This window comes from Lutjanus erythropterus, chromosome 5 (assembly GCF_056507025.1).
Source record: "Lutjanus erythropterus isolate fLutEry1 chromosome 5, fLutEry1.hap2, whole genome shotgun sequence".
In the NCBI taxonomy this organism is placed as follows: Eukaryota; Metazoa; Chordata; class Actinopteri; order Lutjaniformes; family Lutjanidae; genus Lutjanus; species Lutjanus erythropterus.
Window position 1 is genome coordinate 37,465,908 of NC_139321.1, and position 72,089 is coordinate 37,537,996.

A 72,089-nucleotide genomic window follows, 5' to 3' on the forward strand; every position below is an offset into this window, starting at 1 on the left:
GCTCTGAGTGTCTACCTTTAAAGTAATGTGCAATGCAAAGCGTACCTCTGTAAGAACTCCAGAGCAGCTGCAAGTTCCACTGGGTAGTCAATGTTGTGCAGGTAATATGAGCAGATCATCATCTGGAACGCTTGGGTGAAGCACGGAAGCTGCTCATTGACTATGACCTGGTCCACTGCCACCATGAGTATCTTGGCAGTGAGCGGGCTGTTACCTGTGAAAAGTGGAAGTAGAGTATGATTACCATAAGTGGTAAATTGTTGGCTTCATGTATATGGATCCAATGTGATTAAGTAAGCCAAGAGCTGTATTCTGCACACTGCTTAGTTGACTTTATTCTTTAACAGCCCCTATTGTGTCTACACTGCAAAACAAAAACTGTGCCAAGTAAAAATAAATGAAAATTGGACAGCAAAAAAGTAACTAACATGATTTCTTCTGCTCAAACATGTTTCTGCAGTGTACACTACACTCAGCCTGACCCATTACCATTACCTGTTTAAACATAAAAATGTAATTCAACAGACAGATAAATTATTTTTTAGCACACATAGACCACAATGCAGGGCGTCCCATGGTAGCTTGGTGGTGTCCAGATCAGTCGCAATGGTGGTGTCATTAACATATAAAAAAACATCTTGTCTTCTTGCTCATTGAAATGGGCAGGAAGCATCAGTACAGCTGCACAAGTTGCACCACCTGCCATGGCTTGGCTCAAAATAGTGGCTGCTCTACTGGATGGCTCAGTTTTAACAAACTGAAAATACTGCAAGATTCTTCTGAACTTGGTGGCTGTGGACTCCTCTGTTAGTTCTCTGAAATGAAGTCTCATTCCAGTTTCCTGGCAGAGGAAAGGCCATTCCTTAAGGATTTCATCAGTCCCCTTCAGTCCTGACAGTATGTCTCTCCTCTGTGAGGGAAACATCTCAATCATCAGTCTTTCTTTGTATCTTTGTCTTCATTTTTGAACATCGTCTGTAGTTCTTCTTGTTTTTGCTTTTGCAATTGTTTTGTTTCACCAGCAGGAAGCTTTGGCTCAGGGTTAATACAGCCATATGCGTCTCCACACACTTTCTTTGCATTGTCAGGGCTGTCACTTTCAGAAAGCCTTTTCTTGGCAGCAGGAACTTGGAGTTGTTGGTAGTTATCTATCTGAGATATGAACTGTTTCACAAGCGAGTCATACCCAGTGCCCACAACCTGGCCCTCAATCTCATCTCGGAAGTATTTTGGGTAGCGAATTACCATCTTCCTTGCTATTTCAGTGATGTGCCTCTTTCCTGGTTTCTTGCACACAGTCAGTATTTCTGCAACCACAATCCTAATAAGCTGGGCTTCTTGTGGCAGTGGACTTTGGCGTGGAGTGAATGCTGGTGATGTTATCGTCAGTGTCGCTCATGAATGATTCTTCGCCAGTGCTTGCCTCTTCAATTTGGCTACTAAGTAGTGAGGAGGAATCATCATCTCTCATCTCTGAGGGTGAAATAACAAAAGGACACATTCATGTCAGTCAATATCATATATAATTTTCACTTTTTTCTGTCTAGTGAGTCAATCACAATCTTGTTGTAATTATACCTAAAAAGGTCTCCACTGACTTTGAAAATATTTGTTTTTACAAAGACAGTAATGCTCTCCAACTAGATGACCACATAGAAGCAGAAACAGACATGGACACATGTATTTTGTAAGCATGCTTTTCTCTGCCTGGCATGTAAGGGCATGTTCCATGACATTCTAAAGGTGTGTGCTGCACACAAACTGTAAACGCTGCGCCATGCGCATTCTCCAGCCTTTGCCACCTTTGTCTCCAGGGAAAACATTGGTAAGTATAAGAAAAATGTCATACATGCTGCTTAGAACTGTATACTGTGTATGAAGCAGAATATTAATCAGCTGCTCGTGGCTATTACTTCACTTACGTTTGATGCAGGCCATAACTTTTTTGACTTCTGTTGGCTTCAGGACTGCTGAAAGGTCATTTTCCTCCATATACTTCAGGTCCTCAGCTGACCAGACTCCAAGGTTTTTGATCACCTCTGCTACTTGCTGTATAGAATCCTCTTGGTGGAAGACAGAACTGAAGGATAAGGTTAGGTCGCTCACCCAATCATCCATGACTGCAACATCTAGAAGTTTGTGGAAAATAGCTCAGTCAAAAGTTATAAAACATTACAAAATGGAACTACAGGGCAAACAACAGCACTGTTGCATTTGTGTCTGTCAAATAAAAGATTATTTTTCCAGTAATATATTTTCATTATTCAACTTTTGTACAAAATATTGTAATGATATTGTATTGTTAACATGAACCCAATATTGTGTATTGTGAGCTGAGGATATCGTTAAACCCCTACTGATCAACAACACTGTGCTTAAGCGATATGACTTTATGCCCATTCAGACTGTACAGAGGCAATGAATAGAAATCCAGGCAGTGTTCTGCATTTATACAGTGCATGTCCTCAGCTGCTTGTTTGACTTCATAGAGTCCATACTCTGACAAATACAATGACATATGTGGTGTCACCAGAAAGTAAACCTCTTTGTCATCTTTGATCAAAACAAGTTCATTCTGACCAAACTTCGCCTGTTAAACAGAGTATGTGAGCCAATGCTTGACCTTTATGAAGTAGCGCAGGTAAATGTCTAAGTCATAAGCTACAACTCCCTCAAACAAGTCATGCCTTATGCATGGAGGAAGGCCTGGCTGACATACATGGAAAAATTTCAGGGTGTTAAAAGACAGTCACAATAAATGCCTTTGACATAATTCACATCAGTCTCCTGCAATAACTGCATTGCTTCTTTGTAGTTATCAACTGTTCGTAAAGGGAAGCTCACACTCTCAAGTTGGTCTCTTTGTACCTCACAATACCTGAAGAAGTATTTGGAAGTGCTGAAATTCTGTGTGTAGCCACCAATGCAGTGTGACCCCAAATTGTCATCTATAATAGATATTACTGTTGCACGAACCACATGACTAGAAGTGGTTACAAGTCCATGTTCTTCAAGCTGCCTCAGGTCTGACAACATTCTTGAAAAGACCATGTCCTGACCAAAGGAGACTCTTTGCACAACAGTACTAACTGCAAATTGTCAATACTGGAACGATGGAACGACTCAAAGTCACCCAAGTGGGTTGACAACTTCAAATGCATCCTGATACAAACTCAGTTTTAAGATGATGTCACCTGCTTGTAGAGACAGCTTTTTGGATTTGAATACTGAGCCATCACAAATATCACTTAAGATGGCATCAGAAATAGGACGGATTTGAGACTTAACACACTCTTCCCACACAACAGGATCTTTCAAAATAGCTCTTAAAGTGTCATGTAAGGGTATGTATTGTGCATAACTGTCTTTTCTATGTTCATTGGTGCCCAAGTAAACACTTTCTGGGCACACATAAGCAAAGTTCTTCTCAAAATACTGTCTCCTGGTATGTTCCATGGACAGATGAGAACTACATGCAGCTTGCAAATCAGTTTCCTGAAGACTCTGAAAAACTGAATCAATCTCAGCATCCGACATGTTAGTATTACCTCTAAGTGTCTCTTTAATCGTGTCTTTTGTGTACTGATGACAAATGTCATTAAGGCCATTGATCTCTTCAACAATCATTTGAATAGTTGACGATGGAACCAGATACTTTGCCTGGAGTTGTATGTAAAACGGGCACAGATTCCTCATGTACAAAGACCTAATATCAATATCTTCTGCTGCCTGCGACTGATTTTCACTTTGGTCCATTCCAGTTTCAGTTTCATTGGGCTCAATCTGAGAGGACACAGATTGAAATCTAGTATTTACATCAGTTTCATGTTTGTGTTCTTGAAACATGGAATGTAAATGATGACTTCACTTTAAACGCCTTGTTACACTTGCTGAATGGGCAATGTACTAACTCAAACTTACTCAAATGTGCCTTGAGGCGTGCAATAAGATCTGAGAGATCTGTGCATTGCTTCTTGCAATTAACATCACATACAAATGACCTTTGTGTGTCATCCAACTGTGAAACAAGACTGTTGTGAGAACGATAGACATGAGCTTTTAAGGCAGTGTACATTGTGAATTTTTGTTTGCAGTCTGAAAAGCAACATGGATAGTAGCTATTTGTCTCATGTCTATGTAGAATCTGATGATCAACATAGGTTTTCATAATTTTCAGGGAGATACCGCATGAGTGGCAAGTAAAGTTTGGTTTAACATGTGCCATTGTAACCCCCTGTTGGAAAATCTCTGCACTACTCTACCCAGCACAAAAGGAACTTGAAAACTAGAACATGCCTAAGACCTCTGTAAATGATGAGGAACAAGGTAAAAACTGCATTAAAGTTCTGAACTCTGCAAGGAATAACTACATTCTCTCTCTAAATAATAATTGTACAATGAATCCTGAACTGAAGTAAAACCTCTTCAGACTCATGGTGCACACACTCTCAAACAACCTTTAATGTTCCATGTGTGAGATGTGAAATACCAAAGGCTTGTGGTTGACCAACTCTCTTGGGCCTCGAAGGCAAGGCGTGCTCTGAAGGGTGGCCCGCTGTAATGACCACAGTGGAATTTTTTGGGGAAAAACAAAATGCATGCCACTTTAAAAGTTAGTGAAATGCAGCAAGCAACATGGCACAACAAGACATGCCTAATTATTACATGGGGGAAATTCGTTTATAAACCATTAACTAAGAATAAGTTTGCTTTATACTGCTGCTAACACAATGCACCAAAATGCACTTAAACTAAGCTAGTTCACTTAATGTTATAGCTAGCAAGCTATTTTTATGAAGCCACCATCAATTAACATTGTTATTCTTCTATGCACTGTAGTTAGACTTATTTCTTACCTTCTTTGCCACTTTTGGAAGAACCAGCAAATGTGGAAAAGGTGGGCTTGGAAATTTAACCAACTTCCCTTTTAGGCCTTCATTCAACCTGTCTATTTCATTGGACTTTGGATTTTTACCTCCCTGCATCACTGTAAGCCTTTGTTTCTGTTACAGTTCAACAAGAGGTAGGACCCAAATGCAGACGACACAAGGGAACCAGCTCAAAAAGGTTTAATGAAATTAAACAAAAGAAACAACTGCTTACACTGATGCAGGGAGGTAAAAATCCAAAGTCCAAGGAAACAGAATCCACAAAGGTAAACTCAAAAAACGGTCCAGGGGAAAAAAAACAACACGGTTGACACACGGAAGGGAAACACAGGGAATGCAAGCTGACTGGCACAGGAACCGCCACAAACTGACACTGACACAGAGAAACAGAGGGGCTAAATAGACAAAACTAACGAGAGACAGGTGGACAAACAGGTGACACTAATGACAATCAAAAGAGCGGGAAAACAGACAAAGACAGGAAGTAAAAACAAGATACATGAGGGAGGACCAGAACTACCAAAATAAAACAGGAAATAACCAACAAAAAAACAAAACCATGACAGTTACAAGGACTAAAACCAATGTAGGCTCTAGAAAGACTTAAACTGACTTCAACAAGGCAACACAATCAGACAGACAGAACAAACAAAACCTGTTACATAAATTTGTCCTGAAAATTGGGAGTCAGAGCTAGAATAAGTGGAGTTATTCAGCACCAAATTCTAATCCTAGGACAAAAGGGATACCACACCCTACTAAGCTTCTTCAGCAGTACGCCAACTCGCTGGACTAAAGATACAACACTTAAGAATTTAGGCCTCCTCAGCAGTTCACTGACTTGCTGGACTAGAGATACAGCACTCTAGAATTATGGTAAGGCATTATGCTATAATAACTTTAGTATAGAGGAAATCTCTAAAATAAAAATCCCTATTAATGAAAAACAATCCAGACAGACTGGTTACTTCTCCAATGTTATTATACTACCTCTGTACTAATTCAGTGCTCAAGGATTTACGATAAAATAATTTCATACAGACTCTCAGGAGATAATTCCACTGTACAATACCACAACTAGCAAAAGTCACAGACTGGTTACTGGCCCTTTAACTACTTTACAACCGAGCCACAGGCTTTACCAAAGTAAACTAAAATTTTCATTGACAGGAAAAATTCTGCACAGATCACAATACTACCTGCTAATACAGCCATCAACAAATGGGTTACCTTACATTTAACATAAAAACAACATTTCAGGCCTTGTATAATAAAAATCACCAGAACCACCTGCAGCACATTTTTTTTTCTATAAAAAAATCACACCAGAATGATGTGAATATCAGCAAGGAATTTTACAAGAGGCTTCCTTACCCTTTTTAAATGTTGGTGCCATTTACTGATATTCAGGATCACTCCATCCAGTCATCAGATCTCCTTTAGCCCAGGGTTGGTGAGTTGCCGACAACGCCATATTGTTGAAGAAAAAGATTCTTTCAGGTCCAAGATCTTGGCTGGTTCAGGATAAGCTTTATTCACTGCACAGTGGAGACAGCACCATGTCACCGTGTTGTGAGGCTGTCTCCGCCTGAGGAACCCGTGGCTAAAAACAGTGATATCTGTGTTTTATCACAACACATTGGCATTAAAACTTCACACTTTCTTGTCTGTTACGAGCCTCTTCCGGAGATCAAAACCTCAGTGAAGGCATTGATTGTATTTAAAGCACCATTAACAATGGCAGCTTTTTGGTTTCCGTTAAAAGTGTATTTAAGTTACTAAATATTGAAAACTACTGACATGATTTGTGCATATTACCAGTGACGCTACTCTGAAGCTAATTGAACATGCTCTTAACAGTAGATTTACTGACTGGTGGTGGTCTGCAAGCCTGTCTGTAGTTGGACAAGCAGGGTAACTCCATGTTGTGTTCCTGACACTATGAATTCTAAGCTGAATTTGTTAAAATGTTCTCTGACTTTCTGTTTTGTAGTCTGACGTTAACTCCCTGATGTGACAGAATCTGATGCGTGTAGACGGGTTTCTCTGTTTCACTGTTTTAAGAGAGATGTTAAGCTTTGTTTCTCACAGATTTGGGAGGATATTGTATTTATTTATTTCATCGGACGCTTTTGTGTCAATGTCCAACGCCATTTTCTATCTACAGCTTTTGTGTTCAAGAGGCAGAGGTCAGCATGGTGGTTTTCTTTTTTTTAATAAACGCCATTTTTGAACATCCTCTCCTTTGAATGACTACAAATGCATTTGCTTTGCTGGACAGAAGATCAGATAGGCACAGGCTCACTTCTCAAGGAATAAGCTTAACCTGTATCATCTGTGTGGCCCAGTTGAAGAGTGCCCTCAGGAGAATCAGCCCATTACTAGACAGAGAGAACAATCAAAACATCTCGTCACGTCAAGTAGAAGCAGGTTATTTTAAACATATACACTGATGACTTATTAAATATTGAAGGGAAGTCAACCAGGTTTTCTTACTCATGCAGACAACAATTATTTGGATGATTTAATTTTAACTACTTGGCAATGGACCCCCTGTTGAGTATGCAGGATATAAACATTTATTTAAGGGAAGGTCCATTATTTTTAGGTATTTACATAATTCTGTAGCTTCCCAGTAGTCTTCAATGTGTATTCAGATCCTTCAGACATTCAAATTTTGGGTGAAGTGTATGTTTCAGTGTCATAATGCTATTTTCCCAAGCCCTTCTAAAGATGTTTGTCCTCATGACCTGATGTAGTTTTCTGTTTCTGCCACATATAAACCCCCTGGGCTGAACGAGGGGAGGGCAGCGCTTGAACCTATGCTTTTTGCCAAGTGCTAAGTGTATGTTTCCTTTTAAAAAACCTGGAAAAGGACACAATTTTTGCCGCCCTTGAAAGGGACAGTTCACCAATCTGCAAGGGGGGAGGGGCAGAACCTGGGCACAGGAGAGCAGAGCACCACACAGACACTGTGGCACGTAACAACTCCGTTAATGTTTACATCCCACGCTGTCATGAGGACACATTTTTTTCAGAGGAAAAACTTTGATTGGGGGGTGAACTGTCAATTTAAATAGTTTTAAATGCACTATAATGCAGATTTAATCACATTCAAGTGTTTATTAATATATCTATGAACAGCTGAGTCTTCCTGTGGACAGTCATAGATGGAGACTGCTATATAAACAGTTAATTAATGAAAATATACTAATTATAATATAAAATAGGTCTTTGTAGTACAAGAACATTAGTGTGTTGTAAACTATTTATTAAATGTTTTTGTACTCCCTATAAATACTAACCAGGGGGACTTATTATTGTGCAGACAGTGGCTTTTTTGCACACTTGTGTTACTGGTTTAGTTTCAAATTGAGATTTAAAATTAAGTTTACTTATTTTGGCCATCAGTCTACACACAAGAATGATAAAGTGAATGTATATTTTTGGAAATGGCCAAACATAAAAGTAAAAGTAAAAATAAGTAAACAACAAAATACAAAGAACAGACTGCGAGGAGTAAATGTGCTTTGTCTCCCTCTGCTGGCGTCAAATATGATAGTAAATGCATCATCAGCAACATGCAAAGTCCTGTTCAATTAACTTTTTTCAAAGTGAGAAGTGAGAACAAATGAGTCAGTTATACAGAGCCCAAAGTGACACCTTCAAAATTCCTGTAAATGCATGAAAAATGACATAAATATGACATTATCTTCTGTCAAGTGACTAATTGATTAATCAATAAATAGTTTCAGTTGTACTTGTATTAAGAGTTGGGTACTTTAATGTAGAAGCCCAAGTTTTCTGCAGTTTTACACCATATTCTACATGCAGATGCTGTGTAAAACACAAATACAAATTAGATTGCAATGATATGCAAATCATTTTCAACTTGTATTAATTCAATAAAGTACAAAGACAGCATATCTAATGTTTAAACTGATAAATGTTTTTGAAAATACACACTCATTCTAAATTTAATTCCTGCAACACATTTCAGAAAAGTTGTCAACGAAAGGCTGGGAAAGTTGTGCAATTATCAAAAAACATCTGTTTGGAACAATCCACAGGTAAACAGGTTAATTGATAACAGGTGAAAGTATCATGAGTGTGTATTAAAGGGACACTCGAAGGACTCAGTTGTTCACAAACATGGTTGGGGTGAGGTTCACAGTTAAAGAACAATGTTTCTCAACTCAAAGCTGCAGGAATTTAAGGATTTTGCCATCAACAAGCTATAATATCATTAGAAGACTCAGAGAATCCAGAGAAATCTCTGTATGTAAGGGATCAGGCTGAAAACCAACACTGAATGTCTGTGACCTTTGATCCCTCAGGCAGCACTGCATTAAAAACTGCACTAAAAACCCACATAATAATATAAAGGATATTACGTGGCCTCTGGAGCACTTCAGAAAATGATAGTAAACATCTACTACAACTGGCTGCATCTATAAAAACAAGTTGAGACTACCATGCAAAGAGAAAGACATTTATCAACAACATCCAGAAACACTGCTGACTTTTCTGGGCCCGAGCTCATCTGAGATGGACTAGAGACTGACCTGCCTGCAGTCCAGACCTGTCTAATATTGAAAATGTGTGGTGCTTTATGAAGAAAGAAGAAGAAAAGCTGATGTATCACAGGGTAAACCTGCCCCTGTTACAACTCTTTTACAACATGTTGCAGGCATCAAATTCAGAATGAGTGTATATCTACAAAAAACAATTAAGTTAATTAGTTTGAACATTAGATATTTTGTCTTTGTACTGTATTCAGTTGCTATAGGTCAAAATCACTGCATTCTGTTGTTCTTTACATTTTACACAGCATCCCAATGTCTTTGGAATTGGGGTTATACTTGTAGTGGAAATTCTGAAGAATGGTTCACTCAGACACTGAAGAAGAGTTCGGGAGTCCCAGATGACTTACCCAGGAGTATTTAATGAAGCTCGATCGAGGAGAATTCAAGAATAGCAATGCACATGAGGTATTGTGACTGCCAACCAAATTCTGAAGGGTGGGTGAAGATATTTAACTGTCTCCTGACATGCCCTGGAATCCAACTCATTACCATGTATGGATCTAATGTGTTTATCTGTATGCGTGCAAAATATTCTATTGGACACATAAAAGAAGGAACTATGCTTACATCGTTGCTGTAACTCACAGTGTCCGTCACCCTTGCTCACACCATGTGCTCTGTTGTAGAGTGTGGAGACAGTTTGTCTACTAGATAAGCGGAGACCTTGGGGCCTGAGGAGAAAGGATCTGGGGGGCTGCACCGCTCTCTTATTTGTGCAGTTGTAGGCTGTGGCCGTGCAGGGACAAAGGAAAATACAATAACTGTTTCATTGCTAGAATGCCCGTTCAGGTCAATGACCTATAATCAGGCCCTACATATACCTTGTGTTCACACATGTGGAAAAAGGCCTAGGGAATACTATATCCCTTTCAGAGCAATGAAGGCAAATTTTATAATAATACTAATAAACAACACTATAACATGTGAAACATACAAGCTATAATTAAATGGCAGTGGTGTTTTCCTCTATAAAACCTTTCATGACAGGATATATTATAAAAGTATTAACCTGAGGCTGCTGTTGTAAAGATGCCTGCCTGCAAGAGACAACACGCCCGACTTAGATCAGAACTCGTAGCCTCGGGGCAGAAGTTTAAAACTAAATGTGCACTTAACGTCAGATCAAACTCTCAAGTCATAGTTTTCCTATTTGTTCAAGCAACAAGCCAGGTGAATACAAAACAGATCAGGCCTGAAAACACACACACAGAAGCACACACACCACCAGCAGCACGCCTTGCCTTCATGTTGTGAAAACAGCCGCTTGGATTAATGCTTAAACTTGCCCTCCGTAGGTGCGTCTTCTTTAAGACAGACACACTTCATGGACAGAGGAGGGGAGGGGGGGGGGGGCGTTGCAGGAAATGTGCGCACTGTGTTCTACCTGACCATATGGAAGACACCTGCCCTGCCCTCAGGATCATGGGAAGGTGGAAGAAGAAGCTTTAGGTTGGAGAGAGCGGTTCAGATACTCAGTTCAGATGAGCATGAGGAGGTTTTTCCGAGCTCAGCGGGACGAAGACTTCAGTCAGATCCAGTATCTGACGGCTAAGTGCACCCGCCTGGCTCATGATAAAGGTAAGACACAGAGGTCAAGACTTTGACCTCTGAGAAGAAAGTTACATATTTACATTTTACTGGACTTTACTGATTCAGACTGGTGTCAGTGTTTATGTCTCCTCAAATTCAAAACTTTAACTGCACTTGAGGCACCAATGACTAACTTAACTTTAACTTAGGAAAAGACTCAGTTATAATGATTATCAAAAAGTAACATTCCAGAATTTAATTATTGGTATCAGAGTGATGTAATCTAATGTTATGTGTAATCTAATACACATAGCACTGCGGTAACTTGAAGTTCCCATTTGTTGCTTTTTCTTGATTTGTTAATGTATTTTTTATGTTTAATTGAATCAATTAATGGATCAGTTGTTTGGTCCATAAAATATCAGAAAATGTTGATCAAAGCTCAAGATGACATCCTCAAATGTTGTTTTGTCCACAGCTCAAAACTATTCAGTTCAATTCAATTCAAGTCAGAGAATTTAGACTTCATAAAAATGAATCAAAAGATTGATTATCAAACTAGATGCAAATGAATTTAATAATCAATAACAGCTTAATTGTTGAAGCTCTAAGTGTTTTATTTTCATTTTTAGGTTTATTAGTTTTTCCTGCTGTTCCTTCTTTAGTTATGAGCAATCTGTTGATTGATTCATTCATTCATTACCCACATTTTTACTAAATGTAACTGTAATATCATTATCTTGACTGTAACAGTTACTTTTTTAAATATCCAGATTATGTAATTCTGTTACATGTAATCTGCTTCTCCTCAAGCCTGTCAATAAATATAACTTCTTTTGCAATAAAAACAAATCCTACTCCAAGGATAAAGGCAAAATACTCATGAATGGAGAAAAAAAATCCAAGTACCTCTTGATAAAGTCTTGGGAATTATTGTAGAATAATAATTAAAAAACATATTGATCATGTCTGCAGGAGATCTATGAAAATGATTGGTGTATTGGGACAAGTTTGTTATTTGATCCAACCATCTTCTTATTTAACTCTTTAATATGGTTTTATTTCCCTGTATATCAACTATTGCAATACTGTATGGGCTTCTACACATCCATCTTATCTCCATAAAACATTAGTAATCCAGAAACGGGTTTTAACTAGCTGAAAAAATGATTGAAAAATGGTTAAATGTTCTTTATTGTTTGCTTGTCCCATTAATTTTTGCTGAGAAATGTTATTTTCTTTTTAGGGGAGGATTCAGAATAACCCTTTAATACTTTCCTCCTCTCCTGCACTGCAGCTACTGTCCTTCCTATTTGTTGTATATTCTGTATTTTTATTGTGCAAATAAACTAAAAAAAAACTACAAAGATTCATGCTACATATTTACTGAAAGTGGTAAGATTAATGTGCAGTTAATACCTGTGATATAATATCTGCATATTGTGCTCACAACAGGTAAACAGAATCAAAGTAGCAAAGTAGGTTTTTACATATGAGGCAGTTCCCTTGCTGTTTTGGTGCCTAACAATAAATACAGTAAGTAGAAAAATATAAAGAAAGATACAAAGAAAGTCAACAGAAATTTTTAAACTGACAATAAAATATGAAAAATATTCCAAAAATATGTACAAAATTTTATGCAAATGAAAAAGCTGTGCAGATTTTGTGCAGGGATGTACAAAGTGTTCACCAGGAAATGAGCAAAAAAAAAAACAAAAAAAACTTCATGACTGTGAAAATGAAACTGTGCATCATAAAAGTGCATTTATTGCTTTAGCATTAACAGGATTAATGGGGAAGAATTAATATTTAACTGAATTAATCTATGAAAACAATTACAACACACCACACTGAACAATAACCCACTGTAGCTTTACTGAACAAGTAACCAGACTGGATTTGAGCATTAAGGTATCGAAGCTCTTATTTTTTAAAGTTACAGACCTATACAAGCTTATTTTTTTAAAGTTGCATTTCTTATATACAAGGGTAAGTTTGTAATTTCTCAACCTGAAACTTATGTCCTCCATTTTTGTGTCAAAGTGACTAAAGGAAATAAACTGATTCTGGATTGAAACTGATTCTGCAGTGAATGAGACTGCTGCAGCCAGCAGCTGTGAAACAAGCTACAATGTGGTCCTGATGGGCCAATGCACAGCCATGAATATATGTTCAATATAAGTGTATGACAACATAATGGAAAGCATCCCAATGAAGACTTATTAAGAGTAAGAACCAGCTCTTTTATCACTCTCACAAAGCCGCCAGAGTCGATTTACAAAAGAGCAGTTCTATCATCGTAAAAACACACTTCATTCAAACTCACAACAGAAATAAAATAAAATCCACAATAAACATCTAGGTTCATCTGTTCATCTGTTCATTTCTACTGCTTGTTTGCATGAAATTAACCCTTGGCTCATCGAGTTAGATGTTTGGCTCTACATGTCTTTTCTCCCCGCTGCTTCTCTGATGTCTGACCTCCCTCTCACTCCTCTCCTGATATTTTCACATCTAAGTCTATGAATAAAGGATTTATTTTGAACAAACCACAGTCAGTGTTTGTTGGAAAAGTTGAAAGATGAGTCAGGATGGTTTAGTGAGTTTTATTACATTTCTGCCAAGTCTGAATGAAGTGTGTTTTTGTTTTTGGAGTTTCATTTCTGGTTCCATAAAAATGATCCCACTCTTTAACAAAAAGGTTTATCTCTGTAGGGATCCTTTCTATAATGTAGTCAGGTACTTAGAATATAACATTCTGAGCCTGTCAGTGGCAAAAACAAGCATTTTTAGTGGATGTACTTTAACAGTGTGCAGTTGCCCCTAAGGATTACATTATAGCCTGTTTCACAGCTGACAGCTGTAGTGTTTTCCCTCAGTACTGGACAAATTGTACTGAAAAAGGATTGTCCCCACTAGTCACTTTGACACAAAAACTGACTGTCGCATCTGAATAGAGTCCACAAGAGGTAGGACAAGACGGTATTTGATAAAAGTCAAAAAAATAAATGGAATTAAAAGGGATAGTTCACACAACAATGAAAAATCAGCCATTATCTACTCTCCCTGCTGATTGAGGGTTCGGTTTGTATTATTCTGTTAGTCCGCAAAACACTGCTGAAGTTTCACAGTAAAACAGTGTGACAGAATGGAAGTGAACAGTGACCAGTTTCCAAACGAAAAAAAAAAATGCTGGAAAAAAAAAAGACATAAAATGCCCCCATACTGCTTGTAATCCAAGTCCCCTAAAGTCCCGACATGCCGTTTGCAGACACCCAGTGTGTGTGGTGTGAACGTGGTTCCAGGCTAAGGATCTACAGTGAAGATTCAGGCTAAAAACATGGTGTAAATAACTTTTTTTAGTCAACTTGGCATGTTGGGGCTTTAGGAGACTTAGATTAACCCAGACGAGCAGCATGGAGGCATTTTATGTTTTTATTCTGTTACCACTCACTTCCATTGTTTTGGAGATTCTGCAGCATTGTATTCCTGTGAAACTCCAGCAGTGTTTTCTGGACTAAAAAACAAAAGCTGACCTTTAATCGGCATGAAGGTGAGTAGGTAATGACTAAATTTAAATTTTTTGGGTGAACTATCCCTTTAATGTAGCAAATTAGCTAAGTAATGTCATATTAGTTTAAAAGACATCAATAAGACATGAAGAAAGCATGATTGCAAACATTTGAGCCTCTCGACCCAGCAGCAGTAGAACCTGCTCTGAAAAATAAGTTGTTGTAGCTGCAATTGAATTAATTTGAAGACTTCAAAGTAGTTCAACTGTATTTTGTACGAGACTATGCTAAAACAACCACAGCACTATCTTTCTAGAGAATTTCATAATCATGGCAAAGTGCTATAAAACATCAAGGGCTGGTCTGGCAGCTGTGAACCATCAGAGCCAAATTTAGACAAGATTTCAATTAACACCATCTGTTCTCTTTGTCAAATGTTTCTTTGTTAAGGAACATATTTTATGTATAACAGCAGATCTTTTAGTTCAAACTTAACAACAACAAAATATGTAATAATATGAGTAATAGACTGTAAGAGAAGAAAAACACTAGTAGATTGACTGTGAGTGACATTAGGAAATCTGACCTTAATCAACCTCTGCTGATGAGCAGGAGGACATCCAAAAGAAACATGCGTAAAAAACAGATCAGGGACATTTAACTCACAACATGAGAGCAGTGATGAGGTGCCAGGCAGTGGGAATGTCTTCAAACTCCGATGAGAGGAAAGGTTTTGCCAGAAATGTCAGCAGCTGACACACAACCCTACATTTAAAGAGTTATGGTTTTAAACATTATGGTTATTTTATGCTGTGGGCAGTAAAAAAAAAAACATATTAAAACATGACTTTGGTTGTGTTCTCTGTGGCTGCAGCAGTGCTGGACAGAGAGTTCTTGTTGTCCAGAGACAGAGAGAGGAGGCTGCAGAATGATCTGGAAGAGGTGACTGCTCAGCTCCGACACCAGGAGCAGCTGAACATGGAGCTCAGGATGGAGCAGGACCGACTCATCAGCAGGGTCCACCAGCAACAGGTGAGCTGACACTGAGCTGCTCTGTGGGAAGAAGTGTAACCACAGTGAGGTCATTTATCTATAATTATTTTAGATCCCAAAGTGACTATAGGGAACATTTATATTATGTTGATTTTGAAGGCCTCTGTCAACAAAAGAGGTCATGTTTCTTCCATCAAAAATAAAAACATCCTCCATCTTTTTAACTGGTTAATATACTACATACTGTAACTTTGCCTGGGAAAATGTTAACACAGCTCGCTTATGTAGGTCATATAGAGGCACTAATAATAAACCGAGGCTCTTTCATAATCAGTTAAAAAGTCCTTGTAGTAGCTTTAAAGCTGCTACAATCAGTTTTTATATTAACAATGCTAAAAGTCCCACAGATAATCATCACCCAGAGTCAAGATCTAAGGAGCAAGTTTTCGTTTTTTGACAACTCAACTGTTAACCATAGCATGAGGTCTGTGCCCAAACCTGACAGGACCCGACGGGTTTTGGTCGGGAGGGGCCGAACCTTTCTTCTCACGTTTCACAGGCACACGTTTAGTTCGGGCTGTACTGTATTTATTTACTTATTTATTTTCATTTTTCTCCCCAATTTAGTGGTTGCCACTTTCAATCCCCTCCGTGTATCGTTCCTGTTACTGAAACCTCATACTGTTTGGTGCATAGAGGGAAGCTTGTTATGAAAAATGTCAGGCTGTAATCGGGTTCAGGCTGAAATATGCTAATGAGGGTTGAGTTTGGGTTGGTTTCCACCAGAATTTTGTCGACATCGGGCCTTGACGGGCTCAACTTTTCAGGCATGGTTAAAGCGCGACTGTTAACTGGAAATTCAGCACTTTTTCATGTGGATGTCCAATCAGAGTTGATGATCAATGTCAATTAAAGCAATAAATCCCTCAATGTGTGCTATACTGACTGAGAAAGCTGAGTTCTCCTGCTTGCAGAGCCATGCCGGTAGTGCCTACATGTACCAGGATGCATTGCACATGAGCTTTTGACGTCAACGTCCACATCACCGTGTATCACCATCCTAGCCTGTAGGTGTTACTTTGTCGACTAAAACATAGCGTTAGATAACAAAGTCACTCATCTAGCACGCCCCCAGCTACCCAGAGGAGGAGACCAGAAATCCAAGCTGAAATTAGTGACATCACTGTGACATCACCGGATGTAAGGAGGAACAACAGATTATGCAGCAGAAGAATTCAGCTTTTGGGAAAAAAAGAGCACACACTGAGGAATTTATTGCTTCAATCGACTACATTTACAATCAATATGGTTTGGACATCTGAATGAAAAGGATGAATTTTGTCTTTAAGTTTCAGTGAAAAACTAGAGCAACTAAATAAAGTGCATCATCACCTTGAATAAAACAATTATAAATTATGGATTTCTCTTTGAATATTATTGAAAACATTTCGGATAATTTAAGTACACAACTCAACTAATGTATGATATCTGGTTATTTTTAGACACTTTATTGTGGAAAAGTTAGATATGTTTAAGAGATGCTTTTTCACTACATTGTCACATTCAGCAGACACATAGTGACACTAGCATACACAAGCAATTTTTTGGCTCCCTGATGCATTTAAAGGGACAGTTCACCCCAAAATCAAAATGCATATGTATCTTCTTACCTGTAGTGTCATTTATCCATCCATCTAAATTGTTTTGATGTGTGTTGCTGAGTTTTGGAGATACTGGACAAAGAAACGTCTTCTTCCTCTTGAATATAATAAAACTAAATGGTACTCGGCACCAAAAAAAAAAAAAAACTTTAGAAAAAGCAGCTTCCCAGGAACCATGACCTAGTTATTCAAGATAATCCACAGACCTTGTTGTGTGTAGTTTCACATAGGAACTACTTTCTCTCTATGGCAGACCCTACCTGAATTATTTCCTACTAGAAATAATTTAGTAACCGGGTCATGATTTCTGGATAAAGACACTGGTGTTGAATTTTATAAATGTGTTTTTTTTTTACTTTGAGCGCTACAAGCCGAGTGCCATCCAGTCCCGTTATATTCAAAGGGAGGCAGACATCTCTATGGCCGACATCTCCAAAATTCTACTCTGCTCACATGAAACGATCTAGATGGCAAAACAGCAATACAGGCCAGAGGAAAACTAGATGTTTTTGATTTTCATGTACACTGTCCCTTTAAGTTCAGTACTCATTCTTTTTTGTTCTGTTTTGGTGTCCACCAACTCCTCAGAAAAATATATGTCTCTTTAGCAGCTAACGTTTAGGTGCTGGACTGAAAGTGTACACTGGGTTTAACAGAGCTTCTGCTGCTAGGACTGAGACCACGGAGACTGAACCAGACAGTAAATCGGCCATAAAACCAAACCTATCAGATAAAAAAGGCTTTAAAAACGTCATTGAGCTGCAGCATTAGCTGATAATGGTTTGCCACAGGGAGATTTCTTTCACCTAATCATGATTCCCAAAACAACATTCAGCTCGATTTTAACCTCAAATGTTGCTGTTGTTGCAATTAAAGTCTTGTTAGGAAATACTTACCTGAGGGCCGTCATCCGTCCAATTCAGAGTGATTTTGTAAATTTGTGCTATTTCACCTTGAAGTGTTTAACCTCATTACAATCCCATAATTTAAATCCACACAACCATGACCATACCAACATGCCACCTATGCTGCAATTACTGAAATTACACTGAAATTAGGCTACCAGTAAGTGCCAGTGTTAACATACTGCAAGAGCAGAGGTTTTGGTGGCAGTTAACAACCTTTTTGGGTTTTTGGCTCCTCAGCACAGGTTATATAGGTATGAGCTATGAGCTGCAAGCAGTTTAACTAAAGAGAGACGCAATTATTTTCTCAACTTGATTTTAATACTTTTAGAGGTCAGTAACTCAGGAGGAAAACAAAACCAGAGAAAAAATCTGCTTAATTTTGTGTGGCAGAAATAGGTTGTTGTTTTTCTTCTTCTTTCATGTCTCATTACCTTTGGACCTCTAAAGGTTGTTTGTGGTCCAAACCTCATTTGGGAACACCTTTCTCCTAATTGTTTTGGATTATTTCAATGAAAGCATTTTCAAAGTGCAAAGTAATGGAAGGCAGTCTGAATGGATTTAAAAATCCTTCATTAATTCATGGACATGCCAATGCATTTCCACTCAACTAAGTCTTCATCCATGCCCTGATGAAGACTGTGTCGAAACATGTTGGTGGATCAGTGCATTAATAAAGGATTTTTAAATCCGGGTTATTATCTGAGTGCCTCGGATCATTCCTTCCATCCATTACTTCACACTCTTATCATCAGTAAGTTTGACAGACAGTCATTGTTGGTTTTATTTTCATCTAGTTTTTCATCCTTGAAGAGCACCTGATTTTTTTTTTGTCTTACCATGCCAATTCTGCTTTTTTTGACCCTGTGCAGCACTCAACTTTGTTTTTCTTCAGGACCACTTTCAAATTTAGAAATTTCACTAAACGTGCACACTTTTTTTTTTTTATTTAGCAGAGCCCTGATTCACATTTATCCTGTTTCACTCTGTTTTTCTCAGCAGCTCAGTGGTATTTCTTTGCAGAGTGTGACTCACTAACTTACCTGACAAAGATTTGAGATTGCGTCAGGTTTGGGCTTGTCACAAACTCTTTGACCTTTACAGAAGGTGTGTTTGATACCACCTGCACAGTCTGTACAAGATAATAATGCTATGATCAGGATTTCTCCCAGGAGATCTTAAAAGGTCAAGATGTACTGAGTAATGTAATGCATAGTTAAAGGCATAGTTCAGGCTTCTTTAAGGGAGCTTGTATGAGGTGGTCTTCACGTCTCCAGTTTGGAGAAGCAGACAGGAGTACTGGTATGGAGGATAACAAATGCTTAAGATCAAAGTCTTTCTTCCATACTCTGAGTGCCAGCAAGTTCTTCTTTGGTCCAGATAGCCTGGAGTTTGTTGCTGGCACAAATAGTTATTGTGTTTTAAAGGTATTCACCAGAGTCATGCAAAAACATGAACAAACTAACAGAACTGAGGCAGCGGTAGACCAGCAACTGTTGTGTTCTGCAAAGTAAAATGACTGTTTTCGCCAATGGAGTTTAGTTGGTTTGGAGAGAGTGATAACTGCTGGAAAAGATTCTGCGAGAGCAAGGTAAAGTGGTGAAAATACACTAAATATTGTGCACACTTAAACTTAAACATTGACTTTTTTGGTGATTATAATACATTTTGCTGCTGTCTCTACAATACTCGTGCTGCTTTTCTAAACTGGGGGCATCCCAACCACCTTCTACTGTAGATAATACACTGACTAATTCCAAAAAATCTGAACTATCCCTTTAACACACATAGCTAATACCTGTATTTTATATCTGTATTTTATGTTTAAGTGCATGTACCCTTATGTATAAGCAGCTGCATCAGCGGAGATGATGCTGTTACACTCTGTCAATACAGTGGAAATTCAGCAAAGAAAAAATAGAATGCATTCAATAAAATAGCAAATGAAAACATCACAAATAGTAGTGAAACAAGAGCAATAAATTCTGCAACAGACATCTGACCTGGTATGAATGGCTTACAGGTCAGTGTCTCCATGTGTCTCTCCTCCAGGACCTGGTGGAGTTGCTGCAGCAGCGTGTGTTCCTGCTGGTGGAGGAGAGCTGCCGGGATGCGGAGCTGCTGCGGCAGGTCGGCTCAGAGCTGCTGTGTCTGCAGAGCTCCGAGGTGAAGCTGGAGGGCTTGGTGGAGGAGCTGCATGCTGAGGCCCATCACAGAACTGTGGTGGCGGAGAGCCTCCAGGCAGAGCTGCAAGCTGAGGCCCAGCACAGAGCTGTGCTGACAGAGAGCCTGCATGCAGAGCTCCAGAGGTAGGGTGAGGGAAAATGACATGCAACACAGGGGGTTATAATCACAGTATGTGGTATCCATCTTTAAAACCAGACCACCATGGATATGTGGGTGGGGGCTTCTTACTGTAATTCTGAGTAACACAAAATACATGTAAGCCTCTTAAAATTGCTCTCAATATGAATCCTTCATTTGTCAAATATGATTATAGTTTGCGCATACATCCCTCCACATGGTCATTCGTACATTCATACAAACACAAAAGTGCAAAGTGAATGCTTTACATCATAAAAAAATCAACATATCAACTGTAATGCAAAAATGCCAAAATCGATGATTTTCTTTTTTTGTATTAAAAACAGGATTCATACAAAGTCTTAAAAATGGAAAATCTGAAAAATGCTTCCAAATGTTTTATTGTTTCAAATAGGCGTATGAGAAGATAGAATATACTTGAATTTGAATATACTCTTTGAAAAATACTTTATTTCTAACATACTATGGTGGTTCATTGAAACTATCACTCATGTAAGCCATAAATGTTTTAATATTTGAAATGGAACAATCCCATCATCATTTGTCATCCATAGCTAGAGAAGTCCACACACAGCAGAATCTGTTTTGTCACATTTGAAAACTGGTCACCATTCATTTCCATTGTTTGGGAGATTCTGCAACACTGTTTTCCTGTGAAACACCAGCAGTGTTTTGAGAACTAAAAAACTAAACCTGACCTTTAGTCAACATGAGGGTGAGTAGGTAATGACTGAATTTTCATTTTTGGGTGAACCATCCTTCTAAGATGTATCTATATGTCACTTTTATAGGTCCCCCCAGTAACACCTTTTAACACTTCAAAATGTATTTTTCTCTTCAACATAGCCAAGCCAAGCACAAAGCAAATACAAGTAAACAGGAAGGGAGAAAGCTGACCGAGGTTCTGCAGGGTTAATGTTAGGTACCAAGTTTGCTCAACTGTTATTGGAGCACAGAAAAAAGAGCAGGACTTACGTAGGGACAATTAGTGTACTGATTAATGATAAAAAAAAAAAAAAAATCATTTGTTGTAGCCACACTAAATTTCTAAATTTGCTTTAGTATAGAGACATATAATAGTGAAAGACATTAAATCTTGATAGTAGAATGATGGTGCAGAACTTTTCTAATAAAAAGTGCAGCACAAACCTTTATTGTGCTTCAGGACTTGTGGAGGAAATAACTGAAAAAACCATTGTGTTAACTTGTCACACTTCCCTGTTTTTCTTAACCATGTTGAATTGTTGATGGTTCAGTGTAAACACATTCCTCCATGTTCCACCCAGCTGTTAAAACTGAACAAAATGTAAAAAATAAACCCAGATAAGACCACAGACTAAGAAAAGAAACATTCAAATTAATGAAAAACCCACCAAAGTTTGATTACCATCTGCGGCAAACTGAGGCCAAGTGAAGCTGTCACCGGCTGATCTGCAAACCCACAGAGAAGAACTTCATCTCGAAATGTTGTCTCAGGACTGAATAAAAACATCGAGCTCAGACCCGCGATTTAAAGTCAGCAAAAATGCAGTTGTCCTTCATGCAGCACCGTGCCTCAATCTGCTGACTTCAAATCCCTGTGGAGAAGTGGTTTAGTGTCAGAATACGTTATCACATCACGACTCTGGGCCTACAAGACACGAGGTGAAAGAAAAACTTAACTTTAACAGATGTTAATGCCTTTGCCTTAAAATTCTTAGTGACTCAACATCAAATGCATTGATACAATCTTGGAAAGCAGTGATTGCAGAGGGTTGAAAATAGAAATGCAGATGAATAAAAAAATCTGAAAAAATACTAAAACATAAGAAACAGTTACACTTAAAAGCCTTTGAACGAAAGTCTTCATGCTGCTCCTTTGTCCATTAAGGCATTTTTTTTTAACAGTGACTGTTGGTGTATTAGTAAATTTGAAATGTAAAGTAAAGACAACATTTCTTTCCATTTCCTTGGGATAGAAAAAAAGTAAGTTTTAATGCAGCATTTGAAGGATTTTTTTCAACCAGAAAGCAATGAAGTTATTGTAGAGGTAAGGGAATATTTTTTAATATACGGTGGCATTAAAAGGTAATTTATGTATTTTTTAACCTGGACCCTATTTCCCTATCTTTTTGCACTTGAGTGACTAACGAGATTAACAAGTTTTGAAATTGGTCCAGTGTGAAACAAGACCACTGCAGCCGTCAGCCATGAACTGACCTGCAATGTAATCCTTAAAGGAATAGTTCAGATTCCCAGATCTCAATCCAGTCGATCATCTGTGGGATGTGCTGGACAAACAAGTCTGATCCATGGAGGCCCCACCTCACAACCTACAGGACTAAAAGGATATGTTGCTAACATCTTGATGCCAGATACCACAACACACCTTCAACACAATATTAGGTAGGTGGACATAATGTTACACCTGATCGGTGTATACTGATGGTGCACAGTTGCCCCATAAGGATTACACTGCAGCCTGTTTCATGGCTGATGGCTGCAGCAGTCTCATTTAACACTGGACCAGATTCAAAAATTGTTTTCCTCATTAGTCACATAGTCACGCAAAATAAGGTCCAGGTTGAAATATAGAGGAGTTTCCATTAACTGTGTGGACACATTGTGCTGTCAAATGGTTTCAGTGCAGAATTATTCAAGTTTTTTTTATGTATCAGTGTAAGAGAAGACAGACCCAGTTTCAGTGTTTGCCAGAATGTCAGACTCTATGCAGTCGATTAAAATAAGCTTTCTGTTTAACAACTTACAAACAAGATGCTGACACCCACATTTCTGTCTCTACTCTAGTCTAATTAAACCAGCTACAATGATAAAATCTTTTTGTGTTTGTCACCAACAGTAAGACGGTGGAGCTGGAGGAGCTACAAGACACCAACAACATGTTGCGAGAGGAGCTGAGGGAGCTCTGCAGCGCTCATCAGAGGGAGGTGAGAGAACAAAGTTAAGGACAGAAATAAATGCAGCTGTGACACATTTTAGGTCTGTGAATAACAGACACACTTTACAGCTCTGCCCGTCGGAACTCGTGTAGAGAGAGTTAGTGTTGCACCGAGGAAAAAAAAAGAAAAAAGAAACATATTCTGTGAATGTGCTGACAGTCAAAACAAACAAACAAAAAACATAATCTGAAACCACTTCTTCACTGTTGATCTGTATATACTCTGTTTTCTGTGTTCACTTTTTTGTTAGAGCTGCAACTAAATATGTTAATGATTAATCATTAATCAATTAATCAGTGGTAGAATTTAACCAATTAAAAATATATTTATTAATAATTAATCAGTATTGTAGAAATGGCAGTAATTGCACCTCTCTAACATTGTTTTGCTGGAGCCTTGAGTTTAATAAGGAAATATAAACTTTAAATGAGGAAAAAGAAGAAGAAAACACACACAGAAAAAGAAAATTAGAAAAAATTAATTTAATTTAAATTAATTGATTGTCAGCATTTTTAATAACTCGTTAAGGAAAATTGCCAAAAATTTGTCACCCTAGCTGTAACTATCAGTGTTCAGTATCAATTAATCTGCTAATTATTTTCTTTGTTAATTGATTGTTTTGTCTATAAAATGCAATAAAATAGTATAAAAAGTAAAATTCACACATTAAAATGGCATTTTATGTCTGACCAACAGTCTAAAACCCAGAGACATTCATAAGTTTTACTCTTATGGAGGAAAAACAGCAAATATGTACACTTGAAAAGCTGGAACCAGTGATTTTTGATTCAAAGAATTACTTTAAACAATTAATCCATTATGAAAATTGTTGCTGATGAATTTTCTTTCACTCAACTAACTTATTAATCAACTAATTGTTTCGGCTGTATTCAATACATCTTGAGCAAGCTGTTCTCTTCATACCTAAACAAATCTGAAGTGTTTTAGTATGCAAGGGTAGACAAAAATTACTATCAAAAAGGATTTGAAGTTAATATTCTTAAAATAAAGCCTTAAGGAATTAAGTATTGAATTTCATCTAGGGGGTCTCATTTTTTTCTTGTCCTTTTGTTGGATTAAATAAATACTGTTAATGTGGTGATATATATACATATATAAAGTAAATAAAGTGATAAAAGTGGAAATAGAAAAATAATTGGTGTAAAACAGTAATCGATACAAATTAAAAGATGAAGAATTACATATCAAAAGAAAAACAAAAATCTAAGCAGTTCTGTTGGTTGGCTTTTATATTGTACACTGTGGTTTACATGGATAAATATCTTAAGTTGGGTACGACTGCTGAGAAGTATCAGGCGCGGTTTTGGGATCCCAGATGGAAAAGAATTTGTCCCTAGATCCCCTAAGTGTGTAATTTGTCTTCTCTAACTGCATGAATTTCATCAGGTCACTCAGCCACGAGGACACATTAGGAGGATTTGTTGATTTCCAATGTAATAATATTCTTCTGTGCATGCAGTCTTGTAAAAGCAATTATGTTTTTATGACTTTTCCTTGTTGAACAGTATTTTCTGTTGGTGATACCAAATATGGCTACTGCTCCATTAATATGAGTATTCTAATAAAATGTTCTGTTAATTCAAATAATTTTCTAGGACTTAAAATCCATACTTATTTTCCATTATATCCTTTAACGATTACCAGTATGTATGAATATATGTCATTCTAAGTGGTATTAAAAGGGTCTTAAAATGTCTTAAATTTAAATTTGTATTGACTAAAAATGTTGATACAGAGAGCACAAAAATCACTTCCATATTTAAGTTATCAATCATTCAATGAGGCTGGAAACTCACTGTTACATCATAACGTCTTTAGGACTTGAAACTCAAAGACTTGGGACCTACTTGGAATTTGTAAAACAGTAACCCCACCCCATCTCAGCTACATGATAATACGGTGTGATTATTAAAGGGACAGGTCACCCCAAAATCAAAAATTGTTTTTCATGTAGGAACTATTTTCCAGAATTGACCAGAACTACTTTCTTTCTAATAGAAAAAAAGTAGTTCCTACGTGAAATTGCTCACAACAATGTCTGCAGATTATTTTGAGTAATCAGGTCCCGATTTTTGGAACAAGACATTGCTTTTGAATTTTTCAGATATTTTTTTGGTGCTTTGAGCACCACAAGCTGAGTGCCATTTAGTCCCATTATAGTGGAGAGAAGGCAGACATCTCTACAGCTGATATCTCACTCCAAAACTATCTAGATGGATAAATACCACTATAGGCCAAGGGAAATATGCATGTTTGGGGTGAATTGTGCCTCTGATGATTAATTACCAACAAGTCAAACATTTAATTACCCATCAGCATCTTACAGCACATTATAAAGGCCTGCATGTAGTAACACAGGACATATAAAAGAAATAAAGAGGTATCTGGTGCTCAATGGTTGCAATGCCACTTTTGTCCAGGAGATGTCAGCATTGGACATTTTGTTCAACTCTGCTCTGGTCTTTTCTGGTTGAGCAAAAGAAGACAAATAACGACCTTTTAATGGTTTTATAATGAATGTGGAGTATTTTTCTTTGTCAGAGGTGCAGCCAACTGCAGAAATAATGCAGCACAACATCATCCTGCTGCCAGCTTCTCCCTTCAGAAGTAATGGATTAACACTTCATGCTTTTCTCAGGATAGTTTAGGTCAATGTGTCAGCAAGCCTGTTAAAAACAGCGAATAACAAGTCAGCTGTTGGATTCTGAACAATTAATTTCATGAAACATAAAACCTCAAAGTTCAAATTTATGTTCTGCAGCCAAATTTAAAAACTACAACCACCCTGGAGAACACACTAACTCAGATTTTTGCTGGCATTAAGTTTGTATTAATGTGTGTTCAGTCTGGGCATTAGTGAAACATTCCTACAAACTGTCAGGATTTTTTTTTTTTATTTACACTTGGCCTCAAAGACTGACTCCCTCACTGGCCCCTGTTTCAACCAGTCCATCAAACAGCAAACAATCCAGGTCTACAATTACCTCTCCTACGAGACAGCTGCTCTAAATCCAACAGAACAAAACAACAGACCACCCCGTCACTGAAATGCTTAATGAGAACATTTATTTGTGGTGGATCACGTCGGTGAATTAATGTGAAAATCCTGGGAGTTTGAGATTAAGCCCGACCCCGTTACATTCGCTCATCTTTCAAGATGTTCAAGAGTTCAATAGTCACATCCATCCAGCAGTGGGAAGTAAAATACAACTTACTGTACTTAAGTAGATTTTGCAGGCATCTGAATATTTTTCTGACCATCTTTTACTTTTAACACAAATATCTGCACTTTCTACTCCTTACATTTTCAAAACAGGTTTTATACTTTAGTGTTGATGCACTTAAGCAGAATTATTTAATTTTTTTTGTTGCACCCTGCACCACCTTCCAAACATCATGACTGAGTTCAACCTAAATGTACATATATATATAACACATGGAAAAGAAGATTTCTCGGTGTATCCATCAGTGCATATCACACATGACAGATGTAACAAGACTACAAAGACATAACAAGACAAACAACTACATAAAAAGATATAACAAGACGAAAAAATATAACAAGTCAAAAAATGGTGCAAAAAAGTCACAAGACAATAAAGTTGTAGCAAGATCAAAAAAACACAACAAGACAAGACACTATATATATACATGACAAGACAAAAAAGATGTAACAAATTGAAAAGACATAACAAGACAAAAAAAGGACATAGGAGACATAACAAGATGAAAGAAACATAACAAGACAAACCAATCAAAAAACAACACAGATATAACAAAAGAAAATGACGTACCAAGACTAAAAACAATATAACAAGACGTAGACATAGCAAGCCAAGAAAGGATACAGAAAGCTATAAGATAATAAAGACGTAACGAGTACAGAAATACATGATAAGATGAAAAGGACGTAAACAGAAAATGATATAAGAGATGTAACAAGATGAAAAAGATGTAACAATGCAAAATCAATGCGTAAGACACATAACAGGTGTCAAAAAGTCAATTAAGCGTAAAAGACATAAGATGAAAACAATGCAACAAGATGAAAAACAACACAAAAGTTGTTATAAGATGCAAAACTTGCGACGAAAAAGGCATAACTTATCAAGCGGAAAAAGATGTAACAAGATGAAACAAGTGAGGGAGAGTCAACATGAGAAAAGGTGAAGTCCAGTTAGCTTTGCACAGAAAGAACCCTTATAAATGTCCCACAGACGTCAGCTCTTTACTTTTATACTTATACCTTTTTTTTTTTAACTCAAGTATCTGTAGTTCTACTTGAGTACACAGCATGTGTGTACTTCTGCCACTTCTGCTGCCATCAGTCACACAACATATCTCCCTCCTTATTTCTTACTTTCCTGTCATCTTGATCACATCTTGGTTGAAACACAGTGATGTTGTTTTGTCTTTGAGGTGAGGGAGCTGCAGCGGGAGAATGAGGGCAGTCTGAAGAAACTTCAGGAGACAGCAGAGCAGTTTGAGTGGCTCTGTCAGCAGCAGCGATACTGGATGTGTTGTGTCAAGAGGTCAGTATTTTCTCCCTGAACTTCTGACCTGAGCAAACTAACTTTTACAATCACACACAGCAGCGGAAACACAACTTTCCCAATTAATATAAATGTCAAAAAGACACTGGAAAAAGTTCTGGTGATCCATTTTCTCACCGTTTGTGGCTAAAATGAGTATTGCAACAACAAGCACTTGATCCAATTTTTAATCACCTGTTTTTAAAGGTTACTTGCTACTTCAACCATACACTCACTACACTATGCTACTCTAACCAATCAGTGGTGGTCTGCAGCAAGGGCATAAAATTGGGAGGGAACGGTATGAACATTTCCCTCCCAACATCCAGGGATTAGTTACTTGTCCGTAGCTATAATAATAACAAAAAATAAATAAATATGACCACTGTTGTCTGTTAGTGTCCAGTCAATGTTAGTGAGATTCAGTATTGTGACATAGCACCTGTGCAAAACAATGTATTTTTAAGTTTTGAAAGACTCTGTGCTCCCCAGCATTATGCCTCACATTGGTTTGGTCCACTATGTACCTATAGCCACAGGTATTTTTCTCACTGCCAAAATATTTCATAAATAAATTGACAAATCTAGTGAATTATTCATACCATCAGGGGGAAAGAGAGCAATATACACAAACATATATACTATTCTGTAATTTATTCCCATGCATGCTGTAATCTCAGTCAGCACTCCTCTGGCAGCAGCACAGTGCCTCTACATCTCCCCTCGTGCTGTGCAATATGTATTTTTTTCCCAGGATGATGAAGGCCTGATAGACAGAAGGAGATGTCAGAGCGAGGGGCCTGCACACTTATCTTGTGAGGCAGCTGGATTTGTGAGATCACGAGATCACATGAGAATCCATTTGACCAGGCTCCAAGTTATCTGTTTGTGTCCGCACCAGAGGGAGTGTGAGCCAATCAGCATCCTCAGAAGGACTACTGGCAGCTACAGGCATGATTTTCAGTGCGCTGACAGTGATAAGTGTCCATGGAAGCGACTCATCTTGGACAGACAATGGCGGATTCTGAAGAGGTTAGCGTAGATACTGTGATAGCATCAGTTATATCAGAACTGTAAAGTATTTTTTCATTGAAAGAAGAACAAAGAATGACACTGAATGCTGTTATTGATGCAAAAGATGTTTTTGCTCTTTTTCTGGCTGACTTTGGTGACTTGATCTGATTGGTTGAAGTTAGCCCACATTAGAAGTGACAGATGATTAATCCAATCACCTGCCAGGTATTGTTTGAAAGTGCCTGCCTTTTTCCAAGTGGACAGCCTCTGTGTTACAAACCATCTGGTGTGTCAGTTTAGCTGCACACATTTATTTTCAAAAATTTACCAAGTGCTTTTTTAACAGAGCAAGGAATTTTCAACATAGCATTTCCAAACACACTAGTTTTCTTTAGAAAGCATAAATTATTTCTATTTACACACAATAACAGAATTATTTCAGAAAAACCAGGGTCAATATTATTAGCCCCCTTAAGAACTGACCTTTTTATTGAGCCATAGCACAAACCACTGTTGTGTAATGATGTGCTTTAACTTTGCAGTGTTCAAAGCTTGTAAAATCAAGTCAAAACTGAGGTTTATCTTCCAATTTACACAGTGTGAAAACTCCAGTAAGGGTTTGAGATGTCACTTGAGACAGCATCATGACAAAAAAAAAAAGAAATCAGTTTAGACTTGAGAAAAATAATTGTTGATGCTAACAAAGCAGGAGAAGGATAAACAAAGTTATCACAGCGTTTCCAAGAGTCAAGAACTGGAGTGAGAAGTTTCATCAAGAAATTCAAAGAGAGCCACACAGTAGAGAACAAGCCTGGCAGAAAGATTTCAAAGACTCTGGAGAGAAAACTGGTGAGAGACGTGTCTAAAGACCCCAGAACAACTGCTGAGACACAAGTGAATGACTTGGCCAAGTCAGGAACTGTAGTCTCAAAGAAGAAAATCACTAGAGTCCTGCACAGGAACAGACTGTGAGGTTGCAGACCAAGATACAAGTATGTTAAGGACAACCTGGAGAAATATTATGCAGACTGGAAGTGTGTCCTTTGGTCAGATGAGACAAAACCAGAGCTCTTTGGCCATAGAGACGTTGCTTATGTTTAGAGAAAGAAGGGAGAGGCATATAACCCAAAGAACACCGTCCCCACAGTGAAACATGGTGGTGGGAGTATTATGCTGTGGGGACACTTCAGTGCGTCTGGAACTGGGAATCTCGTCAAAGTGGAAGGAATCATGAAAAAAGAAGGATATGTGAAGATATTGAAAGAAAACCTCAAGCAGTCAGCAGCAAAACTGGGTCTGGGTCGTCGCTTTGTCTTCCAACATGAAAACAACCCAAAACATGTGTCGCTCCTGGTGAAGAACTACCTCCAGAAGCCCAAAGTGAACGTTAATGACTGACCTGCACAAAGCCCTGACTTGAATCCCATTGAAAGTCTGTGGGATGGACTGAAGACCAAGGTTCATGCCAGAAGACCATCAAATCTGAAGGAGCTTGAGAGATTCACTAAAGAAGAATGGACTGGGATTCCTCAGGAGACGTGTCTGAGACTTGTTGAAAACTACAGTGAATGACTGCAGGCTGTTATCCAACAAAAAGGATACACAACTGACTATTAGCATCAGGGGAGCTAATAATTTTGACCCTGGTAGTTTTTGTTTTTTCTGAAATAATTTTGTTTCTGTGTGCAAAGTAAAATAAAGTAAGCATCCAAAATAAACTAGGATGTTTGGAAAAGCTGTGTTAAAAAATCCTTGCTATTTAACAGCACTTGGGAAATACTTAAAAAAAAGAAATCATCGGGGGGTAATAATTTCATCCTCATCTGTATACACATATAGTCAGGCATCCCGAACAGTTAGGGGTTCAATGGTGAATGGTGAAGGTGAAGGTGAACTGGCACCTCCTGGGCTACCAGTACACACTCTGTACTTTCGTCCATGTGAGACTTTAGCTGAGGCCCTTCGGTTCTCAAGCCAAGTCATTACAGACTGAGCTACTGCCACCCCAACTGTCCCCACCAACCTTGGCATGAAATAGCCACCTTTAGTCTGCAGTGTTTTCACATAACATTTAATATCGTCTCAGCTCGTTTGGAACCTTGACCAAGATGATTCCAAAAAAGGCACCAATCACAATCCATAACGGAAAAACGAAAAAAGAGCAGTAGAATGCAAATGCGGCTATAGAATAACAATCTCAGCCTGTCAGCGGCAAAAACAAGCACTTTTAGTGGCCCTAGTGGACCTTTAGTGGCCAATTTTCCCCACCAAATATTTGCCTTAGTTCAGTCAGTATTGGGACTGGAGCTTCACAAAATACATGTATTGAGCCCTGCTTCTCACTAGTAAAGGTTGCTAATCTGATTTCTGGGTAGCAGTCAATCCTACAGAGGTCCATATGTGGCCAGGCCTTATATTGCAGTTTCCTCTTTAGTTCTGTTTACTTAAATGAAGAGATGAAGAATCATGCCCACTACAGGGGTATGAATCCAGGTTGCAGGGATTTCACAAATCCATCTCATTGTCAAAACCTTTTACTCAGCTGGTTAAACTAAGTAAACAAATCTTTCTGTACAGATTCAAAGACTGTCTGATGGAGGAGAGAGAAGCTCTGCTGCAACAGGTCAGCACGATGGAAAAGAAAGTTGAGAAACTGAAGAAGAAATTACATGATGACAGTCCTACACAGAGCGTCCTCTGTCCCTTACAGGACACTGAATGCTGTGACAGGTAAGGAAGAACTAACAGGCAGATGCAGTGGATGTAACATGCAATATACTTATTATTATCACTCTGATAAAGCTGCACATCTTTTACCAGTGTTTTAAAAAAAACTCCCTTGGACATAAAATATAAAAAAAATTCCTCCTCATCTCCCACCATTAATACACATTACACTTTGGCGCACCCCTACATGCTTTCCCATACATCATGAATTTACAACCCTCCTTTCTTTTGAAGCAGTATAACACCGTGGGATGCTGACCTGGAGACTCAGGTGGAGAAGTCAAAAACACTGTATGAGGAGCTTTTTAACCAGGTACTAGATTTTACTTCTCAATGGTCATATGTTGTGTTCATGCAGGGGTGGATGTAGAGGATGGCATGGGGTGAGAGCTGACACCTCGCTTTTGTACAGTTTTGGTTTAAAATACATATATATACAAGTTGTGGCTGGTGGAAAATTTCCTGAAACTCTGAAGTCTGAGGGCAAGCAAATGCAGCAAGAGATAATGCTTTTATGCAAGGCTCTGCAAACTTTACTGTCAAAAGAGCCATTTTTGGGGAAAAAAAAATCTGTCTGGAGCAGAAGCTTTTGAATTCTCTATTTTCCTTTGGACTATGGATGGCAAATCCAAAACAAGAGAAGTCTCAGACTCAAGACTAGCCACTGGCAAAATTTAAACTGCTGAGCTGCAGACACGTCAAACAGTATATTGTATTTGGAAAATGTTTGCAGATTAAAACAATAGAAAAAAAAGTTAACTGATTTATAATGCCACTTTTAATTTCTTATATTCAATGGTTTACTCATGTTCCACAATAATGTCATATTTTGAGTTAAAATATATAATATCTTCACCTGGGGGCTTTTCTCAGCAAATATTGTGATTGTTTGGTTTTAGATTGGCATATACACTTTTTTTTGCCACCCCTTAAAGGGAAAGTTCACCTACAAATGAAATTTCAGTCATTATCTAGTCACCCTCATGCTGATTGAAGATCGGGTTTATTTTGTTTGTCCACAAAACACTGCTGGAGTTTCACAGGAAAACAGTTTTGCAGAATCTCCCAAACAATGGCAGTGAATGGTGACCAGTTTTCAAACATAAAAAACAACTGGAAAAAAAAAACATAAAATGTCTCCTGAGGTCCCGACATACCATTTGCACACCGTCACAACACACATACTCAGTTCAGACAGTGTGCATGTGCACGTGGATGTGGCTCCAAGCTAAGGAACTACAGTGAAGATTAAGGCTAAAAAACATGGTGTCACCATTCACTTCCATTGTTTGGGAGATTCTGCAATGCCGTTTTCCTGTGAAATTCCAGCAGTGTTTGCCCTCAATCAGCATGAGAGTGAGAAGATAAAACATTTTTAGGTGAACTATCCCTTTACAGTCTCCATGCCACCCTCTTGTCACCCCATAAATATTTCTCTGGATCAGCCTCTGTGTTCATGATCTCTTTGCAAAGTGCTCAAGAAATGCTGTTGCAGCCTAAATGTTCTCTCTGCAGCAGCTCAGTATTTTGAAATCTTTGGGTGGGAGACATCTGCAAACCTCAGGGGTGAAATATTGAGAGCCTTATTAGGGAGGGCTAATATTCATCTGAGTATCGTTGCCAAGCCCCAGAGGAGTTGCTGTTCTGTCAGTTATTCCAGAAATTAGAGGTCCGTTTTGAACAGGGGCAGCTTATTTTTCTCTTTAGTAGACTGTTAAAACCAAAGAGGCTTTGAGGTACCTGTAGGGGTCACCGAAAGCTCTGTGGCAACCAAACATGGAGCCGAACAGCTCAGAACTTTTGACTTCAACAAACCTCCCATGTGCAATTAATGGTTATTTTCATCATCGAATAATCTGCCTGTTACTTTCTGCATCATTTGATTTACTGTTTTGTTTGTAAAATGTCATAAAAAATGAAAAATGCATCACATCCTCACACTTACACAACAGAAAAGGATCATTACCAACGACTCCAAAAATGATATCTCATCAGAACTAAAGACGCCTCTTGGATGAGAGGAGAAATGTCTTCAAGAAGCTAACCTAAAGTCTAGTTGCTTATGATAACCCGTAGCAAATACCATGACCTGGATCTGGATGACTGAGTCTTCACACACTAATCTGTCGATTATTTTCTCAATTAATTGATTAGTTGTTTGGTCGATAGAATGTCCGAAAATTGTATTGCATGTATTTTGCTTTGATCACTCAGCTTGCGGTGCTCAAGACACCAAAACAAAAATACATTAGAAAAATTCAAAACCACTGTCTCTTTCCATAAATTATAACCTGATTATTCAAAATAGTCCACAGACCTTGTTGTGAGCAGTTTCATGTAGGAACTACTTTCTTTTTAGTAGAAAGAGAGTAGTTCTGGACCAGTAAATTCTAAAGTAGTTCCAGTAGATTCTACTGCAGAAAGAAAGTAGTTCCTCCATGAAAGACTGTTAAGCTTTTCAAATGTATTTTTTCATGCTTTGAGCACCACAGGAAAACATCTCTACAGTCGATATCTCTAAAACTATGGATAAGAGGTGAACTGTCCCTTTAAGTAACTTAAAACTTAATATTGAATTTTTCAAATGGGACATCTCTGTCCAGTCTCTGTTTGATCCATCTATCCATGCTGACCTCATACATGAGCTCTTTATACTTCCTTTATCATAATTACTATCACTAGAGGTCACTGCCTAACAATAAGCCTAAATATGGGTGGTAACAAGCTGCTTGTACAGAGAGCCTATATGGCAGTTTTTCTGGCGAGGACAGGCTGGGAAAATACTTCCCACAAACCAAGATGATGTCTTCAAATTACTTGTTTTATTAGAATAACAGTCCAAAACCCAGAGATGTTCAGTTTACTATCAAACATGACTCAAATCAGCATCAAATCCTCACATTTGAGTGGCTGGAACCAGAAAAGAGTTGACATTTATGCTGGAAAAACTATTATAGATAATCAAAGTACTTGCCAGTTCTGGTTAATACTCTAATATGAATGTTCTCAAAAGAACCTGTAGGAAAATCCACTTGCTCATTGGCTCTCTTTGTGTTTCACTAGACCCCTCAGATGAACCTTTATTTTAAGAGCGATCACTGCTATATTAAAACATTTCTGGATCAAAGTCAAGGACGGATTTGAAGACTGAAATAGAAGACATCCAAAAATACAGGGCTAATATTCATCTGGCCACGACTGCCAGTCGCTACAGGGGTTGTCATACAGCCAGAGCTCTGAGACTTCATGGGTACTGGAGTCTCATCTTTGTTTTTGTCTTTTAAAGGCTGACTTTATGCAATCATCGGGTAACCGCAGAATGTTCCTTAAAGAAGACCCAAGACGAACAAACACTGACATTGTGTCCGTAAGCTTTTCACGTTTTTGCACAAGCATCCACAGTCCCCCGACCTCGAGACCCTCAGAGTTGGCGATGGTATCTGCACGCCACATTTCTACTGAACATTAAAGCTGCTATAATCAATATTTTAATACTATTTCAAATGACGATGTGGAAATACTGAGACAATGTGAAAGATGTCACTCATAATGATGAATGATCCAGCCCACAACTTTGCTGGGGGTTTTTTTTCACTCTTGGGGCTTCCATAGCATCATTTTCGTCTGCAGCAGGTGGTTGTTTACACTTATCTACTGTTTCTATATTATTATGATACCTGGGTGCAGATTCAAAATGTATTTTCATTCTACAAGGACTGCAATTCAATATTACAATTTATTGCAATTTTTGTTTGCTTTTTTAACTCTAGACCATGGGAAAAAAGTTGAAAAAGCTGAATCATACAATTTCTGTAGACTGCATATCATGACTCCTATTACCAAAAAACAATACACACCATGTCAGTCAGTCTCTTATTATAGCAGAATCATTGCTATATTAGATAGAAAAGTACTTTTTGAAACTACTACAGCTGTTTCTGCTCAGCAAGCTGGTGCCATAAAAAAAATAAATAAGATGTTATAATGAACAGAGCCCTTGAGAACTGTACAGAACACAAGTGTGAGCTCTTAACATCTTGAAATTGAACTTGAAAACCATAATTTCAAAACCCTGAACTTGACTGCATATATAACTGGCAAATAAAATGCACAAGAGAATGTATGAAATATACTTTTAAAGTAAAGCGCTACATCTGCCTGTTCCTGCTCATTAAGCAGTTAACAATAAGTAAAATAAAATATAAATGTGCTGCCCTCTTCTGGCAGGCAATGTCTTTTCCAAGTGGTGGCTGTGTTCCACTGAAAATATTAAACTGTTAATAATTTGTTCCAACAGATCAAGGAAATATGTGCCTTAAAAGTCTAAGCACACATGTTTTATGTTAAACATTTAAAGTAAAATTGATCAGTTTCTTTAGATAATATTACCACAATCATGATGCTAATTTCCTTTAGCATGTCAATGGAAATTCTTATTTTGTGTTAGCATCAAGCACACAGACTAAGTGCTATTTATTAAAAAAACAAAAAAAAAAAAAAAAAAACGATTCAGCCATCATAACAAAAAGAACCACAGTACATTTGTTTCATTTACAGCTAAAAAAAGTCTACAAACTGTACACCTCCTGCAAACAGCAGACAGACACAGCAATGACTTGGTGATTACAGAAAAGTGTTCAGAGGCTAAAAAACAGATATTTCCCTCAGGAGTTGGTAGAGACCAAAAACAGAGCTAAAACAGCTAAAACCTGTGAGTTTGTCATATCAGTCTCAGTCCAGATGAAACAACATTTTGAGAGGATCTAACACTGTATCTTGGCATATTTTCTGAGTGAAACAGGAGAGGCAGATGGGACATAACGTTGGGAGAAATTTGATTTCAACATTGAAAAGTCTCCATGTTTGTGTGGTAACAAACATGGAGAATGTACCATGCTTTTGCCAGGTAGCTAACTCTTAGGTAGCATCAGCTATTAGCTAAGTCTTTAGCTTTTAACAAGGGGCAGCTAAAAGTTGGAGATTGATTAACAGGTGGATGGCATGATGTTATTGGTTGAAACTGGTTAGCTCAAGCCTTTGTAAGCACACATCATATTTTGTTTTGCAGAAAGAAAACACGATTGAATTAGCATTTTTGTTAAATAGATGAATATGAATGGGGATGTGATCAAAAAGGCTTAAGAAGGCTTCATCTTGACTTTAAAAAACTGTTGAATTGTCAGTGTTGTCAACACAACTTGTTTCCACTGCCTCCAGCTGCCAAAAAATTGTTATAGCACATTTTAAAAAGAGCCAATGCCGTAATTTTCTCTGAAGAGTACAGCCAACTCCTCTAGGTCCATTTTACTGTACCTACTGGCTACAGTTCATTTAGACTTCAGAGAGGACCAGTATCTTTAGAGTGATCAGCTCAGCATTTAAAAATCTCTGGAACGGAAGAGACGAGTTCAGATCTCGAGGGTGAAATATTAGAAATTCAAAACACAGGCCTAATAATCATCTGGGCACAGCTGCCAGTCCGCGGTGGGCTTGTTGTGCTGCCAGCATTTCCAAAAATCTCTGAACCTTCAAGGGAATTGAAGTCTCATCAGTGTTTTTATTTTGTCTGTCTGCTGTATATTTTAAGGACAAACTGCACGACTCCATACAGTGTGCTGTGCAGCAGTACTGTAGAGACAAAGAGTGTGTCATTGGAGGACGCTGCCATATGATAGACCAGCCACTAGGGGGCACAAAGGCCAACTATGAATAGAGCTCATTAATTTGACACTGTAAAAACAATGCTACAAAATCTAGGTACATATTTGATTTTAGGATAACATTTAACCATTTATGGCTCATAACTTACATGGAAGCTGTCTTTTTTTCAGAGACACACATTTTTGGATACATAGGGGCACAAAAATGGTTGAAAAAGTAAAAAACCTGCCCCTTTTTAAAAATCTATTATTTTTCAATGAAAATTAAGAACCTTAAAAAATAATATTCTATATCTTTTTGTAGTTCAATTGGAACATAATATTGTACACACAAAGTTCACCGTGTGGATCAGGAAAGCAGCACCATCTTGTAAAAGAAAGTCACACAGTGCAGGACAGGATTTCCTGTGAAATGAGGGCTTATTAACAAAACTTTGATGTGGTCACTTTGGTTTTGCCCCATTGAGATTTTATAGTAGTGATGTCACCGTGTTCCCAGATCTCAGCAATTACTTTGCAGGACTCAAAAACAAGGATTTCCCGATTGTTGGTGTGAGTAAAATGCCACATTGAGCTAGTAAAACAAAAAAAATTTCAAAAATAAAACTAATTTTTTTTCCTTCGTTGATGATGGAAGTAGCAAAGGAGTGAGCCATCTTGCTTCCTACCCATCTCTGTTGAGAGCTGCATGTGCAAGGTGCCCAAACTCTAACTATATTTTGCACAGTTTGCAGGAAGTTCAAGAGATAGGCAGATAAAACCAGCACGTCAAGATCACGAAAAACATCGCTGGATCACCATAACAACAGCTGACAGCAGTTTGTTTACATGGCAGCTAATGGTATGTTCAGACTAGTGGCGACAAAACTTTAGGCTACAAGTCATTTTCAATGGAAGCTGGCGACATGAAGCCAGAAACTAATGTGCTACAATCAAAGCTGAGCCAGCTGCAACTTTTCTCAGCACTCAGTTCGGGTTCGGGCTGTTCAGTTTTTATTGATTCATTTCATTTTCATTTTTCTCCCCAGTTTGGTCATTTCCAATTCAAATTCCCTGCATATATGTCTGTGAAGGTTCTCAGTCATGCAGGAAATGGTATTCGTAGAAAAGCTTGTCATAGGCAACTGGCAATCTGGTCCAGATGCCTACGACAAGCTTCCCTGTCACTGAAAATTCCTACTCTTTGGTGCATAGAGGTAAGCTTGTCAAGAAAAATGCTGAGCTGTAATCGGGTTTGGGCTGAAATATGCTAATGACGGTCGAGTTTGGGTCGGTTTTGGACAGAATTTTGTTAGAATTGGGCCTCAATGGGCTAAACTTTTCAAACACAGGTAAAGCGCTAACACAGTTCCACACCGACGTGGCTTCTTGAAGGCATTATTTGACAACCGCTAATGAACAAAACAATATGTATAAATGAATCAGGTGACTGCCATCACTGCGGTTGCACCTTGTAGTGTCACTTTTGATGTATGCTGGTTGTGTCTAGAAAGATTTGTGTAACTCTTGCAAGACTTTCTTATGGTTTTGGTTCCCTTCTGGACAGAAGTAACGTTCTTCACATTTTACATTGTAGTTATACGTTGGTTATGGCAATGGTCAGAAATAGAAAATGGAGAAATAGGTCACATTCGCAATGTTTAAATGATGAAGTGCAACAATATATTTTTAAAATTTGATTTATAATTTTCAGGTGCAAAGTCCCTTCTGTTAACATTCTCGATCCACCTTGATCCAAAGCATTGCGATCATGGTAATATTATCTTAACAAACAGATCCATTCTACTTCACATGCTTAACATAAAATGACATGTGTGCTCATAGCGTCAGGCATAAATGAAATCTGATCAGTGTAAAGAAAAAGCTTATGATTTCACACTGCTAACTCTAAATCTATTACTCTGCCTTCAACACTCCACACTGACCAGCTACAGCAACGTCAAGGGTCAAAACTTGAAATACAGCTTCTACTTGGAAGAGACACTGAGTGCCGGAAGAGGGCAGCACATATATTTGTATTTCATATTTTACTAACTGTTTATGATGAGCTGTGTGCTGTTTTCAAGGCTCTATCAATTTTAACATCTTATTTTATTTATCGTTTTCTTACGGCATCAGCTCGATAAGCAGGAACAGCTTAAGTTTAATTGACTGTGACATGCATTGTTTTTGGTAATATGAAGCATGATATTACAGTCTCTCAAAGTATATGATTCATCTTTTTCACATGATCTTGTGTTAAAAAAGCAAAAAGATCTAAATAAATCATAATAATGAATTGCAATACTTGTATAATCACAATAAAAAAGAATTGTGATATATATCAAATCAGCACCTAAGTATGGTGATAGTACTAAAATCTGGAGATAGGCGTATCATCTCAGCCTTACTGTTTTGCATTTCATTTTTTTCAAAGTGGAAGTTTGATAATACTGTCGAAATGGCCAAGAACTGCACAGGTTCTTCCAGACTTTATCATCATTGTTGTCAACAGTAGCGTTGCATAAAAAGTAAATGTAAAAAGAGAAAACTGTAAACTTCTTATGACCGCTTGCTTACACGTATGTGCAGGGAGATTCCACTGCAGCAATAAGGCTGGTTTACGTTTGGCACTTCACTGGATTCATCTAATCGGGCAAGTAAAAAATAGTCATGCATAGTCAGACGTCTCTCCACTGCGCTCAGTGCTGGAGAAAGGTGAGGCTCCACAGATACACATTCTGCTATAGAGGAAAAACAACCAACTTCTTGGGATGCACGAAGCAAGGGAGAACTTGTTTTGGTGGGATATTTGCATGTCAGGAGGTGAGTTCTGGAATTAAAATTACTATTTCATGAGATGCTTCTATTCTTAAAAACAATCAAGCTTTGAAAGGAAAATTGTATGTCGTTTGATAATAGGGAACTTCATCAGAGAGGAAAAATACTGTATGTCTGATATGAAATGTTTTAGGGCTCAGATGCATATGTCCTGAAGTTGCCTTTTGATTTTAGAAAAGATTCTCTACCTTCAGAGCAACCGGTTCAGTCTTTTTAAACTCTCTGGATCGGAGACAAGTGCAAATCTCAGGGGTGAAATAGAAATTCAAAACACAGATACTCATCTGAGGAGGGCTGCCAGTCCCCCGTGGACTTGTGGGGCTGCCAGGACATTCATAAAACTGATACTTCATGGGCATTGGACTCTAATCAGTGTTTTATTTTTTCTGTCGGCCTGCTTTAAAAAGTCAAAAATGCTTTGAGGAACTTTTGATTGCAAAGCCATTTCCAATCAAACAGGAACCCCACAATGTCCCACAAAGAACTCCTCCAAGAAGCGTTCACAAATCCTGACAGGACCTCAAACGCTTCATCCTCCAGGAGGGTTTTTTATGGTTTAGAACCCAAAAGGTGCTCGCTTTGGGATTTTTAAAAGCTTCTGCAGAGTGACAGGTTCAGTGTTTTTAAATCTGTGGATAAGAGGAAGCCTGACAGACAGAACATAAGGCTGATGCTCGTGTGCTGCCAGTCCCCACCCCCCCCCAGGAGGAGCTGCCGCTGTGCTGCCAAAGCCTTGAGAGATCGCTGATACTTTCTGGGCACCGGAGTCACATCGGGCCTTTTCTCTGTCTGTCTCTCCGTCTGTCTGTCTGTCGGCTGCACATGGCCTCCTCCCAGACCGTCCGGGTCCTCTTCCAGAGCAGCAGAGAGATGACTAATAAGGACGGGAGGGAGGTGATTGCCTCTGTGCCTCGTTCCCCTCACCTCTCACAGGCTCTGCAGTGTGTTTCTCGGGATAATTATTCTGATTGAGTGCAGATGATGCATGGTGCTTTTTTTTTCTTCAGCCCCTGCAGAGCTGAGAGGGGGAGGAAACGTAGCTGGAGGAGCGGGGATCGCCGGAGACAGAGAGGAAATAACCGTGATAAAACACATTACCAGCTTAGTCATGATTTATAAACTGTAGACTCACTTTCGAGAGTATTGCTTTTAGTTGCTAAAGAGACAAAAAATGCCCAAGTAGAAAATAAAGGAAACACAATAGAATCCCAGTTAGGTTTTGCTGATTTGAAAGTCAAAAAACATCTATGCATTTGGGTTAAAACTGGCCTAAATTGTCAGTTTTACATTAAAATTATGTTCATTTAAATGCTGTAAAACCATGGTTTAATTACAGGGCTGTATATAGCTTTTTGGGGGGCCCTATTTTGTGAAACTATATAGGAGGGATTCTAAGCCCTCTCAGGTGGTTCAGGGACGTGCATTCAACATTTAAATGCATGCATCTTGTGCACCTTAAATAGAAAGGAGGCCACATCATATCACTGCTAACACTCCCATTCGTGATCTCAGCACTCCGAATAATCTTCAATAATTAGTTCACATGGTGTTCCCAAACGTTAGGCAAAAAAGTTGAAACATTATTTTATTACCTACTAAAACTAGCAGCAGGTTCCATCTTCAAAGATTTTTTTAATGATCTCACAGGTGTAGACTTTCTGGTACATTTTTGTCTGGAGCAAAAACAGTGAGGCTAGTGAGGAGGATCAGAGTGGATCAGCACAGGCTTTGCAAGATATTGGATTTAAATATGTTTTTGGGTTTTATCACCCACTCAACCTTTACCTACACCCACCTTGACTTCGATATCAATTCCACTTTTTAACAGCACAGTTTAATCCTGGCTTGTGCAGCCAGCATGTCAAGTTAGGTTGTATAAATCCTTGTTTCAACAGCCTTTTCATTAACTACTATGAACTAGGGGTGCCACAATTTCAATAGCAGATCGAAAAATGGATGGAAATGAGCACAGTACTGCCAGGCGGTAGGGGACGCTGTGACGGATCACCTGACAAAAATGTGTCACATGAAGAAGAGGAGAACTACTGGGATTGAGCAGCACAAACAGAAGGCGATTTTATGCAATGTGAAATACATCGGTGCTCAGCTTGTCGATCACGGGATATAGAGCACTGCGACCCGGCACAGAGCGAGGCTGCTCGTTCTGCAGACCCTGGAAGTCACGCCACAGCCGGGGCAGAGAGCACAACATGGAGCTGCTCAAGCTGCAGTCCCCAGACCTCCACAGCAGTGGGGACACAGCGTGCCACAGCCGGGACAGAGTGTCTCCGACAGAGTGTTTCAAACGGGGGGCGGGACACACACACACAGCTATATTAGCCACACTGGTGACAGTGATGTCACACACGGAATATGAAGTGATAAAATACCAAAACAAAAACATGAAATGTCTCTTTCACAAGTTTACTCCATTTTTGTCTGAAAAGTGGATTTTTTGATGCAACCAACCAACATTCAAGTTCTTATAAATAAAGAATGAATGAAGCTAGAATAAAATGTTTTTTGTGTCTGAAACTATCAGATCAGTTCTTTCTTTTGATATATTCATGTTAACATATTCGTAGAACTGAATATTCTATGGGTATTGAAAAATCTGTGAATTTGTCAAAAATGCTGGCGCTGGCTGGCAACTAAAAATAAAATGCTGGCGGGGAGAGAGTTAAAGAAGGACTCGTAAATGTCATTTGTCAGGACATAAAACCAGTGATGTGTTGATCTTTGCAAAACAAGCCAACTGTAGAATCCTGACACCCCTACTTAAGATAACAGTTTTATAACTTCATCTAAAAACATGCACTTTTGAGCCAAATTAAGCTTATTAATCTTGAAATCTAGATGTCGTGTCTCATTACTGAACTTTCTGGGACATTTTTCTCTCTGATTTCCCTCCTTGCACATCCTGAATGTTTATTGTCTTTAGTCATCTTCACTTACAGTTTATTTTTCTGTTCGCAGGCAGGGAGCCCCATCAACAGATACCAAAAACCTCCTTGAGGACAGAAGCCTGGAGCCTGGACTCGTCCTCTTTTTCTCTTCCCACCTTCTGCAAACCAGGAGATAACTACTAGATGTTTGTGTGTGTGGTTAGCTTTGTGGAATACTTCCCAGTCATTGTCAAAAAAAAACAAAAAAAAACTTGGAAACACATACCTGTGAAACCATACATTCACTGTTTGTCTTCCACTATTGTTCATCTGTCTTGAAATGTCTCTGCTTTCATGATTTATGACTGAATTAAACTGTACAGTTCGTTCTTGTCCTCATTTTTGCTGTGACACATGCGCATCACATGTGTTCCTAAAGTCACATTTTCCTGTAATTGTCCATTATTCATACCTTGTAATCAACGCCGTGAACAAAAGCAAAAGCACCTGAGAATGTTTTGTTGTTTTGCCAATGACTCCTCGCAGCAGCAGCTGGTCTGCAGAGGAAACAACAAACGTGTTGTTTAGAGCAAATTGAAGCCCTACTGATTGTTCCCCCACTGAGAATCTCCTCCATCTCACATCTCTTCACTATCATTCAGCTTTCACTCGTCAATCTAAAATGTATTTGAGGTGTTAATGGCTCAGATTAAAGGGATAGTTCTCTCAAAAATGAAAATTCAGTCATTATCTACTCACCCTCATGCTCATTGAAGGTTTATTTTTTTTTAGACCACAAAACACTGCTGGAGTTTCACAGGAAAACAGATTCTCCCAAACAATGGAAGTGAATGGTGCCCTGTTTTCAAATGTAAAAGACAATCAATAAAACAAAACCAAAAACACTCATAAAGCTGCATGCTGCTCATCTGGTGTAATCCAAGTCTCTTAAAGCCCCAACATGCCCATTTGGTTTGAAAGACGTAATTTACACCATGTTTTTAGCCTGACTCTTCACTGTGGATCTTTAGCTTGGAGCCACGTTCACGTGCACATGTTCACTGTCTGCACCTGTGTGTGCGGTGTGACACTGTGGTGTGAGAACCACTGTCTTACTGGATGATGTCTTACAGAGTTTCAGAAGCATTTCAGCAACTGAGTGTTTTGCCCCCCTGATTATGTTTACTTGGTCAGATTTTATTGATTAAGTCCTCTTTCCTTGTTCTTTGTGCTTCTACCATGGACAAGCATGCTATGTGGGTAAATAGTTTCCTTTCTGTCTGTCTTTATGATTGTGACTCTGCACAGGGTCTTTTATTTTGAAAATTAACCAGATTCTCCCTACCTTTTCTAGAATCACAAGCCTTGTGCAGAATGGCAGCCCTGGCTGACGTGGTGCAGCCGTCACATCATGCAGCCGCGCCTGGTGGAATTTAGCCATTAAAACAATACGTGTATATCTAAGAGGTGCAGGTGCTTTTTGACAGAGGCCACTGTGTTGCACTGCAAAATTTAGTGAAAACTAGCAGCCACCATAGGTCCTCCTACATGTCTGGAAGGAAAGGGTGCAGTGAGATGTTTGCAATCTGCAAGCTCACCACTAGATGCTACTAAATCCTACACACTGCTCCTTTAACTCCTGCCAACTAATGCATGAGTTATAACTTCATGGTCAGCTTTAACACACTTGATTAAAGTCAGGAAAAGATTGTGGTTTTCATTAAGTACTGAAAAAGTCAAGACAGTCTTGAATCATGAAACAGGATTAATTGATGTAATAAATAACTAACAACACCACAACCTTTCTCCTAACCTCAATCAAAAGTTTTAATAGTCTTAACCTCAGAGCAGATGGGATGCAGGATTCAAATTCTGGTCTCAGGTGTCCAAATCCTGTATTTTGTCTTTGTAATCCAATGCTTCTACCTTCAAGGTAGGTAATCTTAAAGGTATGCAGCTTATACTCAAATTTAACGTGAAATCAATGAAACGAGAAATAAATTAAGATGGTTTACGGTTTAGCAAAGCTTCAAAATACTTTTGCTTTAAAAGAAAATACTTTCCATTTACTCTTGTAAACAGTTTTCAGCCTGAGGTTTAGTTCAGTGTCTTAGTCATCATCTACCAAAACATTGAATTCATTAACTCTCCCTGTGTGATAATGAGGGTGAACACCTAAATTAATCCTACATATTAAAGTGGGAGGGTACTTACAATGAAGCTGGCTTTGCACGAAACACTCTGCCACATGGGTCACGTACCTATTAAGCAAAACGCTGCAGGGAATATGAGGATTTAGAAATGGTTTGATGGATCATGAGGGTGCAAATATCTTCTAACAACAACAAATCCAGTGGTCAACTCTGTAAAAAGCTCTTTTTAGAGACATTAACATAAAGACAAAGAGGGATTGGTTGTGTTTTGATAAGGAAACACAGATTTTAGGTCAGATTTAGATTAAAATTTATTGCTGGTACATTGGACAGGTGCTGGTGAGTATTGTTAATGGGTTTATACGCAACTTTGACATTAAGTTCAAGGACTTTTAAATCCAGTATTTGCATGAACAGGTTTTCTGTTCTGGTGAGATTCAAGGTCACATTTGGACTTTGTGAGGTTCCCATGAACATAAGTTTATTTTACATGAAATTAGAGCCTCATTTAATTCACAAACCCACAAGTTTCATTCGTTTCACTACAAGCAGAGGCACCTCTAGACGGGACAAGAACGGTGGTGTGCACAGGAGAAGCAGAAGAAATCACTCTGGAGTTGGAGTGTCCTTGAATACATCATGGTCTTTTGCAGATATTTTGGGAGGGGGTCTACAACAGGGGTTCTCAACCTGGGAGTTGGGACCACCAAGGGGGTTGTGAGGTACTGTAATCTCTGCAGGTCCCTAGATGGTAGCGACAAGCATCAAGAAATGAGACACAGGAAGCAGCTCTCAGCAACATCAGCTCCCTTAAACACATTCAACTAAGCTTCAAGCCCTCAAATATATGCAGAACACAGGTCGCCTCAAGAAATGTAAAAGTCACTTCACTTAGAGTTAAAACAAAAGAAGATCACAAAAATGACAACATGAACCACTATGTTCTGAACAGACTCCTGCACAAAGTGACAGTTGAATTTTGTATATTTTGAACATTAACAATCGTTTAGAGCCTTAGTCACTAACAGGCAAACCGTGGTCTGAGTGGCCTGCATGCTAATTAAGCTATCCCATGTGATGCTACCCAGCCAATCAAATCTCTGCATTCCAGGTGATTGACATTATGACTTTGAATACAGTCAGATGAGAGAAGTGAGAGGCGAGTGACAAACAGAAGGACGATAGAAACATAGAAAGATAGAAATATAGAAAAAGAAAGAAAGCGATGCAGGGAGAGAAGACAGAGAGGCAAGTGAGCAGGAGATGGAGAAACACAGAGGAAGAGAGATCAGGGGAAAAGAAGTACACATGGCGAGAACAGAAAAGTTGACAGTGAAAACAGAGCTTTCAACCCAGAATGGACAGACTCGTTCATGTTCATTCTTCCCACTGGGAGCACAAAACCAGTGTGTCTCATTAAAAGTGGCAATGTGAAATGACACTATGAGACAAAGCACAAAGTTTTTGACCAAACATACCCTCTCAAGTCTGAAGTGAAGTCGCAGAAAATAAGCAGTCTCAGAGCCTGGTGTGATCAGTCCACCAGGATCCTGACCCATTCATCCACTTCCCAACAACGTGCTCATGAATATCCCCTCAGGGTTGCCTGGATTTTGGGTCACAACAAAAAAACATGTAGAAGTGCTGCATAAAGTTGCTACGTAAAATGTGTAACCAAGCTGTTGCTACACTTTATTTCAAGATGCACAATTTTTCAAAAACTATTTCATTTATTTCCTCTATTTTATTTTTAAATGCATATCTGTATAGTTCAATGTTAAGTGATAATAAACATTGTCAAAATGTTTTTGAATCATACTTTCTTTTATTTGATTTGACAGTCAGATGTTGATTACATGCATATGTTGATACAAATACTTGGCTACTTCAGTATAGATCACACTAAATCATAAAGTTAAACATTACGATGTTCTGGACCTTTGCTTTTGGACCCCTTTGAATTTTAGTTGAAAACCCCTGGTTTAGAGCTAATTTGATTTGTATGGGAAGTTACTGAATGTGTCATTGCTCTCACTATCATAATTCTGACAATGTGACCACATTTAATATAACTACTTCGTTGTTTTGTGATATGTTCCTAGGTTTGTCATTTTTGTTTGTTTGCTAATCTCAGCAAAACATTTACAGCGAGGAAACATGGGTGTCCAAATTGGGACATAGTTACCACACAGCTAAAACACCTGCAATACCTTTTTACTGACTCTGGTAAAAGGAAGGCTAAAGTAAATTTTAAATAGAATGTTGGCAAAAAGGTGTGCGGTTGTGGACACCAGAAAGAACTCTGCCTGAGATTTCTGTTGAGCAGAGCGGACTGGAAGACATGTGCTGCAGGAGCCGGGTAGCCGCAGGCGCTTGTCACATGTTGGCGATTTATGTTATTGTGTTCTGAGCAGGAGTCTTGATTTAAAAGTACTGTATACTGTCAGAGCTGGATTTGTGTGTCGGTGCTGGGGAACTCATGGAGGTAGCAAGATGGCTACAGTGTCATTTCAATGCATTTTAAGCTTTTTGCGTGTCACTTCATTCTGTTTAGACCGGTGCATGTTATGAGTTTTGGACATGATAACAATAGTCAGGTCATCTTTGTCATCATGGTAATTTTTATCACAGTTAACTGTGTGAAGCCGCTGCAGGTTGGTTAGGTTTAGGCAACAAAACCACTTTAGGTTAGGTTGAGGAAAACATTATGGTTTAGGTTAAATTCATAGACAATATCAGGTCAGAGAGGTGACCCATAGGTTTCTGACGAGCTGTTTTGAAGCTCACAGTACGGTGGCTCTGGCAATGACTATCTTGGCAGTGCATGATTCTGCTTAATCCTGGCTAATCGAAAAATTGGCAAAGAGATGGAGCGTAGGTGTAACTGAGACCATACCTAGCATCACGCCACCTGTGATGGGACCCACTTGTCACTCAATGTGAGCATGCCCATAATTATGCATAACGTTAAGCCTTAATATTACTGAAATGGATGAGTTATTTAAAATCCATCCCCTGTACAGTTGTCATAAAAGGGGACATTAGCTACAGAGAAAAAAAAACTTTTGTACCAGGCTGCGCTCTACTAACTCAGCTACCTGCTACCCTTTTCCTCTATAACAGGAGTCTGCAACCTGTGGCACCAGAGCTGCATGCGGCTCTTTTGCCCCTCTCAGGTGATCCCTGTTTTATTTTTATTCAGCATTTCTGTGGGACTACAGTGATTCAGATTATCCAGCTGCAAAAATGTGTAGCCTATACAAAATATTTTAATATTTCACTGGCTAAAATGTACATCACAGCTGATGTCTATGGCTCAGAGGCTTTTGCTCCAAATTTTGCTGAAGGCTAGTCTTGAGTCTTCAAAGAATCCAAAGAAAATAGGGAATTTAATAGTTGCAGCTCCTGACAGGTCTCCTGACAGGTTTTTTTTTTTGTGTCTCTTTTGACAGTTGCAGGTTGCAGACATTTACATGTAAAACAGTGTGATTGTAATGAAGCAAAAATATAGTTTCACATCTTGGGTTGAGTTTGAGTCTTAAATTTTGCCTGAGTTCTCTATCGAGTGCCACGCCAGGTGGTCCATGCATTCTTGCCCCTGAAAGAGTATGAGCACCACTAGACAGTAATGTGTGCATGTATTTGAGGGTTGCATAATACTTGAGGTTGAGGGGGCAGAGGTAATGTAGACGAGGTGATAGTGTTCTCGACTAGACATGTCAGCCTGCAGGACCCGGCGTGACGTATTGTCAAAAAAGGTGTGGCCCCAGATTTGTGGCAGCTCCCCCGATCACAAGGGACACCAGTGGCAGCGGCGGCGGCGGAGGCAGCAGCAGCAGCAGCCTGCCCTCTGACTGCCAAGTGCTAAAAGAGTCTGACCAAAATGGGCTGTGAATGGCAGAGGTGTAGCCGGAGATTAACAACGTGTGGTGGCTGGAAACAGGTCGCGTTTGCACACAATAAATACTGTTGCGCCCTTCCATGCAGAACGAGACTCAGACATTATAGGTGTTATTAATAGAACAATTATAGGCAGAGCAAGAATAGCATGTTTATGTCCAGGCGTCGTCACAGCCAGGGAAAACACATTACAGATATTTAACACCAGGATATACCTATTAAAAAAGTGAGACTTGTTAAAATGGAGACCAGGAGACTTGTATTTCCACGTGTGACTTTTGTCTGTGCACTTGCTTGCACAAATACAGATTATGTGGTGCTGTATGTAGCTTATATGGATTATAAATAGCACCACATTTGGACAAGGTTCAATTATTGTGAATAGAGAGCGTTCATTAAACATTTATGAGAGCTGGGGTCCGTTTAGAGAAAAATCCCTGTGTCTCTGCTCACAAAACAAACTTTGAGATGTTCAGCACATTGTTGTTTGCGGTTCGGAGCTTAAACTAAAAGACAAAATGTTAGTGAAACATGGAGTCACGTCTTATTCGCTCCTCGTGGAGATGAGACTTCAAATCCAGCTGAGTTAAAAGTTGTTTACTCCTGTGTCCTCTGTGTATACTGCTGTTTGGTTTCATCAGATTGATTACTATGGATGTTTTGGGACTTTTTCCTCCCTCTCGGAGAAAAAGGCAAACTGCTCGTCCGCATGCTAATGTAAAACAGAGCGGGATGATGCGGTTTTCCCCCTGACACTGTTTGGATGGGTATGTAAATGTTTAACAGTGGCGTGAGTAAACACACACAAGGGTTAGGTGTCGGGGCTTTGAGAGGGTCTTGTTTGGCGGCAGAGGGTCTTAGCTGCTAACGCCCATGCTGCGCTCTGCGAGCAACCTTACAGCTCGAAGCTGTATGTAAACACAAAGCTATTCTTACCTTAAAGAAACATTGACATCACATGTAGAGGAATCTTCCTCATAAACAAACTGAATAGTTCAAGTAAAAAATGCAAATGTTCTGAAGACAGAGTTCTTTCCTTCGTACTTTGGCAAAAACAGTGCAGCAAACACAGCATATATTAGGCGTTTGTGACTGATTTCAGAACAGACATCAAGGTTGGAACTTTTATCTTGGATATTTTAAAGATGTCAAAGTTTTGCACACCATAAATTTTGATCGCAAAGATTTCAAAGACGTTTTAAAGTTTAATTAAACCAACAACAAATGAAGGGTTCATTGGCAAAACCCAGTCCCTCCAGGATTTCGCAAGCTTTTGTTTGGGAATTTTGCCCAATATCATGGGAGTTTTTTTGAAAAATTGTGATGCATGTTGCAAGGTTTTAAGGCTTATTTTGCAATGGAATTGTGGGAGGAAGTGGAAATTGCAAAAGAAAGTTGATCTGTTTTGAATGTTTGAAGTAACTTTACCTACCAAAAGGCTCAGGATTATAAAAAAAGCTCTCAAAATATGCTTCATCTGTAAATGAAGAAGTACACCACAAAGAAACAACATTTTTTGGAGCTCAAACTCAATCAAAAGGGCAATTATAAAATATGAAAGTGGACAGAGCATTGGTATATATCAACAACGACAAACCTTTAACAATGACAAAAAGTCAAGAAAGAGTCAGTTCATTGAGACTTTCATGTATGATGTTTGTGCCAGGGACTTCTGTGTTTGGTGTAACTTGCAGGAAGCTACACTGATTGGTCGAATTTGCAGAAGAGTTAAACTGACTAAAAAAAATTGCAAGGTCATGCAGAATTCATGGGGATCAGTTGAATTTGCGTTAATTGTTGCAACACCACGGCTTCCTAGAGGGACTGAAAAAAAATCAAGCTTTCTGACTGTGCATTCACGCAAATATCAATTAAACTAGTGATGGTTTATTCATTTTAAGAATGACTTTTATGGCTGTTAACTGAAATTAATTCTATAAATGCATTAAAATAAATTGTGACTAAGAGGAAGCATTGAAGGTCCAGTGTTTTAAGATTTACTTGGATTTATTGGCAGAATAAGGCAGAGATGTAATATAATCATTAGTGTATAATCACCTGAAAACAAGAATCGTTGTGTTTTTGTAACCTTAGAATGAATCTGTTATATCTACAGAGGGCCTGGGTATATGGAGGTCCCCATGCTGCACCGCCATGTTACAGTAGCCTAGAATGGACAAACAAAACAATGGCTCTAGATGCAGCTTTTCACAATTGTTATGGCAACTGAGCAAACTGGCAAAGTTCTATATGTAACTAAGGTGCAGGTGAGATAACATGTTTGCAACCTGCAAAGCTCACTGCTAGATGCCATTAAAACCTTGCACTGGTCCTTTAAATCATGTTCAAATGAATTGTCAGAATACCTGCTTCCTGCACAACTTGTGGCAATACTAGAGGAGGGTTTTTTTGGATTATGACAAGTAACATTATTTTCTTATATGCAACATCTACCAACATGATGGTAGTCACCTTATTCACTGTCTTTGTGGTGGAAGCGTGTACCTTTTAGAGGAGGATGAGAGACAGTGTGACATGACAGCAGGCAAAACTGCACATGATGTGCCTGTTAAAAATTTCACACTGACTGCATGTTGTCATTGTACAGACAGTGTTCTGACAGCCCATTATCCCAAAACAGAATATGCCAATGGACAGAAAAATGTCCCACTGGACTGAAATTCCATTTGTCCAACTGGACATTATCTCGAGAACAAATGACCACTGATGCAAAGGCCCATTGCTCTGAACTTAACTGACATATGTAACACACTTATTTTATCCCAAAGCTAACCAAGTGCTTTTGGTGCCTAAACTTAGCCAAGTAATCTAACCAAACTGCGACTGTTTCCTAATGTTAACCATGTGTTTATTACTGTTATTATAACTACGGTCACCTGACTGTGATGGCAAAGGTCACCTGACTATAGTTAGCATGGGCGATGAAGGTCATCTGACATTTGCATATTAAAATATACTAAAATATTAAGGATAAAAATACAGCAGACAGAGCGTGTAATGGGCCTTCATAAGCAGAAGACTTTTGGACGACAGGCTGTTGAACAAATGGGCTTTTGGTCCTATCATACATTTTTCACATCATTGGGGTTTCACAATAATGGGCCATTGGAACAATGGGCAGTCCTCTCTTCAGCATCTGTTTTGTTGTTTTCATCCAGGCTGGTTGTTAGTGTGTTTATGAAAAGAACTGGAAAAGGACGTGATTGGCCTGGGCATAAAACAGACCAACGGAGCAATCGTCAAGAAGATATTTGGTGACGGTGTGGCTGCAGATGGCAAATTTTAAACATGGTCTTCATGGTTTCTCCAAAGACCAAAGTGTCTGTCTTTTAAGACAGTAAAAAAAGGGTTTGACAACCTAGAGCTTCTCTAAAGGAGAAATCTGTTATATATTTACTGTAATAAACCAGAAAATTAGCATTATATGTTATCAGAGATTAAGGAAACATGCTAAGTTGTATTACTCACTACTCTAACAACCATTTAAATTTCTACTCCAGCTCATAATTTGTGTTATTATTTGCCCATTTCATGTTAATTAGATTTAAATTTATTGTCGAATGTTCGCCAAATGAGTGACTGTTTATGAGTCATAAGAAATCATCATTAATCTTCTAGAATGAGGAGCTGGTGATCCAAAATGCAGCGGCATGTCAAGGTTTCAATCGGCCAAGAACAGCACACGTCACTCCGCTGTTCAGATCGCTCCACTGGCTCCCAGTCGCTGCCCACATCAAATTCAAAACCCTGACACTTGGCTTCTACGCTCCCTCCCACTCACTACGCACTGCCAAAGAAAGACGCCTGATTCAGCCACCACAACAGGGCCCAGAGTCACAAGTTCGACTTTTCCAGTTTATAACTCCCTGATGCTGGAACAAGCTACTAACCATGTTCGATCAGCAGAGTCCCTGTCAGTCTTTACGAGAAGACTGAAGACCCAGCTTTCATGAACACCTTTGCACTTGTTTGACTGTGCACGTTGCCACCAGCACTACTTGTAGGCACCTTGTCCTGTTTGACTTATTTTTTTCCACTAGACCCTTGCATGTGTTGTATCAGCTCTCAGATGTACATCACTTTGGATAAAAGCGCCTGCTAAATGAGATTTGCAAGACTGTAACTGACAGTTTTAAACAGCTGATCAACTTGTTGTAGTGAATGTTTTGCTCATCTTGCACTCCTACAGTATTCCTGCAGCCTGCCTGAGCTTCCTTCAGTCTGGGGAGGAGGAGTGGAGGGGAAACAAGTCGCCTCTACCCTAGGTCATATATTAAATAGATATTCAACCTATTTAATATACAGATTATGGCTCCAACTCACTCTTTGGACTGCTGTAGTCATTTTTGCACGCATATTACTCCTTGAAGGCCCTTTTCCTCCAGAACACGTCATCATGTCACTATGAACATGCTAACCAATCCACTGCTTCCTGGCTCGTTGCCTCTCTTTTGTATAGATTCAATAGGCTCTCTGCACACAGAAAATGATTGATGTGAGCACCATCTGAATGGGTTTGTGATCCAAATGAGAGCCAGTGTGAGTTTTCATCCTTCTGTGGTCAATTTGGCCTCCGTTCACTTCTTTAAGGAGCGTTTATGGGTTTGGACTCGGGTTTAGTTTAAGGTAAAAGTTGTGGTTCGGCATGTGGAGCTGGGAGGGTTGAGGTTTAGGGAATGAGAGTAGACAGTAAAGGCTGTCGCAGCTGTAGTAACACAAACCGATGTGCATGTGTGTTTTCTTGACAGTGGCAAGATGTTGACACACCGCTGACCCCTGGTTGGCATGTGGCGGCAGCTTATTTTACAGCTCACGGGGTGACCGCAGGGTGACGGTGTGTGTGTGTGGCGGCAGCGATGAGCCCCAGACGGCAGCCCTGGCCGTCCGGACCATCGAGTGCACAGGTGAAGCACAGCGACGAGGTCGTTCCAGCAGAAGAAAAACCTCCCTGTACTGTCGTACGAAGTCTAATATCAATGGTCTGGAAGACAGATGTGTTTTATGTTGAGAAACTCACTTTCCACCCTATGGAGTGTTTACACTGGCAGGGCTTCCTCACTGATATTATGGTGGCTGTTTCTCATTGTTATTAGATTGTCAATATTGCCAGTGTTCCTTCTAAATTTTGATAAATTGCTCTAAAAGAGATTTTCCAGGATGACCTGCAGACCAGATGGATGGAGCTGAAAGCTGTAACCTTAATTTGATTTTCAGCTATTAAATCCTTTTCATGATCTCATTCATGAAGCGGTGATGATGTAGATGAAGGCACGGAGAAGAAAGGTTTTCTTTAAACACAGAGGCACATAAATTGTGAAACAGAGGGTGAAAGTTCACCATTCATCACAGGTTGTTAGATGTTACAGTTTTAACACACTGACGCACAAAACTGACAGTACAGATCCAGACAAATTATGATGCTGTTTATATTACTAATTTTTACTTCTTTTTGGGAAATAACACTTATTTGCTTTTTGTAAAGAGTAAGATGAGAAGAGTGACCACTCCTATGTCTGAAGTGAGCCACAACCCTCAGTGATATCTCTCTTTGGCATATCTTTTGTCAGTCTTTCTTTAAAAAAATGAAGCATGTTTCCATATTCTAAGAAAAAAACAGCTCCTCCATAGCAGCTGCAATGACAAAGCTGAAACCTTTGTGAAGGCAAACAACGGTTTGTGTTCAGCTTCCAGGAAAACTTAAGTCACTGTAACTTGGTTTCATCCATATCCATAAAACTCATTCACTTTTTGCAAGTAATGTTTGTTTGTTTTTTTTTGTTTTTTTTTGCAGCTTTAATGTTTAGCTTGCAAAGGTTTATGGGAAATGAAGAGAACTCTACAGCATAGGCTACTGTTGAGAAAAGCTGTGTTTCATTTATTAGCATAGGCAAAACTGTCAAAGGGATTTTGCACAAACTTGTCTTACTTCAGGACCAAAACATGGAAAAAAAATCGCCCCCTATATTGCTCACTAACACATTTTTATTTTTCATGCAAAACCACAACTTGTTTTTACATTTTGTGTTTTGTACGGATTAAAGTCCGTGCAAAAGACAAACACATTATACACGTTAGAACATAGTTGCTGATAACATGTGAAAACACTCAAAACTATGTAGCACTGAACTGTGAAGTTAGACCAGTAAACTGCTTTTCATGATTTCCAGGAGTAAGAGGAGAAGATCGACTGCTCCAGGATTTTTTGGGCAGACCTGAAACAGTTCGGTGACGTGCCGGAGACATGGTCCCTCTCTGACTCATGATTATTAAGCACATTTCTGTGGTGTGACAAACCCAGAACACACATTCGTTGTTGCTTTGCTGTTATTTAAATAAACCATGGCATTAGATCATAGACATATCATGCGAGCCACACAATGTACAGTAGGCTACATTTGAAAAGGGCTGTGTTTCATTCTGGAGAAGGTGGTGTTTTTTTACCTTTACAAAGAGCTGTTCTCTTCTGTTTCCTGTCTTTGTTTCTAAGATGAGCTACATCGAGTTCATACTTACTACGGCAGAAGTGTGAGCTCAAGTCACATGACTTGGATTCGGCTCAGACTTAAGTTGCCAATTTGACTACTTTAGACTTGAATCAAAAAATACTTGCAGCTTGACTTGGACTTTAACACCAATGACTGTGACTTCACTTGGAATTGGCCATTTGACTTGAAAATCCCCAAGCCCAAAGATTAAAAAATCTGTTATATAAAAAGTGTGAAGCCATAAATCAATTAATCTCCCTTCATTTTCTGAATCAGCTGATATTAGCATATTCATTCTCAGCAAGTCGACACTTGAGAGCAGAGCCACTTTGTTTGTAATTGTTTACATAATTTATCTAATTTTTATTGAAAAAGATTTAAATAATTATGGTGTGATTTTTGCTGTTTTCTTAAGGTTGTATATCCCAGGACATCTCTGCATTACAACAATATTCAATTTAAAAAGGTATTTTGACACACTTTTTGCCTTTAATAAATATTGAGCCAATTTGAAAATCGCCATATTGTGATTTTGCATAAAAAAAAAAAAAGATTAATTAGTTTAACATTAATTAACACATTAATAATTCTCTCTCGCTCAGAGCTAAAAACTACTACTACTACTCAGGATGTGTAAGCAGTCAGATCATGTTGTGGGCAAGAGATTGAGCAACAGTACAGAGTGCAGTGACCACTGACCAAGAGCGGCAGCTCATCAGAGCCAAAGTACCACGTTATAAAATTCATTTGTTTTATCTCTCCCCTTTGTTTACCCGCCACTGTGGCTGGAAAATTCACCAGCATTCGCTGACTGAGGCTAATTTTCCACTGCGGGGATACGTAACATTACTGAGTGGGAAAAAAATTATACCAAAGCTTACAAAAAACGTGCAATGCTTAAACAAAAATGAATTGCAGTATGCAAAATGTGTGTGTCGAAAGTAACAGATGCAACAACTTCCAGTTTTGTTTGACATTAGACATTCCATAAAAACCAGTAAGTCAGAATAACTTAACATTTGGTAAAGAGTGCATTTGACTTGTTTATAAGTTTAGGACTTGTGACGTGACTTGGATCTTGAATGCAAAGACTTGTGACTTGCAAAGCAATGACTTCATCCCATCTCTGCTGTACAGACATGAGAGTGGTATCAGTTCTCCTCTAACTTTGGCAGGAAAGTGAAAGCATATTTTCCACTGTTTTTTAAAAGATTTTTTTAAAGGTTAAAGAACCTGGATCTTGATGTTAGACTTTGCCTGCAGACTTCAACAGGCTGATTAATCACTGCCTGTGTTTAGAGACTCTTTTAGTAATGTCAGTTTTTAACTGTTGAGTTTCTCCTTCAGTGTTGCACCAGAAAGACATCAGGTCGTGCTGCTGGCACCAATTTGGTGTACAAGGTGCACCAGGTTGTAAACATTTCCTCCTCTCCAGGTTTTGGCAGCAACATCTGCAATCTATTTTCTCTCAGACCTGAAATGCCTTTTGTGTGCCAGGGCAGGATTGTTTTGGAATTCTTTTTTTTCTGTTCTCCATCTCTGTTTCTTCTCTTTTTTTTCCATCCTCTCTTCACCTCGTCTTTCCCAGACATCAGGCTTTTTGTTTGGCACCTTAAAAAACAAGAAGGGAGAGGCCTGCAAAGGATCTTGGGAGGAATGTCAGAGGTTTTAAGTCAGATATCTGTAGTGAAGGAGGGATGTCTGTCTCTGTTTGGCCATGAAAGCGTCAGTTGAGCTGCTGCTGCCTGGCTCCTGGTGGGCATATATCATGTTGTGAGGGGAAGAAGAAGTCTTGTCACTACTCTTTAAATCAGGACGCTCCTCCTCAGCGTGTGAAGCCACGATGAAAGCTCTGCTAAAGCCTGGCATTAAAAAGCTCAGTCAGCTCAGTCCCAGCCTCACATTTCTAAACATGTCATGAATCAGAGGAAAGAATTTGTGCAGCAGCAGACGAATCAGCAGTTAGATCGGGTTTAACCCGGCGGGTGGGTTACTTTCACAAATTCTTTCTCACAATACGAGATAAGTTTACCAGCCTCACCTTTTTTATAAAACAAAACAAGATATTGTGGTGACTAAATATGAAATCCCAATATACACTTTATCAAGAACTCTGTTTTTTATGACATTTTTAAAAAGAAATGATCCCATTTAATTTATGTCTAATTAATTCTTGATGTTTATTTTTTTCCTTTTGTCTTTTAATGTAATTGTCTAATCCCTTTTCTATATTACTTTTAGTTTACTGAAGTTGAAAAGAAGTCCATTGTTGGGATGGGGACAAGTAATAGATTAACTGATTACTAATCAGACACGCATCCTCAATATTCAGTCTTTTTCCCTTTTAACATATGGACTGAATGTATGGCCAAGATGGTGTTTTAAAAATACTGTATTGACCCAAATATAAGAAGATACTTTTTTGCTGAAAATTAGTTTGAAAAAATGGGGATCATACTGTATTCAAGAGCTAGACTGAATATTCACAAAATCAGATTTTCTTTTTTCAATGTAGAGAGTCTCCTACTGGTACGGCTGTTGTGGTGAAGGTGAATTTCCCCTGCAGCGATGTGCAGTGGTATTAGCGCAATTTTTTTGGTTGATTTTGCATATTATTACATCCATTATGAAATTAAATGAAACGAAATGAAAGTAATTTGGTACGATATAGATCTCACCTCACTGCCTAGTGAGAAACTATGGCCTGTGCGAGCTAGCTGCTAAGTGCTAGTCATAGTTACACACTGTTGCTAAGCAAATGAATTCCCGCAGCTTTTCACACGTAGCTATATTGTTACTCTCAGGGCATGTCTATCAAGGAAATTTAATACAGTAGCAACACAAACAGACATAGCAGTGAGGAGCTGAACAAGCTTATATTTAACAACAAAGTTAATTAACAAATCTAATTAAGGTTATCTAAGCTAATCTTACTGCTGCAGTATAAAGTCACACTTACAGTTATTACTTTATTTATTTAGTTGCTTCAAATGAGTTTTAAAGTTCACATAGTTTCTCTGAACTGTCCCTCAATATTACAACAGAAGCTCTACATTAAACCAGCCTTTGGGAGTGACCACACTGGCAACATGTTCTCACCAAGTTCAACAGAATAACGTACAAAATAAACACTACAACGACACAAAGCAATGTCAAAACCTGCCACTTTAAAGCTTAAAGTCGGGTAGCCTATGGCTGAACCCATAACCAGCCTTTCTTGATAAAGCAGTCAGATAAGTAAAATGTATTCCCTCAGCTCTTCTGTTCTCTGAGGCTGGGGGCCGATGTCACGATTTGACCAACTAATCATCCAGCTGACAAAAGTGTCAGCCTTAAGAAGTAGACATTATCAAGACTTCTCTGTCTTTTGTCATTTTAAAAAAAGAAATAATCAATTTTCAATAATGATATCTAGAATTATTATTATTATAGAATAATTTTGTTCTTTTTATATGATCATCATCTGCTTATTGGTGAGTTCTTCTGTTCATTTTGTGTGCATTTTGTCAAATTGTGTTTTCTATACTAATGTTTCCCTATTTTCTTAAGTTGGAAAGAGGTCCATTTGTAGAATGGACATGAGAAGAAGATTAATTGATTGTTAATAGATTGATCTTTTTTCTGTCAATATATGGACTGAGAAGAAAAGTGCAGCTGCATTTTCTGGGAATTAGATTTGAAAAAACGTTATATTGGAGAACACCTGCTCTTACAGAGTGCTGTATTATGGGCTGTTTGTAGCCTTACTGGTATGTTTACAGTGTGTCTGTTGGAATTTACTCATTCCTAAAAGTTTCATTAGCTCAGTTTAACCTGCAGGGCTTTCTGAAGACTTGTGTAACACTATCTGCTGCCATAGAGAGGAAATAAGTTCCTGATGAGTGAAAACGGGTCCAAACTGACAAATAGTAAAGAAGTACAGATGATGAGGAGCTCAGAAAGACTAACTGCCGGAGAAAGATCACAACAAAGAGTCTGAGAGGAGTGTGTGAATATATGACTGACTGCCAAGCTACAAAACTGTACTTTTATCAATATTATTTCATGTGTCACTTTTAGATCTTATAATCAGAGTTGTCTAATATTCACATCAGTGCAGTAGATTTCTTCTCTGTGCAGTTACTGTATCTGGAATCAAGCCTATGACCACCTGATTTGTGAAAAACATGAACCCTTAGTTCATCATCCAAGCCTGCAGCTTCTAGATCTCACCTGTCACATGGTTTATTTCTTTTATTTAATGTTATGCTGTAAATGCTAATGCAAGAAGAGCCAATCTGAAAGAAGACAGGTCGCAGTATTAATGCAATGTTGTAGCCATTTATCCATTCATTAAAAGACAACAAGTCACACCCTGCACTTCATAGTCCAGATGTCACATTCTCTTAAACTGTTAGAAACGTCCACCATCCCGACATAAATTTACACCGCAGCAATGAAAGTCAAGGCAGCTGAAGTAGGTGCATGTCTGTGAACTCCGCTCAGTCGTACATATGTGCTCTACATCATATCTGACATGTACTTCACACAGCAGACAATGTAATTTTTCATGACTCCCCCAGCCACTGGAGGTCCCTCTTGCACCAGGATTGCCGGATCGGTGAAAGCCCATTTGGCACACAATGAGACATGACTCAAATGTGTCTTCAATTAGCGGGCTGCAGTCAACACCATCCTCTGACTTGGAATGTCAGCTGAGCTGGAGATAACCTTCTTGGTTTTCTTTTATCTCACCATAAAAACCCCAGCAAGAGGGACAGCTCTGTTACGGACGTCCTGCACACATTTGTTCAGCAGATTCAGAGCTGAAGATAACAAAAAAAGCCACTACTGAGGAACACTTTTCACTTTGGTTTTCATGTGACTCATGTTCACAGAGTTATGTATGGAAGCCCATTTCTGCGAGTGAAAGAAAAAATATCCCCGATTTTCATGAGATAAAAAGTCATAATTATGAGATGTCATTATTATAAAACTTCATAATAATGAGATTAAAAAAGTCTAAATTATGAGATTAAAAAGTGATAAAAAAGTTATTATTATTAGATTTAAAAAGTGATATTTTTGAGATAAAAAAGTCAGAATAATGCAATGTGTGAAATAAGTCATTATTATGAGATAAAAAAAGTCATAAATATGGAATAAGTCATTATTATGCAACAAAAAAGTTATTATGAGATAAAAAAAAAATCATAATTATGAGATAAAGTCATTATTATGAGATTTTAAAAATGTCATAATTTTGAGATCCAATGTCATAATTGTGAAATAAGTCATTATTATGAGGTAAAAAGTCATTATTATGAGATAAAAAGTCATAATTATTATATATAAAAAGTCATAATTTTGAGATACAATGTCATAATGATGAGATAAAAGTCATAATAATGATAAAAAGCTGAAATTATTATATAAAAATCAGAATTATGAGATAAAAAGTTAAATTATGAGAAAAAGTCATAATTAGGAAATAAGTAATTATTATTTGATAAAAAAAAAGTAATTATTATTAGATGAAAAGTCACAGTAATGAGATTTAAGTCATAGTAATGAAATAATAAAGTTGAAATTATGAGCTAAAAAGTCAAAAGGAAAAAATATAAGATAAAAATTATGACTTTTTATCTCATAATGTTGATTTACTATGGGGGTATTTATTTTCTTTCATTAGCAGAAACGGGCTTCTATAGTCATGTGACTCTTAGTTATGAAAGGTTTTTCTTTCAGCGTGCAGCAGCAGGCTGGTTCATGCTGCAGGACCCGGCTGGCAGCCCTGTAATGACACGGTAAGATGAGAAGATGAACTCGCTCTGTGCACAGGTGAAGATTCTTCAGCAGCGGGGTGCACGGACGAAACACATGCACACGTTACGCTTTGACCAGCAGCAGCTTTGAAAGTTGTTACGGATATAATGTCCTGATATTCAATATCCATACATTTGGCAAATTGAATGCACAAAACATTACAAGAATTCTGTGTTTCCCCTGGAATTTTATTCACATCACCGTGGGAAAGTCTCACAACTTTAAGACCGTCATGGGACATAAAGCTCTCCACTGAAATCCAGACTAATAAAATTATTTTAGGTTTCCGCACCTTTTTTTAGAGCAGGGAAACACCACGCCTGTAGACAGGGAACTGAGATTCATAACTGTTATATAAATCAACTTATTCAAAGAAACTGTTGTTTGAGCAACTTATTCATTTTACATGTGTGAGGAAATGGACTGGGTGGCATGTTTGTGTTACTATCATGTTACAGATGTCACTTTGTTCAGAGATAGTAGTTCAGCTGAGACTTAAAACAGGGCTGTTTAGTGCAGATACTGAGATCTGGTCAGTTTAGAAGCTCTGAAGCCTGTCAGTCAATCCAGCTATCAAGCTCATTTTAGAGTACTTGTACTTCACTTGAGTATTTTGCATTTCAGCTAGTTTATTCTTTGGGAAATAAGAAAAAAAAAAAAAGAAGTTGCAATTTTCTACTTTTACCTTTACCTTTTATGTAACGTGACTTTTGACAACAATGTCTAGGAAGCTGGAAAGAACCTGTGCAGTCTGGCTGCTCCAACAGTAGTGTCAAATTTAAACTTTGTTAAAAATCATGATGCAAAATACACAGACATTTACTTCGTGAGAAGAGCCACTGTCTGATACCAGACTCACTGACCATACAGAGGACCACTATGTTTGCCAGAAGTGGATCAAGAATATAGGAAGGAACTTTGCTCCTGAAAATCTTGAATACCAAATGAAAAATGTGAATTCCTATATATATATTTTTATATGTATTACATAGATATCTCATCACTTATGTGACAGATGTGGTCCATCTTTTCTCTTCTCTATTATCCATTTCTGGCTATTGTCCCAACCAACATCTAGCTACTGTCTAAACTTTGAAGAACGTTTATTTGCCGTCCTAAAAGAAACTTCATCAGTTACTGAGGGCTGCTGTTTAACATCATCGCTGTATTGTTTTCACCATGTGTTTAAAGAACCTTGTAACTCTCTGAAACCATCTAATGATGCTCTGACTTGCTTGTAGAATCACTCTGCTACACAAAGTCTATAGAAACACCTATAAAAACTTCACCATAGAAATACAATCAAAAACAAAAAGAACAGCTGTTGTCATTTTCTGATGCAACTGTATTAAAATCACATTATAAAATGAGACTGAAGCCGACTGTAAGTAGTTCTCCAAGTCTGTTAAATAACTGATTTCTTTCTGTCTTCAGAGGCAGTATATACATTAATTATGTGGTATTTTTTCACCACGATAAAAACAATCCAATATTAAAAGTCTACCTGGATTTTTTTCTCTTTTTCTAATTATAATAACATCTTGAGATTTAATTTAGTCTTTCTCCTGCCGTCATCATTACAGAGATTTGTTTGAATGAGAGAGGGAGAGTTTGCTTGTTCTTGTTACAGAGCGTCTGGATGATGTATTTCTGCTTTTACATCAGTCCCTGTTGAGAGCAGATACTGTGATTGGTTTCCTTCTGTGAGGAACACAGCGTGTGGCCAATCACATTTTAGAAAAGAAAAAACATCAACAGCTGACTTCAAACCTCTGCTTAGACTAAAAGTAACGAGTAACAACAACCTTCCTGGAAATGTAGTGGAATCAAAAGTACAATGTTTGTCTTTGAAATGTAGTGGAGTGAAAGTCAGAAGTTTCCAAAAAAAAAAAAAAAAAATACGCAAGTACAGTAGAGATACTCAAAAAATGTACTTAAGTACAGTACTCAAGTAAATGTACTTCTTTACTGTCCACCACTGGTTATACTTGTAATATTAGCGACCAGGTGCTGACTTTCCATTTTCAGCACTGGTCGCTCATCATTGATCAACTTGATGTGGGAGGACTGAAGGATCATGACAGCTGACTGATCAACCTTCATTTAGTGAGGTATCATGAACGCTCAGGTTCAGACAAGGTCACAAAATCATCATTAGACATGTCTATAAAACAAAGGTTTGTTCAACTCAACACGACTACATACAAATTTGTCAAAATTGCTAAAAAACCTGTAATTTTGCATTGTTGCTTATAGGATATCTGGTTTTCTATCCTCAAAAAGTTGGTGTCGCCATGTAATTTTGTTGAAGTACCCATATGTGTCAGTCTAATGGATATCTAAAGTCTATATATGGTGAGTCAGAGTTGGTGATGCCAGGCTAACTAACCATACGTGTGGATGATGACTTTCAAGTGATAGTAAACTAACCAGTCCCTACAGGATTTTGTGGGCCTTTTTGTTGCAGCATAAAATGCCTAATTTCATGGCAGCTTTTCTAAAACACATGCAAAGCATGTTGCAATATTTTTAGACATTTTTTGCAAATTGAAATTGCAGGACCAAGTGAAAACTGCAAAAGAAAACTTATTTTTTTTTGTAGAACACAATAAAAAAAAAAAAAAAAAAATCAAAGGTAATTATTCTGTTCAGTGTTCTAACTAACCTCACCAAAAAGACTCAAAATTACAAAAATTTAAGAAATTTACTTTATTTGTTAATGAAAAAGTACACCTGGGGGTATTCCACAAAGAAGCAGAATATTTTTGGAGCTCAAGCTTAGTCAAAACAGCACAAAATTCTAAAATAAAAGTGCAAAGAGTGTTGATAAATGTCAAGAACAATGACAAATGTTGTGTTCTTTTCAGTACCCGTGACAAAATAACAAAATTCTAAATCCAGAAAAGCAGTGATTAATAAAACAAAACATTGAGTCAGTTGTTTGTGCAGGGGACTGCTGTGATTGGTAGAATTTGCTGGAAATTACAATGATTGGTCAAATTTGTGGAAAAAGTTGTGGACTTTGGACAAAATTGCAAGGCTGCACAGAATTCACAGGGATTGGCTGAATTTGTGTTAATTGTTTTGCGATCACAACTTTGCAACTTCCTGGGGGGACTGACTAACTGTTCTTAGTGCCTGTCTTTTCAGTAATTACAAATTTAATTAAAGCTGCAAGCAGCGTTTTACGGGCCCTCGCACCCCCGCGCCACTCGGGGGGGCCGGCGGCCGCGGCCTCGTGGCAGGATTCGCCCCGGGCGAAGAGGCTCTGTGATTGTCACGGCCTTTTGACGTCCCCTTAAGGAATTCGACGTCGCTTCCTGACGCCGCTAGGTGGCGCTGTGAGTATGTCTCCTGCTTGTCACGTGGATGTGTTCAGACCAGGACTTCTATGACACTTGTGAAGTTTGGTGGGGATCGGACCATGTCCGCCCAAGTTATGGCAATTTCGTGTTTCATGGCGAGACATCAAACTTCGCCGCCACCTGACGGCCACACCCTTCAAAGGGGGCGTAAATCTTTAATACCTTTTGATCATAATGTTGTCTAGATGGTACACAGTGATTTTGAACCCGTTCTGATCAATCCTGTAGTAGGAGTTCGTTAAAATACGACACGTGAGAAACGCCAAAAATGGACGCAAAATTCAAAATGGCTGACTTCCTGTTGGGTTTGGGCAATGGGTCCAAGAGGCTTTTTTGTGCGTCTGGGTGTGATACATATGTGTACCAAGTTTCGTGCATGTCGGTGAAACATGCCGCAGGGGCTGATGTTTAAGGGGCGTGGCCAAACTATTTGGCCACGCCCATTAACGAAACTCATATCACATGTTCAGGCCTGGACCGTTAACGCACATGTCAAGTTTCAGGCAGATTCGACTAAGTATAGTGAAGTTAATGCTAATTTTTCATTTTTGGCGAAACATCAACTTCGCCGCTCCGTCACGGAAAGACAGTGTGACATCATGGCACGATTTTCATAATACACGATTATCAACATGTTAAAGACGGTTTGACCAGATTTGAGTTGCATATGGTCAACGTGCTTGGAGCAGGACCTCAAAGAGTAAAACATGTCATTTCCTGTCGCCACCAGGGGGCGCTATGACAATTACAGAATATTGTGACATAGATGTGTTCAGGGCGGGACTATTATCCATCACAGCAAGTTTGGTGCAGATCGAACCATTTATGCTAAAGTTATAGCAATTTCGTGGTTTTTGATGTGGGTGTTGCGAGATATCAAAATTCGCCCTTCCGCAGCGACCGCGCCCTTCAACGATACGAAGATCTTTTAATAACTTTTGATCACACAGTTGTGGAGCTCACACAAACCGATTTTGAAGTCATTTCGATGAAATCTGTAGGAGGAGTTCGTTAAAGTATGACGTGTGAAAATGGCCAAAAATGACCTTATTTTGAAAATACAATTCAAAATGGCCGACTTCCTGTTGGGTTTAGGGGGTTGCTCCAAGAGGCTTTTTTGTCTGTCCCGGCATGATACATATGTGTACCAAATTTCGTACGCCTAGGTCAAAGTTAAAGCAGGGGGCTTCAATTTTGAAAACTGTTAGGGGGCGCCATTGAGCCATTTTGCCACGCCCCTTTGTAACGACCATAAAATATCGAATTTTTCGCAAGACCTGATGAGTGTGCAAAAATCTGGGACTTTTTGAGCCTGTTTAGGCCCTCAAAAATGCGATCTTAGGGGAAAAAGATAAATAATAAGAAGAAGAATAATTCCTTCAGTTTCAATAGGGCCTCGCACCGCCTTCGGTGCTCGGGCCCTAATTAATTATGCAATTCAAAACAGGGACAGACATTCAATTTAACAGGATGTGTCTGTGGTCATGGTACCACTGTCTCATATCAACACTATATGCTGGTAACTGGTATCACTTTACACTTCAACTGATATATGGATACATGCATTCAGTCTGACACACATGCACATGCCTGTAGAGCATGTTCATGTATGCACTCACTCAGTCACACACACACACACACACACACACACCCTTCCCTTAACTCCTGTGTAATATTATTGTAAGGTTTCCCACCTGTCTGCAGCTGTCAGCAGGGTCTTCTTGCTACAGATACCTCCCACCTACTGTGTCTGCAATGTTCACACACACACACACACACACGGACACACACAGACACACACGGTAGTGTGGGGCCTTGACGAGCACGATGACCGAGTCGTCGGCCACAGGAATGCAGTCTGCCCCTCTGCCAAAATTAGGTATGACAACAAACCTTAAAACATTCAGCAAACAATTATTGAAGCTGAGCTGTCCTCCAAATGTAACGTGGCCCATTTTGTGAAAACAAACTTTAAAAAAAAGAACAAAGAGGAGACCCAAAACTTCTCTCTCCAAAGTAATTTTGGTGTTTTTCCAAAATCGTCTTCTCATGCACTAACATCACTTCCAAAAATATGTTTTGAATAAAGTGCAAATGTGGTGTGAGGCTCGGTCACTACTTACATAATGCGAAAAATATGCTTGTAATTAGGTAAATATTAATATTCAGGATCATATGATGTATGCGTGTTTTTGTGCGCTTACACTGTGCAGACCAGAGGTTCTCAGAGAAAAAAAAACAAAACTTATTTTTCTTACTCCATGCAAATCACGAACCTTTGAATTTAACACCACTCACTGAAAGTGTCAGGAAATAAATGTTTTCATGCTTTTTATCTAGAAAAAAAAGTAGTTCCTCCATTTACATGGATTTGTTCACAGATCAGGCTCGACCTAACAAAAATGACAGAAATGGTGACAAGATAAGATTTGTTTTTGTGAAGATTTATTTGGTAGATCACCTGATTTTTCTCATGTTCATTGTTTAGAATTTACATAATTTAATTAATGGCAAGTAAAGTCTGTATGCAGTATACAGATTGTATTCTGCACCTTAATTTACATTAGGAACACTATAATATGGTGCACCTTACATGCATGAGAGTGAGTGATATGTAAGAAGTAATGGGCCACTTTTGTTGTCTGCGTTCATTTGTCCTACGTTTTGATTTGGACATTAAAGTGGATGGAGTTACACAGACGAGACTGTCCCTGTGCTCTTTCTTCACTCACAGCCCTGCAGTAGTTTAATTCAGTAACAAGTAAGTTTACAGTTAAGGCAAAGAGAATCCTGCCTTATAATACAATCCAAATGCCCGTGTGGCGCCAAGTATATATATCTATGATATTGAAGCCTCATGTTTGGCATTATGCCATTATTATGCCATCTTTGCGTGGATGTGGTTAGTGACGTACTGTGACTTTGGCGTGATTTTCCTCATATTACAACCAAACAGAATGCTAAAATATGTGTTACATTATGAAATATGTTGTTGCATTTAAAAACATAACTTGTTTGTACCTAGTACACAATGAACAAACAACCTGTTTGCAGTCTTTATAGTTTTACAACTAGCAGTACACCAATTTTTTTCTGAAAATATACACTGGACCAACGTACTGCAAATTGGCCACGTCCTGAAGCACATCCTGCTTTATTATCTGTTTTACTCTAATTGAACCATAATTTACAAAATGAGCATCATGCTATATTGAAGAAGACTTGAAACAAACGATTGAGACCATAAACTCAAGTGAGAGATCATTTTCATATTAGACTCCATTCAATCCGACTTCTTTTTGGAACCAACTGAATCGCCCCCTGCTGGTCATTAGAAAGAATACAGGTTTAAGGCATTTCTTCATCTACTGTCTATGGTCCTACATGTTTGGAAGTGGAAAGTGACACAAGGTGTTTCCAAATCCCACAACATGGTCCTTTAAAACTTGTCACAGAGGACATGGACCCCGGTCTCCTCGGTGAAGCTCCTGCTTGTTTGAAGTCACCTGCCATGGACAGGTTTACACTGAAGTTACTTGAAAGTTGGTGTGTCTCATACAGGCACTCAAGGGTACCTTTTTTGATTTAAAATATTGATAACAAAAAGCAAAAAGATTCCAACACTGTCTTCTGTGTTTGCAACTTCTATGACCTTCATCAGGTTAAGGTCTTCCCCTACACACCTGTCTACCTACAAGCGTGCAAAAGTTCTGCTCTTTAATTAGAAATATTGAGAAAAGTTGTTTACCACCGATGCAATGTATTAGCTACTACAGAGCCAAACTGATTATTTTTCCTCCAGAAAATCAGCTAAAGTTACTGGAAAGAAGCTGCAACTGACAAACAAGATCTGCACCACTTCACCTGATTCCCTTCATGTACAAACAGAGGTAAGTTTGTCATTATTGGTGCAAAATTTGTTTAATATTCTGTAGACAACCAGCACAATGCAAATCACTGTCACAATATTAGTCAGACGAACTGCAACTAGATGTGTTCCTTGTGTTTCCACTTCAAAACAATAGATTTGTTGGTGGAAACACTGCAAAATGTTTTGTATTGTATTGAATACCTTTGTATGTATGTGATACCCTATATGACCTGTACGTGTTGTTGCCTTTGTGGTCTGGACGCTGAAGATGTTTTGTATCCCTCATTTTAGTGGCTTGAAGTGAAGCCGATTGTGCTGCTGCACTCTGTGGAAGTGTCTCTGGACGAGAGTGTCGAGTAAATGCCTCCAATGTAAATGGAAAAAATGTGTGTGAAAGCTCTCCACACATACATGCGTGACTGTGTATGCACTGGATCCTATTTTTGTGTGCATCTGTATGTGTATGTATGTATATGTTCTGTCTGTGTGTGTGTGTGTGTGTGTGTGTGAGTGTGTGTGAGTGTGTGTGTGAGTAAATCCTTCTCCACTTGCTCCCCGATGTCTCTGCCAAGCAGACAGGGTGACATGAGAATTGAACCATCTGCGTCTCCCCCGCTGGCCCAATCGCCAAACAGCCAGTAACTCGCTCCAGCTGTCTGGGAATGGAAAAGACGATCCCGAGACGTTCCAAACGAATGGCAACCGCGATACAAAAGAATGAAGGATGGAGAAAAAAAAAAAAAACGAGAGCGATGAGGCAGATGTAAGATGGTACTTTCTTCAGGCTACTTGTCTTAACTTCTTCACAGTGACTGACTCGGCTGTACTGACCGAACAGGCCTCTTCAAAACACAGACAGGACAGGACGGCGGGTTTAACCCGTGTTCTTATGACTCCTACATGTCAGGCCTGTCAGAAACACAGCAGGCTCACAATGGCTGAGAAACATGAAGAGTGAGATGAGCTCAAAGCTGTAATATTCAAGATACACGTCACTTTGACTGACTTTGTAGCTTTCTACTGGACAGCAGCGGGTTTGAAAGTTAAAAATATTCTCTTTCCCTGCCATTAAGTAGAAGTGACCTTTAATATTATCACAAAAACAAAAATAAAATGTTTTCACATGATAAATGTAAGATCCCATTCCCTTTAAGTAAGACCCCAGAGACATTATTTCGCACAAATGAAATATGGCAGCAGGTACAGACACTTTTCCATCTACAAGAGATCAAAATTTGTAAATTAAAGAAGCATACTTGTGATTTTGGTTGTTTTAGCCCCCTCCCCTCATTAAAGGGTATTCTTGTGGGAGGAGTTTTTTCTCATCCAAAACAAAGATGGACAGAGGGTGTGGTGTGCTGTGCAGAATATAAAGTCCATGGAGGGAATTCATTCAGCTGTGACAATATAGCAAAAGGTTTCAGGGCTGAACAATGAATCCCTCACAGGCCTTGTTGTTGTATCTGATACAGGGTTCTGTTAATACACTGATGCTGTTTTTAATTTACAATGTAAAGATACCTCTACCGGCTTACTTGCAAATGTGATCTGCAATATTTGCATATGGAATATTTATTTGTAGTGAATGTGGTTTATCCTTTGTGTATTTGCCCATTCTGGCATGCTGGAGATACATTTGATTGTTGTCATACAGAGCGCTTTATTTTTTTCTGTCTCTGTTTGGGATATTGTTGTGTGTTTCGATAACACCTCAATAATTTTGTCCTTCTGTTTTCACATGGGGAATGTGATTGGTTGTGGACAGACAACCACTCCATATTTAAGATGGCTTCTTATGGATAAAAAAACTGTTTGCCTGATGAAGGTCTAGTACCGAAATGTCGCAAATAAATGACATATAGCAAGTTAGACGGTGTGTGAGAGTCCTTTAGCAAATTTTTGGTCTATTCGCCTCTCTCCAACGCACCTGCCTTATCTAATAGATGTGCAAAGTGCTTCCTTTGGGCCGATCAATTAATTGAAAGTTTATTGAAATCACCATACAGCCTGCAGCAATTTTCAAATCACAGGACAATACATGTTAAATGCAAAATATATGTCAAACTACCACCTTAAATTAAATATGCTGCAGAAACATCCTGGCCTACATATCATATTTTCACAGACTTAAGAAAACATCTTTGTTTGGTACAGATCCTTGCAAAAATCACACCATAATCATATGTTTTAAATGAAAATGAGAATAGTGATGTAAAAATTAGCATTACTTTAGCATTACTTAACCAACAAGTGGCAACACTTGAAAAGTATCCCAATTCTTGGTAATACTGATTGAGGGAAATATGAAAGAAATGACTTGACTTGGTTAAGAATTTACAGTGAAGTAACCATGCACCACACTGCCATGAATGTTAAATGTATTTTTGTGTAACATTTTGTTGCACCATATTTAGTGAGATGCTAATTTCCATCTGTAGTTCTACACATAACATGCAGACACACTTAACAAAATTTGAAAAAGTGCAAAACACACTACAGTAAATGCAGGTGTCTAACATAATGAAAGCAGTAGGTACACAATGCACAGTACTAGATCCATTATGAAGTACACATTAACTACCTTACAAAGTGATAAGGTTACCAACACAGGTGGTTTGTATGTCATGCTTGCTTGTTCCACTCATAGATAGTTGGTGACTCTAACGTACAAGAAAAAAAGTAGCAATGTGACAACAAAGCATGGCTGGATTGCAGTGTGGGGCCCAAGGACTCAGGGGCCCCTGAACCAGAGCGTCTGCATGAAGTCACTGTTAATAACTACATTATTTGACACACGGTCAAAGGGCTTAGTCGTTCCTGTCAATAACACAACTGAGAGATTCACTTGAAAGATCTCACAAGACAGAAACCATCATGATATATTTAGGTGAGAGTTTTATCCCCTCTGTTTATCTGTACCACTTTAGAGTGGCTGTGTGCTCTGTGGGCCCTAATAAGATAATAATAAGATGGAATGTCTTAGTTTTGGCTGTAATTGTGTGCATGTGTGCTATAAATCCTGTTGAGGTGTGTATATGATGCCAAAGAATCACAGATATTGATAGCGATACCTTTTTATTATTAAAAGCAGGTTATGTGTGTCACGTAGGGGAGAGCAGTGTGCCAGAGAGCAGTTATTTATGAGGTGAATGCATTAATAGGCTAAAAATGCCTAAATGTAAACATCATTTCAATGTTAAACAAAAAGGTTTATACTTCAGCCATTTTTATATCTCAGCTTTTTTTCCCCAAATTTGTTTAGATAATATATTTAATTGGGCTGCATATTTATTTTAATGTCTGATATTCAACTGGTCCGCTAAAGTAACAGCTCTTAATGGGCAGTTACAGTTTTACAGCAAGATCGGATTTGACTAAAATGTTAATATAACTCCTATATACTTCGATATTCCTGCCTGACTCTCTGACAAAGACTGTCAACTCTGTCTCTCTGTCGGGGGTCCGGATGCTGAGGCAGTCCCTCCTCCTC

The 72,089-nt window shown here is 38.6% G+C and overlaps 1 protein-coding gene across 3 annotated transcripts; it reads left to right on the forward strand.

The window, feature by feature from the left end:
* The first annotated feature begins 10,790 nt into the window (after positions 1 to 10,790).
* Positions 10,791 to 43,379, forward strand: LOC146327253 (uncharacterized). 3 transcript variants are annotated; one of them, XM_084718470.1, is made up of 8 exons: positions 10,791 to 11,053; positions 15,395 to 15,549; positions 20,129 to 20,385; positions 23,241 to 23,328; positions 27,781 to 27,893; positions 31,485 to 31,637; positions 31,869 to 31,947; positions 43,091 to 43,379. In XM_084718470.1, the coding sequence occupies exons 1-8, from the start codon at positions 10,957 to 10,959 to the stop codon at positions 43,127 to 43,129; spliced, it is 981 nt and encodes a 326-aa protein (XP_084574596.1). In that variant the 5' UTR covers positions 10,791 to 10,956; the 3' UTR covers positions 43,130 to 43,379. The 3 variants fall into 3 exon arrangements, with proteins under 3 accessions (XP_084574596.1, XP_084574598.1, XP_084574595.1); XM_084718472.1 differs by having other exon boundaries at positions 10,794 to 11,053; positions 15,392 to 15,549; positions 31,872 to 31,947; XM_084718469.1 differs by having other exon boundaries at positions 10,801 to 11,053; positions 15,392 to 15,549.
* The last annotated feature ends 28,710 nt before the right edge of the window (positions 43,380 to 72,089 follow it).

What these genes read in the sequence shown, in the direction of transcription:
- LOC146327253 (XM_084718469.1), top strand. Translation starts at nt 10,957, where the DNA reads ATGAGCATGAGGAGGTTTTTCCGAGCTCAGCGGGACGAAGACTTCAGT. An exon ending in GCAGCGCTCATCAGAGGGAG is followed by an intron (nt 23,329 to 27,780) that starts GTGAGAGAACAA and finishes TTTGTCTTTGAG; the next exon opens with GTGAGGGAGCTGCAGCGGGA. An exon ending in TGGATGTGTTGTGTCAAGAG is followed by an intron (nt 27,894 to 31,484) that starts GTCAGTATTTTC and finishes CTTTCTGTACAG; the next exon opens with ATTCAAAGACTGTCTGATGG.